The sequence below is a fragment of the Trachemys scripta genome, chromosome 13 (assembly GCF_013100865.1).
Source record: "Trachemys scripta elegans isolate TJP31775 chromosome 13, CAS_Tse_1.0, whole genome shotgun sequence".
Taxonomy (NCBI): domain Eukaryota; kingdom Metazoa; phylum Chordata; order Testudines; family Emydidae; genus Trachemys; species Trachemys scripta.
Genome location: NC_048310.1, coordinates 5457094 through 5528878, shown reverse-complemented (window position 1 = coordinate 5528878; position 71785 = coordinate 5457094). Strand labels below are relative to the sequence as shown.

Here is a 71785-nt window from a genome sequence, read left to right as displayed (position 1 = left end):
CATTGCAGCTGGAAGGGGGGGGGGAGTGTGAGGAGGGAGACCATTGCAGCTGGAAGGGGGGGGGGGGGGGGGGGGGGGGAGGCCATTGCAGCTGGAAGGGGTGGGGGTGGAGAGGAAGTTGGGGCTGTTGCTGGTGGTGTGGCCCGGCGCTATCAGCACCTGCCCTCCCAGTGGCATCCATGGGTGCCCCGTGACAACATCCCCAGGGTGTTACCTTCCCTTCCACCATGACCACAAAGACACTGCCACCCACACCTGCCCATCCTCATGCTGTCACGCCTGCTGTGAGGACGTCACTCCCTTCCAGCCACCCCCTGATGACACCAGCACTGGGCTGTCACTCCGGTGATGTCACACACACACACAGTGACCTCATGACACTGATTCCGGCCACATCACCTGCCTGCCACTATGAGGTTACACCTGCGATGCCACCCTGCTGTCCACCCCTGCCATGACACTGTTCACCTTTAGCCTGTGTGCCAAGGGAAGAGCGAGTCCTACTACAGTAGGACCCGCTGCACCTCGCAGGAAGCCACGTCAGCAGCATCGTGTTAGAAGCAACACAGCACTAACTCCGCAGCATCGCCGAGAGGAGGCTGAACTTGGTTTATAGTTCTGGCTTCAAAAAACAGAAAAGAAAAAAGTTACCAATTCAAAAGCTCAGGATGACGTGTCACTTTCGCCCTCTACCAAAAGCCAGCCATAGTTACTCAATACCAAGCAAACCCATTCCCTGGTCTGTCACAGGCTCTACCCCGCTACATCTCTCACCCTCTCCCATGCTTGATAAACTAGGTCGCAGCATGACCTGAACATTAGTACATCCTGGAGTATGCATTTTGTATCAGTTAAAATCTGTTGTTTCATTTGCATAAAGTGGAAAAAAATCAAGTAGGAAATGTGAGGATGCTCAGTTCTGAGCTACTGGCTTGTGATGCTGGCAGGCCAGATGCCACCTCTTGTAAAGTCTGCAGGCATTAGCTAAGAATTGACAAACTCATAGCTGGTGCCCAGATCAGGTCACTCACACATTAGTGTTGCTCGAAATAGGTATTAGTCTTACAAGAACGTATTTAGTGTTTAGACTCTAAAGAATGTTTGTAAGTTGCAGCGTGCATTCGTCTTATTTGTAATGTCTGTATTTTACCAGGCTATAAGGAAATATATAAGTTTTGCTTTATAACTTTGAAAATGATTGGTGAATGGCCCTATCACACCTTGGAAATGCTACATGCAAGGAAGCTCATCCTATGGACTTGGAGGCTGAATGAAGGAAATAAAACAGACACACAGGAAAATTTTCCATCTCTTTGTTGTCTGAACTCTCACAGGGCCAGAGACACTAAACTGAAGCCAGAGATCTCCATGGGTTACCTCTGGGTCTTTGAATTGACAGATCACTACAACTCTGTTACTCTTAGGATTTAGATTGCAAATCATTTGTGTATATGTTTGCATGCTTTAACCTCATTTCTTTTTCCTAGTTAATAAATCTTTTAAGTTAGTTTATTACAGGATTGGCTACAGGTGTTGTCTTTGGTGTGAGATCTAAGATACAAATTGATCTGGGGTAAATGACCGGTCTCTTGGGCCTGGGAGCAACCTGAATATTTTGTGATTTTTGGTGTAAGTGACTATTTATCACTAAGTCTAGCTTGCCTGGCTGGCAAGATAGACTGGAGAGTCTAAGGGGACTGTGTGTGACTCCATGGTAAGACTGTTACAGGGATCCAGGAGTTCACATTTGTCACCACCAGTTTGGAATTTTTGCCCTGCTTCTTGCCAGTCTGCCCTGAGGTTGGCACTCACCGTGGTGAGCCACTCCAGACAACGTGACATGGCTCAAAATCAGCCCACCACAGGGCAGAGCATCCTGACATCAGACTCCTAACTCCTGTTTCTTCTGCAGCACGTTCAAACCTCAGCTAACGAATACAATGAACATATTAGCCAAGAGACTTGGATTTAGAGCTTTCCTATTGCACTGACAACAAGCCTATGGAATGTCCAAAAGATGGTCCCTGGGCAGCCTAGAGCGATGACAGGTCCCAGTAGGCAGGATTCCCTTGCTGATCCTAACTTGCCATCATCTTTGCAGCCTTAGGCAAGTCCCATACTTTAAACACACAGTATCTGTGGCGTATGTTGTACATGTAACAGCAAACACTACGAGTACGCAGCTTTACGACACAGTGCTGAGCAACGACACCTATTGAATTCCTGGGAGCGGGTGGGCCCAAGCTGCCTGCAACATCAGAAGGCCCCTCACTCAGCCTAAAGGGGGGAGCCCCTAAACCCAGGCTTCAAGTAAAGGCGGGGAACAACACATGATCAAACAGGGACAGGAGTGAGGGTTACAGGGTCAAAATCAGGGAGCCAGAGGGGGACACCGAACAGAGAACCCTGGACAAGGCCCACTGCTCCTCGGAGGTGTATAGGGAGCCAGTGGATACGGCCCAGAAGAACTCTGCCTGGAGACATGACCTAAGTGAGGAGCGGAAATAGGCTGCACAGTCACAGAGCAGCCTCCCTGTCCAGCAGCCTCCTCCTGGTATGGTAGATGGCCACCTTGGCCAACGCCAGGAGGGGGATGACGAGGTCTTGCAACTCTGTGGGGCCACGGATGGGATGTGCCTAGAGTAAGAGGTGTGGGGAGAGGTGCGGCCAGGAGAAAGTTCTGGAGGAGCCAGAAAAGGGGCTGCAGCCTGGCGCACTCAAGGTAGACCTGCGCCAGGGTCTCTCTCATGCCGCAAAAGGGACTGGCGTCGGGGAGGAGGGTGAGCCACACCAAGTACACGCCCGTGCTCACAGCTCCGGGAAGGATATCCCCGGCAGGCTGCGGGCCCAGGGTAGAATACAGATCTGCCTACTGGGGCTGCTTGCCCAGCCAGCACAGACGGTCCAGCCCCTTGGTGTCGGGGTGAGGCATGAGGGTGAGGAAGTGAAAGGCATGGGGCACGAGCATGTACAGCTGTGTTCTAGGTGCGGTGCAGAAACAAACCAGCTGCAGGTCATGCAGCCAGCTCAGGTTATGCAGGGAGAGCGGCCGGGGGAGGGAGGACTCAGGGGCAGAGCCCGATGACAAGATCCAGAGGTCCAGGGGTGAGGGACGGGTGGGAAACACCCTCCCACGAGACCCGCTCAGGAAAGCCCAAGGGGTGGGTGGTAAGGCTGCCCTCTCCTCCTACAGTATGTACCGGGGAACATGAAGGGTGGAAAGCCCCAGGGGATCCCCCCCCCCGGTCATGGTCTAGGAGGTCTCCAATCTGGGTGGTACCTGCCAGGACCAACCTCTAGCACACCAAGGGGGACTCCACCACCTACGCACCAAGTTGGGGGTTGTAGAGCAGGGACTCTGCCAGAATGCGATGGTCACAGGGTCAGAAGCAGGGAGACACTGAGCGGAGAACCCTGCTCTGCACTGCTCCCCTTTCCCCCACAATGAAAGCAACAAGCACCACCGGCCCAGGAGGCAACACAGAGGGCATAGCGAGCCACTCAGTCCAGCAGCAGGAGCTCTGTCTTCCTCCTCCATGATGTCAGCAACAGCAGCAGGGCTCCCAGGCAGCAGCCAGCCAGCGAGGCAGCAAGAGGGTCCTGGCCGGGTGGGGATGTGACGCTGGGTAACCGAATTGGGCCAGAGCTCTGATCATCGCAACTCCAATTAGTTCCCCAGAGTGCACCTGACGCTGGGACCTGTGCCCAATGGATGGACAGAGATGGGCTGGAGAAGGCAAATTATCTCATTAGCCCAGATGGCACAAGAGGCATAGGAAGGAGGTGTAAAGGGACTGAAGCAGCCAGGGGGTTTACCTTGAGAGACCTCTCCTCGGTCAGGAGCGGAGGGCTCGATTCCACCTTACTGTTGGGATGAGGCTGCTTAGTCTGCAGAGGTGGTGGAGAGGAACATTGTAAATAAATCGCACACGGGGTTTTACTGGAAGGTCTCCATGCGGTTTGTGGGCTAGCCAGTAGGTTAGGCGCAAGTCAGCCCTGGCCCACGCTGACTCTTTATGACCAATCAAATGAAAGCAGGCTGGAGCAGACCTGCTGTAGAAACGTGGGGTCGCACTGACTTCATTCAGGGCTGTAGCAATACCAGCGGTTGTCAATTAACCCAAGAGTCATGTGACTTGCTGTCTAGACTCTGCACTTTGCTGTGGCCAAATTGCCTTCTGGTATGTCTCTCTAAAGAAAATGGGGTTTGTTTTTCACAGCCCTTGCTGCTTTCATATCCCATGGGCAGTAGTCCCGTTTTGCAGGGAGGTGGAAATCAGGGCGTGTCTACACAGGAAGTGAAGCCTACAGGGAAGAACGCCATGGTGATTTGTGACTAGGGCACGATGAATTAAGATACACAGCGCATAGCCTGCACCTGGCTTTAGTTTGTCTTCATCCTGGTCTAGGGTGACCAGATGTCCTGATTTTATGGGGACAGTCCCAATATTCAGGGCTTTTTCTCATATAGGCACCTATTACCCCCACATCCTCTGTCCTTTTCACACTTGCTATCTGGTCACCCTATCCTGGTTAGCCTATCCTAGTCCTATACGACTTCTCCCTCAATATGGATAGATGACAGCTCTAAGAGAAGAGTGCAAGTTCTTGGTGCAACCCCCTAGGGGAGATGTGCACCACATACTGCCGGCTACACGACTGTATTTCCTATCTATTCCATACATGGAGGGATATGGGCCTGCTTTGGCAAAGTGACAAAAAGACACCTGTTTTAATGACCACCTGGCATTAAGTGTAAGCCTGGGGGAAGCTGAAGGTCAGTGCAACGGTTGTCCTTTCTGAGGGATTTATGTTTCTTAGAAAGCGCTTTAGAGAGAAAGAGACAACAGCAGGAGAAGGTCAGTGTGGGTTATTTTCATAGCAGTTCCCATTTGGAATAAGCTAATTTGACTTTGGGAAAGTCCTATCTGCCACCAGCAAATCCTCTCTGCAACAGCTGGCCCAAGTCAACCAGCCCTTCAACAACTGAAGAAACAAACACAGATCAAGCACATAACTTTCCACTGGAACGGAGGCTTTTCGGCTCTCTTGTTAATTCCTCGAGGTGGATCAGAGGAGTTTGTTTTGCTGCTTTACCAACTGAAGTACGGTGTAGTCAGCTATTCCAGCGTCTTGGCTGCTTTCTCAGCAGAAAGAAATTATTGAGGTAATTTTCCTGCCCACCAGGGATAGCAAACTGGCTAGGAAGTGGGAGCTCCACATTGCAATGTTCCATCAATGCAAACTTAAATCATCTCCATCCTCCTCCGTTCATCATTGATGGATCTATGGCCCCTGAACACAAATTTTACGTTTCGCCATCCTCTCCCGTTTGGGCTGCCTCTCCTTTCTTCTTTGAAACCCTCCCATGCTGTCTGCAAAAGCGCTGCTAGCATTGATAACACGGGACACCACAGCACTTTGCCAAATGGGCATCCCCGTGATGCTCTGCCATTTTCTCCTAGAGAAGCAAATGTCTCACACCCATGAGCTGCAGGGGCCTCCCAGAAGCCCTTTGTTAGGATTCTACCCGCAATCTGAAGGGAAGGGGACTTTCATGCCTCTGATAGGGGCTCAGGTCCCTCCCTGGATAATGCTAGATCAGCCCGGCCAGAGAGCTGATAAAGATACTTCTGAAAAACAATGTTTCTATCCTTTGCCATGCCCCAGATCACAGCACATCAGATACCTTAACAACCAAATTGCCCCAACCCCTACAAGCTCTTCACCCCTCTATTCCTCCATTTCAAAGGAGACAAGATGAACACTGCTCTCCTGGCCAATATATTGGGTTTTGGTATCTAATGCTCCCGCCGCCTACTCCTTGCAACCAGTTAACTTTCAGAGGGATAATGGGGGGAGGGGGTGGGCAGTGTGAATCTCATCTGAAAAGTATTTGCCTAGGACTAATTTTGTCCTGCCAGTTTGAGCCAGGCAGAGACCCCTCCACTGGTGAGGCATTCATGCCAAAATGCTTTAGTTCTGGACTATCACTAGTGAGGTTTGGGCCACCTAGTCTGACTAGACAAGCTAGGGAGAGAGATGGACTGTGTCTCCTCCTCGAGGCAAGAAACGCATGGGATGTTATATGGCTAACCCTGGAAAGACTATGTTTCATTGACTGTATTACAGCAGTCTGCAAGCACTACTAACCTCTGTAGTTAATCGTTTGATATAATTATGTAGTTATACGATTATACACCTCTACCCTGATATAACACTGTCCTCGGGAGCCAAAAAATCTTACCATGTTATAAGTGAAACCGCGTTATATTGAACTTGCTTTGAGTGCACAGCCCTATCCCCGCCCCCCCCCCCCCGGAGCGCTGCTTTACCGCGTTCTATCCGAAGTCATGTTCTAGCCGGTCGCGTTATATCGGGGTAGAGGTGTATCTAAATTAACTGCAAGAATAGATGAATATATAAATACATAATACAATCAATGTGTGGTTAATAATTTTAAGTTGTAGGATAAGGATAAGTAAGGTAAAGCATCAACCTAAGGCCTACAGACTTTAGACCAGTAAGAGATTTATCTTGGCCATCGAAGGTCCCAGGCCTGAAAGAGGTTGACATGACAAGTTGGCTGAGGGATAACCCTGGGCCAGTAAGATTGAGAGATACAGTAATAGATGTATTAGTTTCTGATGTCCTGGGAAATAGGCCTCAATGCACCAGTTAATGCCACAAGATGACTGGTAGTAACTTTTCAAAGAATTCTGTAATAACAAAGTTACCATAGTAACTCATGTGTATGTTAATGAGAATAAGGGAAGAGAAGACTGAGGGGGGACATGATAATAGTTTTCAAGTACATAAAAGGTTGTTACAAGGAGAACGGAGGAAAATTGTTCTCCTTAACCTCTGAGGATAGGACAAGAAGCAATGGGCTTAATTGCAGCAAGGCGGGTTTCGGTTGGACATTAACCACCCTGACAGGAAGTTTTTCCTAAACACTGGAACGAACTGCCTAGGGAGGTTGTGGAATTTCCATCAGTGGAGATTTTTAAGAGCAGGTTAGATGGTCTAGCAGGGATGGTCTAGATAATACTTAGTCCTGCCATGAGTGCAGGGGACTGGACTAGATGATCTCTTGAGGTCCTTCCAGCCCTGCGATTCTAAGTGAAGGGGATAACCTATAAGAAACGGGGCATGGTAAGTTAGTAAAGTGTGGAAGTACAAATAAGGAAAAGGAGTGATACTTTTACTCTGATGCATAAGCATAACGGGTGTAACGGGATAAAAGGTGTAGCCCTGCCTGAGTGTGGAGGGAAGCATGTCGGGGACACCCAATAGGAAGGCCACCTGATGATCTTTTTACCCATCTCGATGGTTCCCTAAGGGATGAGAGTATGAAATCATTGATGCTGGACATCTCATTGTTTCTCTCTATCTCTGTATCAGTTTCAGTGGCTGGGTCATTGTTCATCTGCTTAATTGTTAATAAGAGGATGTTTGATAACCTGTGACCACACGCCATACACTCACAGTTCCTCATGGGCTCCTAGAGTCTCTAAACCTAGTAGAATTGCTAACGGTGATTCTCACTCTACTGATCCCGATACTGTAGACATTCAGGAGGCTGAACCCTTAATACAAGTCACGGTGGTTTAAGATGCCCATTTGTAGTACCACCCAAACGTATCAAATTAACCAGGCTACACCTCCCTCACACGGGTTCTGGGAAGTTTAATTAGTTAAGCCTGTAAAAGTACTTTGAGATCCTGACATGAGAGGTACAAAGTATTATTATATACACACCTTTCTACAAGACGTTGATATCTAACTTTAATCTGATTAACTACTCATTGGTAAAGTAGTAGAGCTGTGCAGAGGGCAGAAGTTTCATTTCACTAAGGATTTCAGGATTTAGAAATCTGGCTTCATTCCACCCCAAAAAACCTTCATTTTTGGATAATCAAAACATTTCATTTCAATTTTTTGAAATTTAGAATTATAAACACAAAATCAAGTTTTGGAAATGTCGTTTCAGAACAAAAAACTGATTGGTTTCCTTCCAATTATGTTGGAAACTGATTCAACATTGTCAAAACTTTTTCCTGGTTTTCTTCTGAAAAGAAATTCCAGTGAAATCCACCGGATTTCGCACAGTGTTTAGATTTTGATGGAACCAGATATTCTGCTGGAATCTGGGTCTGTCAATGTTGTTTTCCTCCACCCAGCTCTATGATGCAGCCTTCAGCTTTGGTACTGGATAATTAGGCAGGTTTTCTGTAATAAAGTCAAATGCACCATAGTCTAATGCTGTCATTTTACAGTTAGCCATATTCATGACTGCTTCGACTCTTCATGACATAGGATCCAATCAAAAGCCTCCCATTGGCTTCCTTACTGGCCTAGTCATCCAAAATGGGGTTTTGAGAGTGATCCAGAACTGGTGGATTTGGCACAAATGCCTTAAATCACATCTCCCGGTGCTTATAGCCTGTATCCCTTTCAATGGAGGAATCTCGTTGCCATCCAACCTAGAGATCACCCAGAAGGGTATTAACTGATTCCAGGGAAATAAAATGCACTGAAAGCCAAAAGCCAGCTGCTGACTTGTGTCTCTCTCAGGGAGTGTGATTGATTTCATGTTTCTTCTCTCCTAAAAGGTGAGATTCCTGCCCGGAAATCCACCTTCTTATGGAATGATTTTTATAATTTATTTATAGGATTTTGAATAGATCTTGAACAAGGAATAAATATAAACCATAGAAAAAGATATGCCATGAATCCAGCAAACAATGCCCACGGGTCAAAAATAATCAAGAGAAGAGGAAGCAACCCACATGAGAAGCAAATATTTTTTCGTTATTCTTTACATGGTTTTAAAAAGACCACAGTTTAGTCAAGCGGAAACAAAGCATAACATTAGCTTACTCTGTATTACCCTCTTCCAATAATGCATAGGAAATTTGTATCAAACATTGATACTACCAGAAACATTCAAGCAAAACCATTTATTTCCAAATAAGTCTCAAGAAAGAGAAATCAAGCCACTCATTAAGAAGACCACCGTCCTGACACCAATCAAAATCCAACACAGTTCTCAGGGTGTTGAAGCTCTGGGAGTGACTGCTATAAAAACTGGTAAAAAAGGAAAATTATTCTGTGTGGTAGTTTGTAAAGTTTCCAGTGCACAGTACAGCAGCAAGATCACTGGTGTGGGATTCCTCTTCCCTGTCTGATGAAGTAGCCACTATCGACACTGCAGAACGTTTTGCCTTATCCCACTCAATTTTTTTCTCCCCACTCTGAATCGGAATATTCTTGAAAAAGAGATGAAAACAATAGCTCCCCATCTTTATGAGTTCTTTCTTTATTAGTGCTTCTTTGTTCAGAATCATTAGTGTTATGACTGAGTAGACATCGCCATCCCTAGAAAAAAAATGTATTCTCAACCTTCCAAAAGTTACCCACTTTATCAGCTTCACTTTACAAAGAGTGACATGGCTTTGGGAAGTCGTTACTAAAGATAGTGACCATTGGGCGTATCCTATACCTCAGTCAAAGGCTTGAATGTGGAGGGTGCTGAGAACTGCTAGCTCCCGTTGATGTTAACAGGATCTGAAAATGCTCCGAACCTTGCAGGATCCGATGCTAAAATGAACATCCCCTGAAGTCCGACAGTCTCCTCCACATTAGTATTAGTTCTAGGTCCGTTAGTAAAAACCCACTAGCCTCTGTCAACCTCAATACCCGTCTGAGGGCTCCATCCCAAGGCCTGGCTCAACATTTTATTAGCAAATGCACAGCTGTCATTGCCTTCCGTTCTGGCAGGTCAGTTCAGAACCTTTGCGTTTTCACTTTTAATGCTGCTTTCCAAGGATTCACATTTAAAATGCAGAGGCATGTTATCTTTCATCACCATATTCAACACAGTTTGCAGGGCATTAACCTTGGGTGTAAGTGTTTGGAATTGACCTGCTGGTTTTCAATTCCAGTGTGCAGATACCCAAATTGTTGGTCCACAGAGACTAATTTGCCACCGAGATAATCCATTTGTCGCTGCAGGTTTTCAAATCAAGCCTCCAATTTTGGAGCCATAGACTGTGAATATCGTAGGACTTTCCCCATGATTATTAGTTACATCAATTTCAGAAGCTTCTTTGCGTTGAGGGGTTGATGAGAACATAGCCTCAGGGGTGAGGAAGAGGCCATCTCTGGAGTCTCCTGGATCAGCTAATTGGAAATTAAAGTCAAGGAAGGAATTCCCTGGATTCTCAGCCTGGGCAGCTTTTAAGCTTATGCCATTTAGGAGACATATTTAAATATAAAGGAGAAGGGAACATCACATAACCATGAATAAACTCAAGACATAAGTCCTCTCTCTGTTCGTGTTATGTGCTGCTCCAAACTACACATCTTAAGAGAGGAAAACACCAAGGAACCATCACTGCCAATAACAGACCAGCGTCAGCCAGACCCACCTGCTAGCCTGCCTTCTTTGAAAGAAGACTGAACTGCCAACAGCCACAAGAAAACCAACTCCTGCCTGAGTGTGGGCAGTTCCCAAACCAGAGAGCTCACCGTGAGTGCACTGACTCACTGAGTGTTCTGGGCAGCTGGAGCCTGGATCAGACTTGCATCGAAGGTCCTATATAAATACTAAGGGCAGGATTTACCAATGTGTTCTGGCTGCTTTGTGCTGCTACAGTGATGCAAGCCAGCCATAAACACAGCTTACCCAGCCAGGTAAGCCAAGTTTACAGCTGCTCGGTGTGACAGAGTGGTGCAAAAGTTGGAGCTCATCAGTGAATTTGTCCCAATGTGAGGTATTTATTTGTATGACAGTAGTGTGTAAAGGGCCCCATTATACTGGAACCCTCCCCCCCCCCAACACAGTAAGAGACAGACACTGCCCCAAAGAGCTTGCGATCGAAATAGGCAAGATAAAGGGTGGGAGGAGGACAAAGGCACAGAACGGGGAGGTGACTTGCCCGGGGTCATGCAGCAGGTCACTGGCTGAGCTGGGATTAGAACTCTCCTGATTCCCAGTCCCATCCTAGACTGTGCTGCATCTCTCCGAGCTGTATCAGCACCTGGCTAGAATCCTGCCATTCACCCCAACTGGCTCTCACCCTGCTCAGGAGAAGAGAGGCAGGTTTCTAATGCTAGTGCTGGCATCGGGGTTGCATCTCTTAGTTTTGTCAGCCTCGGAAAATACACGCTGCACAGGCTGATCAAATACCTTTTTATTTTGTTCTTCAATTCCCCTGGGCTCACAACAACATTAAAAACTGTCCACCTTTGGAAGAGGCATTGATTAAAAATACTTAACAATACACCTATGAAGTTAATTTCCATTTGCTACAATTATTCTTATTTTAATTTAAAGCAGTAGCTCCTTCATATCAAATTTCTGTCTTTTATAAAGAAACAAGTGCAGAGCAGAGAATTAAACAAATCTCACTGTCAATTCACTTACAGCATCCAGAATTCTGCATGCAGATGTGCGCAGAACCTATAGATCTTTGGAAAAGGGATTGATTTAAAATAAGAGTGCTATGTATATTCACTCGTCATAACTGCACATGCAAGTGATTAATTAGATCAATTAGACATCTAAACGGCTATTTTTATGCAGAACTACTGCAAATAAATATGCACATACAGACATCTTGCACACACACTTTTGAAAAAACTGGCTCTAAATGTTGCACTTCTCAGCATTTATCACTTCAGCATGATTGTTGCCAAATCACATCATAGACATGTTGTTATAAATTCAATGTCTTAGAAATATGATAATGAACACTTACGGCTGTTTGTAAAACCCTAATCAATTCAATACTCTTGATATCTGTTTAAATCAGAACAAGTCATCCTGGGATCTCAAGGCTGCTACATATCTCTTACTGTGCCCCCATTAAGGGGCCCTGGCTGGGTGCACGGCCATTTTGCTTTACAAGCTTGTGTATCAGTTTCATTTATTTTTGCACATTCTCTAACTTGGTTTCTCTCCCCACCCCTCTTTTTTTCTAGACAATAATACAACACTATGATGCTCAGAGAACCAGAAAGAAAGGAGGGAAAATGTCAATATGATGTGCTCCTCTGGAATGTTTCAGTTGATGCAACCCACCTGGAGTTGGCAAAGTCTAAAGTTAGTAAAGGAACAGTCAGATATACTAAGGATGTTGGCTTGCAGTGTCTGACTGTTCCTTTGTTTTTGATCACAGAAATCAGGAGCATGGGAGTGTTATCTCAAGCAACTGAGTTGTCAGAGTGATGAAAATCAGGGCTCCATGTAACTGATCAAATACTGAGGGGATTAAGAAGTTGATGGGCCTGTATCAGCAAGATATATAGAGAGGGGAAAAGCAGGATCTTTGACACTATAAGCTGGGAAAGAAAGAAAAAGGGGGAGGAAGGTAAGGAATACATGGGATAAGAGGCACCCAGATCCTACTGTGACGAGCATGGTATAAATGCTTAGAATAAGCGATAACTTAGTGTGTTTGGGCTGGACCTCAAAGAACAAGCATCGACCCCTGTTTACATGGTTCCTTTCGTCCATGGATCTCATAGCGTTACATTCATAACAATTACATTTTAGGTTGACAGTGATTTTCAGAGCGTCATAATGAAGGAATCCAACATCTGCTGATCTCCATGCCTGTTGACAGTGCAGAGTATTAAACAAATATGGATAGTAGAGCTCTGAGCATTTCTGGGTGACAGATCCCAGTGGCAGTCAAGCTTAGAGAGGAGAGAGATCTGAAATGGGGGTGCCGGCTGTGTAATGATTCCTATGGCTACAGTCAGGATTCAATCCATCATCTCCTGTCATCCAGCGTATCACTCAAAATGGGCTGTCTGCACCAGCCATACTCTGATGACATACATAAAATATGTTAGGACTCAATCAGAGAGGCCTTGAGATCTTTGATGGATAACAAGGAACACTCTAACCCACAAGGTAAATAAGATGAAGAACAGCAGAAAAATCACCCCGACAGATGAGCAGATCTGTGAGATACTAAGAGGGCTCTGCTGGAGGGTGAGGCTCTGGTACTTGTTGTAATTCATGACACAAAGGGCGCTAAGGCCAACTCCAGTGTCAATCTTGACAATCCTATATTTGTGGGCCTGTCCAGCCTCTGTGAAGGGGTTTAGAGGAGGCAAGTACTTTGGGGAACAGAAGGATTGGATTATTTAAGCTTGGAAGCAGGAGAAGAGCTTGTGTGGACAAAAGGTGTAGAGCCAGGGTCGCAAAGGGTGGTATAATAGTTAGCACTGAGGCTGGTGGTCTCCATTTATCTGGAGTTGTGGGCTTTGGTGGGGGGAGGAGTGGAAGAGTTGTTGCCTTCCTGAAGCAACTCACCTCTGCATCAAGACAAATGGGAATAGCATCAAGTGCTCTGGAGAGACAGAAGTGGCCCAGACAGGCTGTACAGGACTACTGCTAGCGTGTCTCCAGCAAATGGCGTGTTAGCTTCTCTTTGTGCACCAGAAAGCCACTAGCACTAGCGAGGTGCATGAGTACCAGATACAGAGCCAGGGGAAGAGCCTTCCATGTGCAATTCTGCTGGGGCTCCCCATTTCCTGAGAACTACACTTACAGGAATGCTGGCCCCAGGATGCTGAGTGCAGCACTTGGACAGTCTGCACCGGGAGAAGAATTCCCCATAGAGCATAAACTGGGAACAGTGCCAAGACTAAAGATCCTGATGCAAATGGGCCTTTCTGAGCCTGCAGCTGGCTGTGCCCATAGGACTGAAAAGTGACTTCCTTTGGCAAGCTGGAAGTGTGACCAAATCCAGATCTGAAGTGAGTGGATCCTGGACTAAGCCACTGAGGGCCATCCCTGGGTCCCAAAGAAACTCCCTGTAATACTGTAGGGAAACGTAGCACTTACATCCCACTTTTCATCTTCAAAGTGCATTACAAACATTACCTAGCTCATGCTCACAACAGCTCGGTTGGCAGATTCATGCTTGAGAAATACAAGGCATTCTCCCGCTTGGAACCTGCTGGGTAATATTAGGCTATTGAAGGGAATGTTTGCATCAGGGAGACACAGAGGGGTGGTGTTTGTCGTGCGATAGCAGCTAAGTAGCCCAACCAAGGATCACAGACCATTGTGCTAGGACCTGTGCTGTGTACACACACTAAAAAAGATAAAAGGGAAAAAAAGGCCATGCCTCAAAGAGCTTACACGAGAAGTACAATTTTAAAACAGTTACTGAAAATGACTGCAGCTAGCTACAAACTTTATTCCTACGTGACTAGAAAGTAAAACAAAGCAAAACTGGCATATTCTATCTGGAGGATATGAAAGTTCTGGGCAACCTTCTTCTTGGACCTTCCCTTGAGGCCACTTTAATGAAGAGTTATCCAAGAGAACAGCCTGAGTGGGAAAGGAGCAAGTTGACTGGACAGCCATGTCATTCCTGAGGAAATGTGAGAGTTGCGATTGGCTGAAAATCTTCTCTAGTCATATCATTTAAAAATTATATTCATTACTGAAAATTTACCATGCATTGCAGCAACATCTCATTTGACCCATTAAGAGAGACACTGAATTAAACGAAAACTAATTGCTAAATCCCTGAGAAGTAATGCTGTAACCATTGGTCCCTTCTGAAGAGTCGGTGATGATATCTTACATCACTCCCTTCCATGACGTAAACACAAGTGTCCATGTGCATTGTGAACCATGACCTCAGCTGCTTACGGCTTTCAAGCAGACCCTGCATGCTGGAATATTAGTGCGGCCAAAAGCATTTCTTTGGATTGGACTTGGGAGGTTCCAAACACTTTCCTAGCTTCTCACAGCCTGGAGGAGCCCAATTCTGTTAAAAAAAGAAAGAAAGAAAGAGAGAGAGAGAAACATATAAAATCAGCCTTGTGGAATTAAACTGTCAAGGTCTGGAAGAGGAGCTAGACAATGAGCCCTGAGCCACAACAGACCCATTTACATTTTTAGTACACGAGACCACTTTTATATTCTCATTGAAAAAGGAACCTTCACTTGTGGCTGAAGCTAGCAGGGTCCCTCTAGCTACACCCTTGGAACTTCATCCCTACAGTCCTCAGGAAAGCCCACAAATCCTTTTCCCGCAGATGGTTATGAAACTGCCTTCCACATTCCTTCAATAACAGACACCTGCATTAGCCTCCTGTCTGAGATCTGCAGTGTGCAGGGAGTTGTGGTGACCCCTCTCTCCAATAACGTGATGAGGGAGCAAATCTACATGTTTAGTGAAACCCCTCAAATTGCCCCTGATCCAGAAAGAGGCTGTAATTATTAGCAGTAAGGTATTTTGTAAAATTTCTTAAGGAACCAAGTACAAGGCAGCAGCCTCTGAAGACTGAGGGTGAGAGAGAGAAGAATATTTGCGTTTTAATGAGCGTTTGGGGGGGATTAGCCTATGAATTGATGGATTAGGAGGCGCTTAGATAACGACCACGCCAAAGCATGTGAACCAAGGCTATTTGCCTCCCTTCTTTTCTTGCTTCTTGAATGATCTTGTCCCAGTGTGCAGGCGGCAGAGGATAAATGTGATCAGTGAGGAAACCCAGCTTCCAAAAGGCTAGTAGGAAATGGGTGGGTGGGGGTGAGTTATTTAAATGATGAAAAAAAAAACCAACATTAAATGTGGGATTGCAGTAAAATGAATGAAAAGTCACAATTCCTGTTCTGTCTCCAGAAATCCTCTGCTCTCTCAGTCTCCCTCCTATGAAACAGAAGCCTGGTAAATGATGATCTTTCTTTCCTCTCTCTCAGTGCCCATACATCCACGGGAAATTCTTCTGGTCAGTTATTAAAGCTCAAGTCTGCTCTGACCTACTGTCTTTATTTTTATATATATAAAATCTAGTCATTTGCATTTGTTTAGTATCAGATTCCTTCAGGGAAAAGATTAATGCTATAAAAAATGCTGGAGCCAGTTTACATTCCACATAACTAACAACAGATGGCAGTGACGCACCAGCAATCTCTGCAGGCGGCGAAGGGGAAGGCAGAGGGATTTCATAGGAGCGTGTCTCCTGAAATGAAGGGCTCCAGACAATTTAAGAACAATTAATTCTGCTTTCTAAATATGTTTCTCACTTTCAAAATACATACGAACAAGAAAAACCCACTGGAAATTTCACAGGCTAAACATTCTGCTGAAGCAATATAGATCCAAACAAACAAAGGGAATTTTCATCCTTTTGAAAAACTGGATTACATCTGCTTTAGACTCAAGATTTAAGTCCATTCAGCTTTCATAGATCCATTCTTGAAACACCACGTCCTGAGACCCCTTCATGTACCAAGTCCCACATCCAGCAAAACTGGTGTGGGTCCAGGCAGAGGGGCAGTTTCTTCAAACCAGCACATTGAGAGATCAGCTCAACAGGGGTTCCCTGCACATTAATGACAGGGAGCACTGGGGCACAAGACAGTGGAGGATTTGCCACATCGGTGGTGCAGAGGTGCTAAAGTTGCAGAGCCTAATCCTGTCCTGAGACCGGAGTAACAGCTACAAAGTGGTTGATCTGCTTTATTCCATGGCTAAATAGGAAAGATTCCTCTTCCCAGCCCCCCAAGGGATCTTCAGGGCACAAGCCAAGCAAATGGGCTTGGCACTAAGAACAGATATGGGGACCCACTACTAGGTACGTGCAGAAATTGGAGAACCTTTTAATACATTTATCAAAGCAGGCAATACAATACCATTGCTGAGTGATGACAGTTATTAAAGCAAACGTGAAACAAATGCAGCACAGAAGAACTGATTCAACTGCTTCCCCTGCACAGTATCCAAGAAATGAAAATCCTAGAAATTAGAGATGGTAAAAACTTACTAGGTGACTCTATCCATCTCTATGCAAGATTGTTCCCTATGTTATATTCTGTAGCCATTGGAATTTGCCCTGGAAGATTATTTCACTGTCAGGAAGATTTTTCCTGCTAGTCAATCTACAACATTTTCCTTTATTTCAGTTTCATCCCAGTATCCTAGACACACATCTTGGACTAGACTAAATAATTCTCCCTCTTTGGGGTTTACATGCTTCAAATCTTACACACTGCTCCGGGCCCTTCTCAATGTCCCAAACCATCACGTTCAGAAGGAGCTCAGTAGAAATCAGGGACTTTTCGACTGAAATGCCAAAGCACAACTATCAAACACGCAGTTTGAAATACAATCTGAACAGAAAAGCAGCACTACTCTCCACTTGCTGGGTTTAAGACCATGAAGACTTTGGAAAAACAGTTGTGGGCTGAGGTTGGGGAGGTGGACGAAGACCAAAGCTACCCAAACCCATTGAGAACGACAAGAGCCCAGGTGCCAATCCCATTGCTCACAATGCAGCTGGACTGCTGAGATTTGTAGAGTATCAGAGGGGTAGCCGTGTTAGTCTGAATCTGTAAAAAGTAACAGAGGGTCCTGTGGCACCTTTAAGACTAACAGAAGTATTGGGAGCATAAGCTTTCGTGGGTAAGAACCTCACTTCTTCAGATGCAAGTAATGGATTTCCATTATTTGCATCTGAAGAAGTGAGATTTGTAGAGGGGATTAGGAAGGAGGAGAAGGCACTAGAGCCGTGGATATTGTACTATCTATAAGGAAGGAAGTCACAGAGTTTATCACAGTGTGCTGGTAGACTTTCCAGGCCTAAGACCACACACTTTGTACTACGGCATTCCGCAGATAACCAATGGCTGTATCTTCAATGCAGTAGCCAGATAGCACTTCGAAAGGACGGAATGACGTTTCTTCTCTAGCCCTCCTCAGTGTTGGGTGAGGCTTTTAAGCTTTACGAAATACATTATAAGCCAAGGATGCTCAAATTGATTTATGTTTTAATCCCTTACCATGACGGCCTTGTCACAGACGTTTAACTGTGGCTCCCCTGGCACCATGGTCTCCTTGTGCAGCTGGACTTTGGGGGATATTTGTTCCATAACTTCCTGGTACTCAGAGCTGGAAAACCTAGAACAATATGAAAGCCACAGGAGTTATTAGTTAGACACTACCCTGGTGTCTGGTTCGATGTACGGTATGTTTAGGGGACAGGACTTTGTACGGTGCATGGCACTTAGGGCCATTGGGAAACTGATGCCTGGTACGGCTGCTCCGGGACAGTGCCTAGAGCACGATACAAACACCTGGTAACACATCTAAATAAGTAAATGAGGAAGTTGGGTAGGATTTCCAGAAACACTGGAGGGTGCTGGGTGTCGAACTTCCATTGCCTTTCAATCGGAATTGGGGGTCTCGGTGCTTGGAACACCCCACCCATTTTCCCTATACCAAGGGAAAAACAGTACTTTGCATCTTTGTTACACCTCCAACATTGACTAATTCAGCCTCTCAATCCCCCAGCAAGGTGGGCAAATATCACGAACCCCACTCCGCAAATGGGGAACCCGAGAAAGAGAGAACTCACAGGACAGAGCCAGGGACAGAACCCGGAGTTCCCAACTCCCCACCCCATGTTTAAACCACAAGAATGTTTTTCTTCAGCAACATTCTTGTTGCTGGCTGGCACCAACCTGTCCCATTCATACACAGGACACTAGCCAAGCTTCTCCCATTGACCTTAATGGGGAGCTGGCAGCCTAAAGCCCCCACGGAAAGAACGGTGAACCTATCTCCCTTTTATCAGCATTATTACTTCAGTAGGTATTGTTTAAGTGGCTTACACTCTATTTCACTGTGGTAATACTTCAAGTACTTCTAAAATGGAGGATTAATACCCAGTGATCTCATTTTGCCCATATTAAGAGTCACTTAAGAAACAGAGAACGGCAAATTGCTTCTGGAGATAAAAGGGAAACAATGCAACGTGGTCCTGACCCCAGGCTCTCTTTGCTAACAGCCCAAGCTGGCCACCAGCCCCACACTCCAGCTAATTTCCTTCTCTGAAAAACAATCATCTCTTGAAGCCCAGCAATGTGCCAACTGTTTCCAGTAAACCCTATAAATATCACATCTCCTCGGCAGCCTTCCAGAGAGAAGCTGATTGTGGGGATGGGTCTGAGCGATGCTGATAGCGAACGAAAGGGAATTGGGAATGACAAGCTCAAGCAAGCTAATCTGTCTCTCTCACACCTACCTAGCTGTATCCTGGATTAGAGAACAAATGCAGAGACTATCAGCAGGTCCAGCGGTATGATTTGGTTGGACCACCAGGAGAGATTATTCTTGTGACGTTCCCATTCCATCACACTCTATCTCCTTTTTTCTCCAATTGCAGCAGGTTCTACAGTTCTCTCTTACACCTGAGGCTATTCTGAAAACTGGGGCTCGACCAAACGTTTTGCAGGTCCCAAAGACCATCTCTGGCTACCACTCTTGATAGGAGCATTCAAAGCAGCAGCCACGTGGCCAGTGAGTGGAGACAGCGTTGCACCCGAATGGCCACATTGTATCTGGAGGTTCTCTGGTCACACTGAACACACGGGACTCCCAGGATGACCGTTTGTTAAAAAAAGTTATTCAGCTGAGGCCGTTAAACCTTAAAAGCTAATCTATGTTGACATACAGGGAAGAGATCACAAAGAAACGCCCGCACGCTGTCAGGAGACATCACAAAGGGAAGCTCACAAAGGCTGTGGATGTAGTAAGAGAGATGTACAATGACTTACACAATAAATTGGGCACCGGAGCCCATTAAAATTGGATAGTTCTTTAAAGGGGGAATGTCACTATGCTGCAAAGTTGAAAAGAGAGAACGCTTCTCAAGCCTAAATGCTACCGTGACTGGCGGATCAGAAACCAAGATAGCTTGTGTACTTCACATGAAAATACATTTTAATAGCAATAGTGCTTTGTCCTTCTATTGCACCTTTCATCTATCGACCTCAAAGCGCTTTGAAAACCTTATTTAATCACACTTTGTATTAAGGTGCCATTTATAAAAGGGTTAATAAATGATTAAAGATGTTTTAATAAACGGTTAATGAATTGTTAGTCCAACAGATCAATAGGTTGCTCAAAACCACCACACTTTTTACTGATGTGGTTATAATGATCTACACACACATACTACTTATGTCGGTAACACATTTAACCCCTATTCAGCATTTTCTGAACAATTTATAAGTGGAACCTGAAGCTTCACATCTTCTTTGTAAAACACCTAAGGGTTAAATGCTTCACCCACCAAAAGTGCTTTTGGGGCACAGGGTTCAAAATTAGCTGGAAAACCGAGCTGTGGCCTGGCTGACAGGTACCAAGGTGTTGCTGTGATTTTGCTGCTTTTTGCTCCATACACGGCAAGGCTGTCGATGGTGAAACCCTCCTTTTTGTCATAATTACAGCCACTGGGTTTGCCCACAGCTCTACTTCTCACCAGCCAGCTGTTACACGTCTGCATGGGGCTGAACAGAACGGAGAAGGCTAGTGTCATTCACAGCATCTCCTTGCTCGGATCTGCACATGCAGGCCATTGTTTGTGTGTCCCTCACTAGTTCAGTCACCAGAGGAAACCTTGGCCCAACATCAGTTCCTATGAACCTGTTCAGGTCAGCCAAGGAAAGTGGAATGGGAACACCCCTATCCCTTTATCTATCTATCTTGGGGTATCCAAACCATCCATCACTGTAGTCCCTCAACAGTTAGATCCTTTCAGTCTTTGGCACAGACTGGACAATTTCCAGAAGCATGGTCTGTTTGAAGCAGCCTGGCTCAGACAAGAGTTTCACACCTCTAAAGTGAGTACAGTCTAAAATGTAAGGCCATGTCTAGGCTGTGTTTGAAAACATATGACCTAAAAGGTGTTGGTGAAAACAAGTTAAGTACTGTATAGACATGTTCTTAAAAGTTACACTGAGCCTCTGCAAGTGTTTTAAAACATGCTGAATTGTGACAGCCTTACTCACCTGAAGTACTCTACTCCACAAGTCTGACTTCAATGGGACTCCTCCTGGTGTAGGCCAGAGTACTAGTCGATGTAAGGTTCTCTCAGTCTGGCCCTAAAATGTGTTAGCTAGAGCATGTTTTTAAAACACAACCCATGTTTCTCATCTAGTCCTGTCCCAAGTGTGTGGGGGTGGTACTGGGGGAGTGCACTGGCCATGTGACTACTGTTCACTTTAAATTGGAGTCATGCTGTGAAATCATCATTCACTCCTTTGTGGTTGTTATTTGAGTGCCAGTGTGGCTGGCCCTGTCAAAAACGGAGGAAGACAGAGCCTCTGCCCCATGGATTTCACAACTTATTCAGACCCGCAGGCTGACCTGCTCATATCTACAATATGCCTGCTGATGATCCCACACTCACGTGCCATGCTTTTACAGAGCAGTATTTAGGGACTGTATGTAGTGGGTTGCCACTGCCCACCGCCTCATGGCAGAAGCATGTTTGGAGAAGGAGTTTGTAATAGGAGTGCGAGTTTGATTAGTGCCCAAGGTTTAGGGGGTAAATACTTCCTGGTAACCAATCTGAAATCTACCTGTGAACTGTTAACATAGCTAGGAACCTCTCTTACGCCTACGAGTCGCCCCATTGTCTTCAGTGGGAACATAGGATCAGGCCCCAAGTGCAGAGCCTTCAGCATTTTCTATAAAAATGATATTATCTATCCAGGTGTTTGAATGTTACTATCTGAGTGAAGGTTCAGACCACTCTGCCTCCAGGGCACACTGCATTTGTATTCTAGCTCAACAATCCTGCTGAAGGGAAGAGCTGGGAATAGCAGTGAAAGAAGAGAGAACGTGAGCAAGGGTTGAGCAGGTGTTGTTGAGAGGAGTTTGCTAAAAGAGAGCCCCCTGTGTACATGAAGTTATTCCATGCTCAGAATGAAAAAACAGAGTGGACAAAGTCCAGGGTCATTACACTAATTGACACTTTACCTCCAGGAAGTCTCTGGAGAGCCAATCAGGGCTGGATTGCAAGCACTAGGTCCCAGACACAGGTGTGGCCTGTGCTTAGTTCATTTAGAGTAATTGTGCTTTGGCAATCTGTTCTCATCTCCTCCCTCTCCAAACAAATCCACATGTAAACTGCTCTGCTGTTAACCCCTCTCCCCCATGCCCTACAATGAAATTAACATTTGGGGGAGGGGATGGACAGGTCTTTAATGTACTACTTTGATTAACAGAGGATCATTTTAATCTTAGAATCCTCACAGTCCTTCACCTTCAGGTTTGCTACTAATTTTGAATTATACAAGAAGTTATGAGACAATTTCTTTATCTTTCTCATCACACATAAACCCGTAATAAACAGTATACCCAAACAGGCAGAACATTTCTAGCTAGCTTAGTTTTTGAGCTAGATCTTGGTTTTTAAATTGTACCTTTTCCAGGTGATTTATATACAAGCAGACTCCAATACCTCTATCCTGGGAACCATAGGATTACCTTATTATTGAGAGAAATGTTACCAAATGGTCATAATATAACAAGCATCAGTGGGGTAGCCGTGTTAGTCTGTAACCACAAAAACAACAAGGAGTCTGGTGGCACCTTAAAGATTAACAAATTTATTTGGGCATAAGCTTTCATGGGTAAAAAAGCCACTGAAGAAGTGAAGAAGTGGGGTTTTTTACCCACGAAAGCTTATGCCCAAATAAATCTGTTAGTCTTTAAAGGTGCCACTGGACTGCTCGTGCGAGTATAACAAGCTTCATAGAAGTCTCACACCAAGCTATTTAATACCAGTGCTCAGATTTACAGAATGTTTTACCAGACACACGTGAAGGTAGTGGAACAACATAAAATCTGGTTAATAAAGTGGCTTCTGTATTTTACTTCTTTCTCCATAGGAATGGTTTAACATAAATCCCTTTTTGTTTCTAATAATAAATAATCACACCCGGACCCTGATGAGCTAATCTTATCTACTTCAGGTATTTTCTGGGTTTCCTATAGCATCCACCACTGTAGTATCTCAGACTTCATCCTCTGCTATTATTCAGTCTTCCTTTGTTGCTGTTTTCCATTGTCAAGTTTATTCGCAATGTAAAAGCTGTATTAGATGAGATGGAGACAACCGGTCTGGGCTCTGCTTCTCAGATGCAGCAAGTTGCACTAACTGGAAAGAGGCATGACGTCAAAGGGTAATGGGAAGAGGGTTAGAATAAAAAAAAAAAAACCTTGAAACCCATATTTTAATCATCTTTTATTCTGGTAGCTTTTGGGGGCATTTTAATACAATTGCTCTTAAATCCTTTTGGCTCTTGCTGCGCAAAATTATCACACTCCTTCTACAGTTCTCCTGCTGACAACATAGAAAGCCTACAATGCGCTAGGTCTGAGTGACTGCCTCCCACCTTTTCTCTCCAAGGCACTTGCAATCAACCATGTTCTTGATTTTTGTCTGAGGTTCTAGATGGCTCTCTCTGAATTCAGAGGCTCATCTGGGGAGCACCCCCCTTCCTGAGTATGTCAATCCGGTTCTTCTTGGTGGCTGGCTGTCTCCAGCAATCAGCAAAAGGATTGTCCATTTGGTCCAATTAATCTCAGCCTATTTTTAACTGCTCTTCTTTTTCTGGTGTTGGGTTTGTTTGTTTGTTTGACCATCGTTGTAGAGTGAATACAAAATTAGGGACTCAGAGTTAGCTCAAATTTGCTTAAGGAAATGTGTGTGTTGTAAAGAAAGGTCCTGGCTAGCAAGTAAAAGGAAGCCCTTGAAAGAAACAAGTTATAAGGCAAAAGAAATGAAGTAGAGAGGATGTCTGGTTCAAAAAAATAACTAATGAGATACGGGGAAGTTTCCAAAAAGAGGGCCTCTGACCAATAGGGGGACTGCCGATGGTTTTAAAGAAGACAAAAAAATCTGTCTTCGAAGGAGCCAGCATGGTTACCAGTGTTATCTTAAAAAGGAAGACCGATGGGAACACAGGTGCAACAAAAAAGCTATTGGTCAGCAGGTAGGGTGGGAAAGGAGAAAGAGGAAACACCTTGGGGAAAAGGGAGGTTGTATATTTTATCTGGATTAAGACTGGAAATAAGGGCGAACTCTCTCAAACTGGTGCTTAGTGAAAGTATTAATTACCTAGGACATTGTTTGTTGAAGGGGTTTAAAAACAGTTATGAATGTGATGGTTCTTTGTCATGCTGGAGCATGCCAGGAATAGACAAGTGTTCCCTAGGTCTGGTCTGTTTGTAAGCATACTAATCACATGCTTATGAAATACTTTGTTACTGTATAGGGTGTTGTAATTGCTTATTCTTTATGCTGTTGGACATGTTTAGAGCAACTGTATAAACTACCATTTGGCCTTTGGACTTAATAAAGGAATGTGTGGTTAAATGAGTGTTTGATGGTCTCCCATATGATCATTAATTCCAACAATTGTGTTTCCTTGGCTCTCAGCTGTCAGTACTGGACCCGCTTACACCACTTTTGTTTAAATGCTAACTTTAGAATTTACCGTGTCCCTGAAGCGTGTGCTGGCTACTTTGACTATTAGCGGTAAATATGCCCAATAGCCTGTGATGGGATGTTCGATGGGGTGGGATCTGAGTTACTACAGAGAATTCTTTCCTGGGTGTCTGGCTGGTGAGTCTTGCCCATGTGCTCAGGGTTTAGCTGATCGCCATATTTGCGGTCTGGAAGGAATTTTCCTCTAGGGCAGATTGGCAGAGGCCCTGGAGGATTTTCGCCTTCCTCTACAGCGTGGGGCACGGGTCACTTGCTGGAGGATTCTCTGCACCTTGAAGTCTTTAAACCACAAGAGGACTTCAATAGCTCAGACATAGGTCAGGGGTTTGTTAAAGGAGTGGGTGGGTGAGATTCTGTGGCCTGCGTTGTGCAGGAGGTCAGACTAGAAGATCATAATGTTCCCGTCTGGCCTTAAAGTCTATGAAAGCTGCACACACTGAGCAAATGCAGATTTTAAAGCACTATTGCTATTCAAATCTTTGCCATGGCAGTGGTGGAGGGAGGGAGAGAAGCCCTTGTACAAAGTATCAGTGGCAGCTCTGGAGATGGACATCTTATCTATCTACCATGTGGGTGACAGTGGACCGTATCCATTTAGACAGGGCTACTACTCCTAAATTCTAAATAGAGTGTCGTAAGAAATGCTGTTGCAATAACACTGGATAAAAGGAAACCATAGGGAGGGCTGGACTGTGGCAAGTGTAGGCATGTAGAACTGAGCTGCAGTCCCGGCTGATTCAGGGTGTTCGTCTGGAGTTAGCCCTTCCTCCCTGTGGAAAGCAGAGGCAGTCCAAACATACCATCACCTTCCTTCCCACGTGGGAAAGGGAAGTAAGTGTTGTACTGATTAGGTGTTACCAAGCATGGAAACACCAGATGAGCCCTAAATCTTTCAGAAGATGAGAAGGGTAGTCCCCTCCCCCACACCTCCTACATCAAGTTTCTGTCTTCAGAAGAGCTCAACAAGCACATGTTAAACAGGGAACGCCGTGATCCTAGAAAGAAGGGGGGAGTGTGGTTTAGCAGTTTTATCCAAGGCCTGGAAAACAAGTGGTTCCTCGGCTGCAGAGTCCCCAGGATCACTGCATGACCTCAGACAAGTCACAGCCTCTCGCACCTCAGTCAAAACAGCTGTGAAATAGGATAGAGCTAGACCAGATGTTGCCTTGGAGCTGAGCGTTCCTGTATTGTCTTTTTTTTCCATCTGAGCCCTTATTGCTGCTGTTTAGCTAAGTGCATTGGTTAAGTGGGAGGATAGGTGGTGCTGCTGCTTTTACAGTTATTATTCCCTGATAACCAGAAACTTTTATGCTCAAACTCTGTTCACTTTTTTTTATTATTATTAAAACATCATCTTAATTACTTGGTGGTGCTAAGTTTTGTTTTTGCTCCCAGGACCTATCACTGGGGGTAGCAGGTCATTGCTGGGAGTTCTCCTGTGTCATCTGCCAGTGGGACTTTTCCTCCTCTGCCCTATGTTTGGCTAATTTCATTTCCACACCTCCTGTTGACTGTATTTCCCTTCCTCAGTCACCTGAGCATGGATGATTTTACTCCAGAATGCACAATCTGTGGTTAACAAATCTGATATGGTCCATCATCAGGAATATTGACCTCCTGGCAGTGACAGAGATCCACTTGTCTCTGAGAATCTTATCACCCTGTAGCATTAGAGATTAGGGTGGCACTATTCTCCACACTCTTCTACAATGGCTGGTTGGGCTGGAGGAGTTGCACTATTGGTGTTTCTAGTTGTAGAGCCTTATAATAAGTTAATGCCTGCTCTGTAACCTTGTCCATATGGCAGTTTCCCATTGCTGATTTTAAAAAGGCAGAAGTAGTTTATTTCCTACCTATTATTATTAGCAGTAGTAGCACTATTAACATGCTACCTAGGAGCTACCCCTAGTCATGGACCAGGACCCCGCTGTGCGAGGCGCTGTACAACCTATAATCTGTGAGAGGTTTGCTGACTTTTCAGCCTTTTACTGTCCAGTGCTTCATTATGGGCCACTTAAACAAAAATGATGGTGATTACTCATCTGATATTTCTGTATTTGTTTCAATGCTGATTTGTGAATCTTGATTTGAGGCAGCGGTTTCTTGTAGCCCCTCACATGTCTAGACATTGTCTGGACCTTTTTATTAGCTGACTTTGCCCTTTTCAGATAATTTTTCACTTGAACTTCATTCATGAGTTTGTTTCTTTTAATATTCCTTTTTGTGAAGCGTCACTCTCTGCTAAGAGGGTTACTCATCGAAACACGTGCAGGTGTTTATATAAGCCTTACTAAAGGAGAGGTTGATTTAATGGCTCACTGCAACACAGAGGTACCACGTGTGGATTACAGCGGGCAAAAGCCCACAGATGTACTTCGACAAGCTATCCTCCACAGTCATATTTCTCTTCAGACCCCCCCCAGGCAGTGGGATGACTTGTTTGTTGCAAGAGGTATTGCTGGAAGAACTCCAGGCATGTGCCGGATATGAGTGCTTCCTAGCAAATCTTTCATTGTCTAACACCTGCTTGGTTGATACCAAGCAGCAGGTTCCTGTTGTCTTGACTGAGGCGTCTAACCATACTTCTCAGCAACTTTTTCATAGTTTTAATGCTTTCCTCGGCACTCCTCCTTGGGCTGCAGGTAATTTCCCAGTGCTCTCCCTCAATGCAGACACTGCTGTTTCCCTCTGGTTAGATGGCGAGCATCCAGAATAACTTTCCCTCTGATTATCCCCTGAGTGAAATTATACACCAGTTTAGCTGTTTTGCTTGTTCTGACATTTCTGCCCTGACCTGTGAAGTCAGGATCTGACAGAAGAGCAGCTAATCTTTCTCCTATCAGTTCCGCCCGGAGCTTCTTCCTCTCTTTTCTGGCCCTGTAACTAGCATTGTTAATTCTTTGATGGTTTCTAGGATTTTTCATCATGCTCTTGTAAACCCTGTTTTAAACACATTACTGTTGGATTCTGAAATCATCAGTAAATATCAGTCAATTTTGTGGATTCCATTTGTTTCCTCCATTCTAGTCAACTGTATTGACTGAAATCAGAGGTCACTGCTTCTCCAGGCCCAGAGTTTAGGGGACTCCTAGTTTGAATGAGGATCAATCACTCAGGTCAGATGGCAGTACTGACTGCCATTAATGACAAGCAATGGCTTTAGCTTTCTGTGCTGGCTTGTTAAGATGTTGCACCTCTGGAGATTTATCCTGACAATTCCTTCTGCACCTTCAGAGTTTGACTCCAAACACCTTCTTTATTGCAGTTTGTATTGGGTTTATTGTATTTTATGCTGTGCTAAGTTTAGTTTTATTTGCTGTTTGCTTGTGTTCTTAGTGAGTATTATAAAGCATCTTAATATAGGCATGTGTGAATAAAGTATTTTCCCCCACAATTGGTTCTGAAGGTGCTAGCAACAGATTATTTTAATCTCTCTAAAATGTTACTTGGATGCATCATATTCTTGGAAAGAACCTTTCCCTGTATGGTACTTGTGGAATGTGCAATACTCAGAGAATCAAAGAATTTAATAAAGAAAAAGACTTATTAAATCACCTAGTCCAGTCTCTGATATATTCTGTAACAAAGGCCTTCTACAGTTCCAGTAGTTTTAAATTAATCTGAAGGACTAGGCATTGTGTCCTGCAAGGAGAATGAATATTGCTTGGACTTAGAGAAATGCTTCTCCCCCACATTGTCGGTGTTAATGTATGATCTTATGTTTTAAAAAATAAACACCCAGAGCTACAAAAAACAACATAAGACATAAATTAGTATCTGTCCCTCAGCCTTCTTAGACATGATCATTAACATTTCAGATGACAAAGACACAAAACTGGTTCAATCCTTGCCACACAAGAGCTAAGGAGATGCAGGTAATCAAGGTTCTTACTGGGACCAGTACGGAGTTAAATTACCCTTTTGGCAACAGAATGCTGGGTTTTCCTCTGAGGAGCATTAATGTAGGGACTCCCAATGGGCAAGCTGCCAAAGGGGATAATTAAACTAAATAAAAATACACACCAGCCACAACAGTAACATCCCCATAAATGAGGATAATTTAAGTACTACATAGGATAGGAGACCTACTTTCCATGATGTTTCCAATGTGACCAGAGACAAAAGAGTAACATTACATGTTGCAGAAAGGAATATTCATTTACTAAAAATATCCTTTCCATTATAGTTTGCATATCAAATAACATCACTGCTTTCCATAATCATGTCATAATCTTACCATAAAATTCAATCAAGGCAACAGCTTGTGTGTGTCCAGAAAGCAATGGAACCATATGAGAAATGACTACAGATGTATCACTGGAATTTAGTTCAGTCCTCAAAACATGGCTGTTGAAAGGAATGCTTAAACTATCAGGCAGCAGGTGCCCTGCAGACAGACACCTCCCAGATAAGCCTCTTCAAAACACAGACCAACATAGCCAAGATAAGATTTCTGATTATCTAATTTTTGGAATGGGGTGATTTCCACCTTCCGCAAAAAAACACAGCCATTAAACCAAACAGGATATAATCTCATCTGGAATCCCAATCCAGTAATGTAATTTTACTGAGCTGAATTTAAAACGCAGCAGCAAAGAATAAGATGTGATATGATTTGGTTTGTTCATTAGTGCTGAAATGCAATAGAAAGGGAGCAAATGCAATGGGATTCTGGAGAGTTTTATACACTGTGTAATGTACCTCTAGGTGCTCATCTGTTAGGAGAGAGAGAAGTGAAAATATTTTTTCTCCCCTTCTCTCTCTAGTGAGAACACTTAGTGGACAGTACAGGCTCAGTGCTGTTGAAAATAATGGAGTGAATGCATCCACTCAATTATTTAAAATGGTTGAATAATTGCAGTCCTGTCAGTTCAGAAAACATCTCGCTGTAAAAGCCACTGCACAAAACCATTTCTGTGCAAGTGGTCGTGGTGGCGATAGCATATCCCAGTCCGCCATCTGACCTTGCTAAAACCCCCATAACATTCTTCCTAATCAACGGAGAAGGGTGGAGCCCAGACAGATTTTTCGTAGGGTGGTTGTAATTAGACTCACAGGGCCAGATTCACCTTCTGCTGGGTTAGCTGATGCCTGCTTAAACCCTTGCAGAAATCATTTGGGGCAGGAAGTCTGCTAGAGGTGCAGGTTGCAGTGACACACTTATGGGAGATTAAGTGACCAGCGTAGTCCAAAGAGTGGGCGGGATGGGCAGAGGGTGGGCCACTAACTCAATTACTTTCTGAGGAAGCTCCCACAGGCTTGAAAGCTTCCCACTCGCCATCACAGAATGCAGGGGGAAGGCACTGGTGGCAAAACCTCTCTGAATGTGCTGCGATGGGAAAGGGGAGGCTTGGCCCTGGAGAACAAGCACAGACAGCAGACTAGCTTGGGTGTGCACGTTCACTGATGTGTTATTCTGCAGCTACCCTAGAGTCAGTCCTGTCCATGGGACACAAAAGGTAAGGGGTGTTGGACATGGGACAAGAGCCACTAAATAGTCTAAGTCAAGCTGGGACAAGTGCCAACCCAGTGTCTGGCCAAACCATTTGAAAACTATATTTTGTTCTGTTCTTTATTTGTTAGTTTAGAACCGTGGTCACCAGTCTAAGCTTTCTGAGGTGTAACACCTGATTTTCAGAAACAGCTAGCAAGTCTATTGATAAATATATAGGTATTGCCACATACCCAAGGTGATATCTATGCTGATGTAATCTTTGTACTCCACCACCACTTGTTCCCTAAGAAATGTCTGTCTCCTTTCCACCCATAGCTATAGGATCGTCATGGATTCTGCTTTAACTGCTAGATTGGCACAATTGCCACAGTTTCATTCGGTGCATTTGCCTGTTCACATCCCTCTTAAGACAAAATAATCCTCAATTAACAAAATACATACCATTAATAATGAACTAGTACGATGGACAGCAAGACACGAAAACAATATCATGCTCAGAATTACACGATGACCATTTAATACAGCTTATTTTACCCATATGAAACAGAACCTGACTAGCCGAAAGAGGAGCTTTGTGTAAGCTTGAAAGCTTGTTTCTCTCACCAACAGAAGTTGGTACAATAAAAAATAATATTCCCTCGCCCACCGTGTCCAGCAATCAAAAGAGTCAGGTCAGTGAAATAATGGGACCAAATGCACCTGTGACAGGAGAGTAAATGCCAGATGAACTAAGCCTTGTGTTAAAGTCACAATGTGCTCGCTGAAGAGCTTCCTGCCACCTCACTTCCGAGCCCCTTCTGGACCGGACCATTTCCAGCAATGGACATTTCCATGTGTGTCTTTCTGGCTCACCTTATCGGATACTTTTCCCCAGGATCCCTTCCCAAGTGGAAGAGCAGAGGCAGTTTGGTGTGTTCCTCCTGAGTATGGGTGGTTACTCCAGAAATGTTCTGCCCAGGACAGAAATCAATACCCTGCATTGGAGAGAACGAAGTGGGTCATTGGGAATGTGAGATGAGAGAACGGGGTTGAGTTTATTATTTAATAACAGATGTAAATATGAACTCCTCAGCTCTCAAGACTTTGGCTAAGACCACTTTCCCCACTCTCCTGTTATTAACTGTGACTTTTTTTTTTAAAGAAGTTCTAACCCGAAGTTGATTATGAGTCTGCAAACTGGATTCTTCTGTTATTTATGCTGGGGTGAAAAAAGTAACTCTACTGGAGCTGATATGGTATAAAGCTGGAGGGAGAACTGAAGCAGGACTCACATTTCTGTACTATTAAAAAGCAGAAATCATCTCTATAAAATATTCATTAAAATGAAATGGCAAATGAAAGACAAAAGGGGAGATCATTTAATCATAACTCTGCACATGAAAAGCATCTTCTTCCTTTGATTACTGCAGTACAGAGCTGCATAGACGGGTTCTGATTGGCTGGTGACAACATTATAAAGGGGAAAAAATCCAATAAAATTAAAGGGCATAATCCCAAGAGACAATGAGCACCCACAACTCCTGCTAGCTTCTATGGGAAATGTTAAAGCTCAGTGTCTCTCTGAATCTGACCCAAAGGCATATTTCACTGAAGAAAGCTGTAAATTTTAATTAAAAAAAAAAGAAGAAGTTTGTCTTTCTGATTTACAGCTTCTCGAAGTCCTGGTATTAGGTTATTAAGCTGGTAATGCTAGGTGGGCTGGAAGATCTGCATTAGGTCTGAAAAAAACTCCCGTGCCCATCATTAAACTCTGTGGAAGCAAAAACCAGGATTTCCCCAGCAGTAGCGGCTGGTATGATGACCATAAGTATCTGGACGTTCCAGTTGCTCACATCAATGGGTTAAGTCCTCAATAACCAGCCCAGGGACACCCAGAGCTGTCTGTTCAGAAATCCAGAGCAGTTAGCTCTCTGCATCTGTGCATTTGTATGCTTTGCCAGGTTGTGTGTCTCCTGAACTCCAGCCAATTATTAGCCAGATGTCAACTCCCTAATAACTTAGAGCTTGGCCTACGGTCCTACGGGCTAACAGAACACTTTTAGCTCTGGGAATAGCAAAAAATTTTAAGTGCTAATTTCACTGAAGAGAAAATAAAGCAGGAGGCCCCATAGACTAGCAAGAACTAGCACCTAATGGACTTGTTAAACCTCACAGGTTTACAATTCCAGCTAACATGCTGCGCTATTTACTGTACTTCATAATGCCCTGAGACATGGACAGAGACCCAGAGAGAAGGTAAATGGTAATATTTAAATGGGGGGGGGGGGGTGAAAAGCAGTTGTACCATTTGCTTATAAAACAACAAACAAACTGAAAGGCTCTCCACAGATGTTAGGATTTGATTGGCAAACAATTTTCTAAAAATATCCTGTATGTTTTTAATGGACAGCTGGTCAGCGGAGCAGTTAATATTCTGCTTTTCAATAAAGCAAGAAGGTTAGAAGCCCATGAAATCCCATTTATCTGCACAGAGCTATAGATTCCTGAATCAGTGGCTGGAAAAAATAAGAGAGTTGCTTGATAGGTTGTAGCGGGCAACTAATAATGGACTTTAAATGGATACAAAAATGATTGACCTTTTAACCTTCTCATACCATAGACCTTGGAGACTGAATGCAGTTTTGATCGTGGAAAATAGAATTTAACTTTAAAAAGATACATGGAACAGTTAGCGGAAAGGTATCAAAGCCCAGATATAACATACAAATTATAATTTGGATGCAAATCAAACAAGCTATTTAATTAAGTGCCTGCTAATTGATACACTGCTCCTCTACTGCAAATGTTTTAGTTTGAGGGAGAATTTATTCTCTTGGGCATTTGCTTCTACATTGCTCTGCTTACATGAGAAGCAAATGGTGAAATGTAATTCACAAAATGAGGTGCTCCAGAACACGTTCCAGATTATATCCCCCGATTCCTGAGAAATAAGTCTTCAACAAAGGTGTCTCAGAACCAACAAAAAGCTACCTGTCTCTCTAGCTTCAAAAGCCAATTCCCTCTTCAAATCTAATTTACTAGAGGGAAAAAGAAAATCCCTCAAACATAACATTCTGTGACATTGATAAATAACACCCCGAAAACGTGGCTGAAACTACCTTTTTTACATTCTAAAGCCTTTCAACTTTATCTCCACAAATAAACAGTGAAATACAAATCATTTCTATGATGTTCGGTGTGACATCAAAATCCACCTGTGGCCCAGAGATGGCCTCAAAACTTTCCTACTTGCATATCAACTACTAAGTAAAATCATATTCCCCCTCCATCTCCTCGGACGGCACTGTCCAGCAAAACAACCACTCCATCAAAATACAACATCAACAGTTAAAAATGATCCTCTTAGAAGTCCAGGCCCTGAGATCCAATGGGAAGGAGCCTGACATAATAAATATCTAGGTAAGTGACAGAGACAGGAAGAGGTAACAGCAAATGGAAGGGTCCAGTACACACCAGAAGGATGGTAATAAATAGGGAACCAACTGCGATCACTCCAAAAAAACCCACCACCACCTTTTTGGGGAAAAACAGTTGTTATCTGACTTCTAAAGATAGGGAGGGATGGACTGAGATGGATAGCGGGGAAAGCAGGTTCCAGGGCAGACGGACCCAGAACATCAGGGTGGTTATTGAGGAAAGCCCTGATCCTGCAGTCAGAGCGGTTTGGGCGCAAAGGTCCATCGGCATACATCTGAGTGCCAGACAGGACGTTATGGGGCTGTGCTGGGATCCCTAATGGCAGATGATGAACAAGTGCTGCTATCCATCAGGACAAGGTTCCTGGTCTCAAATGCTGCCAGGTCCTCTGCCATGAAGAGCTTCAAAACCAATGACTGCCAATTTAAAAATTCACGCCTCTGGTGGCCATTATAAAGAACGCAGGCATATGTAGCGGGCACACTTCCACCTGGTTCATGAGTCAATTTAACCAGAGCCCCATTTGCAACTGCAAAACCCAGCACTGCAATAGAAACGGCACAGGCAGACCCTGAACGCTTGTGTGGCCCATCTCCTTCAAGGGTTCACTCACGTCAGTCTGACTGCAGGGCTGAGGCTGTAAAAAACATTATAAATAAATAACCTGAATATTATATATACACTATACTAGGTTTCAGAGTAGCAGCCGTGTTAGTCTGTATCCGCAAAAAGAACAGGAGTACTTGTGGCACCTTAGAGACTAACAAATTTATTAGAGCATAAGCTTTCGTGGGCTACAGCCCACTTCTTCGGATGCTATACTAGGTGTCAGAGCACAATACCTAGCAGGATGACTGAGGACACAGCCATTGCCATTGTACAAGCCAAGTGAGGAGGTCTGATGGCATCAAAGATCCTGCCAGATCAATTAATATGTGCTGATGGGAAAAAAAATGTTGGTTACATACAATGCATCAAACCCCAATTTCCCATTAAAATGGACATTCTGAGCCGCCTCTTGATGGAGCCCTATTGCTGAAACCTGACATTATCTGAGACACCAGCAGTATCACTGCCCAATTTAAGAGGCAGTAAAACAGCTTATATTCTGCAGGAAAATCACTTTACTATTTAAATATCATAATAGTAATTCGGCCTCTCCCTACACTCAATGCTGTTTCCAGTTCTTGAGAAGGAAACTACACAATAGCCTCTATGAATAAACTGAAAGTCTAGGATGCTCTGTCTGCACTGCTTCCCTTTTCCAGAGCAAAGAATTTTTAATCAATTCTGCTTGAGATTTGGGAAGAATTTTCAGGAACAGACAATCCACACATTTGCACATCTGGACGGTGCCTCTGGTGTCTTGGGAAACTTAGATTAGGGTTGTGTATGCTGCTTGGGAGGGGAGAGGGGGAAGTGAGATGGAGACTGTCCCTAGATCTTCCTTTATCAGGATTTAAGGAATTACTACTTTTCATTCCTGCCTCACAGAAGGTTCTTCTGCCTTCTCTGCACAAGCTGGAGTGAGAGCTGATGAAGCAGACGTGACTGGTGAAGAACGAGACTGTTCTTTCTAGATATTTGTACTGGTGAAGATTGTTAGGGAATTTGAAATCATGCCACTGTTTCAGAATGATTTCCCACTCTTCGGCAAATTAGACATTCCTTTTTAAAAGGACAAGCTAACCACACAGGCCGTAGAAACCAAGAGCTTTGCAGGCTTTAATGTTAGATACAGTGGGCCTGATCCTCAGCTGGTGTAAATCAACATCCTTCCACTGAAATCAGTGGAGCTTTGATCTACACCAGATGCGCATCTGGCCCAGTGTTTTTGCTGAGTTCCAGATGGCCAGCTTCACTTAAAAATGAAATGCATACAGGAGAAGAATGAAGAATCCCTTTAAGGGAAATGGGTTGAGCCAATTCCCGCCCTCCCCACAACAAAACCAAAACCATCATTAGACTGATTATATTGTTTCCTTAAACATTTTTGTTACGAGAGCCTGTTACTAACAATGTGCTTTTAACTGGCTATTGATTCCCTGCACAATTCTAATATAGTTTACTCTGCACCTTATATGAGGTAAGATGTTCATTTACAATAAACAGTGACCTCACAAAGAAAAACGGTAATTGCTTGTATTTAGACAAATTCTCTGATCTTTTTCCGCACACTTATAAAAACACGAGGGACATGTCTACAGCTAGGCACAGTTCTGTGCCTTGTTAGAAACAGCCAACTAAAAGAGCATCCGATTACTTGCAAATAGTAACCAGAAGCATGTCTGCTAGTGGACCAGATCTCCTGGACAGGGATGATGTTTTGTACCATTGCACAGTGAAGAGAAATTTCACTGAATGTCATTGAGTTCCCCATATAAAAAATAAAAATAAACCTTTCCTCCAGACAGGACAAGTGGATTTTTAAGGGGGCAGGAGCGTCTGCCCCTCCAGCCCCACTGCAAGCCCCTCAGCAAGAACTACTGACTGTTGATTATACGGCTTGTGACTCAATTTCCAGAGTAAATGGCCCACAGATGTTATGTTAATAATGACAGGAGACAAATCCAACAGTTCGCCATTTTGGGCTCCTAGCCAAGCGATGGAATCAGCACTTGTGTTAATGTAAGCCCTCTGGCGATTCATCTCCCTGGCACTATCCCAGAGCATTCTGAATTTACAAGTGACTGTGGATTATGATAGTGGCACAGCAAACACTGGACCGTCTCCTTGCCAACAGTTCCTCATTCCAATGCTCAGAACACAGAACAACAAAACAAATTTTAATATTAGGAAAAAACCAGATTGTTTGAGGCAGGTATCCCCAACACTGCAGCAATCTGCTCTTTCTTCTTGTCCTTGCCACAGCACTGGAAAGCAGCGATTCTCACTCGTGGCAGTTCTCAGCAAAAGCCTCCAGCATTGGAACTCAGAGTGACCGAACACCTGAAAATGCTGGTGCTGGTTTCTCTTGGCAGCCGCTTCAGCCCTGTTGAACAAAAATCGCTTCTAATGTGTTAACTGTCTGGAAGGGAGTGGAGAAAAGGGGCAAATCGAAAAGTCTCCATCGGCTCTCAAGCAGAAGCGATCGATAGCTAGCTCATATGCTCAGAGGACCACAATCAAATGTCATTATTTGTGAGGTTCTACTTGACTTCACATCCCCCCTCACAGAAAAGGCTTTATCGATTCCTTCATGTTGATGAGAAGGGCAATCAGAACAGACCGCAGCACAAATAACCCCGCTGGCATTTTACAGTGAAGCAATAGGGTGTGTGTGTACACACACACACACACACACACACCCTTTATGAAAAACCACTGAAAACTACTAACAAGATACTAAGCCGACAGTAGAGAGGCTGAAGTTTATCAGCCCCAATCCACTAAACCAAAGGGCTTTTTAAAAAATATTTTGGCAAAGATCCAGTTAAGGTCACCTCACCAGTGCTACCGAAGAGGTATGCTCTGTGGGAGTGATCTCGGGACTAAGCAGAGGCGAGAGCTTTACCCTCCTGGTGACTCAAGTTCTTGCCACCTCTAATGAACCACTAAAATCGGGATTTTGGAAGGAATTTAATTACCCCTCAAAAAAGAGAGGCCAGTAGATTCCTTCAGGAATCCACAATTTCCCCCTTTATTCTCCTCCCCCCGACCCTGCGTAAAGCTGACCTGTCCTCCCAACAGAGGAGGGCTAAATGCAGCTCCCTCCCGCTAAACTCTTCAGCATTGTTCCTGATCAGCTGGGCAGGGCAGCAGGAGAGCATCAGAGCATGAGGCCTATGTTTCAGAGTGGGTAGAGTAAATCTGCCTGTCCTCCAGGATCTGCCTTGTCTCACTGACCTCTTCTGGGCTAAACGCAGTGGTGACAAATAGTGGTATGTGGTACAAGATATACACACAAGTGGTAGTGTATCTGTTTGGTATTCTGTGGTTGGGCCAAACACATGCAACTTAAATGCCACAGGGATGGCAGGGGAATGCAGCAGGAAAAGCAACTCAAAGAAGGCTGTAGGGCAAAGTGGTGGGGTGCATGGGGGCTGCTCTAGCTTACAATTGAATTGGTTTCAGCACAACCACCAAATGCCAGTTGGGTGTGATTCCTAGACTCCAAAGCCAGAAGGGAGCACTGTGATCATCTAGTCAGCTCTCCTGCAGGACACTGGCCATGAGACTTCCCGGAATTCGTTCTTGTTTGAACTACAGCATGTATTTTTTAAAAAACCATCCAAATCTGGATGGTGGAGAGTCCACCTCAGCCCTCGGTAAGTCGTTCCAATGGTTAATTACCCACACTGGTAAATATTTGTGCCTTACTTCTAGTCTAAATTTGTCTAGCTTCAATTTCCAGCCAACTACCCTACTTGACTGGTGACACAGATCCTCTGACCAATTTGCATTGGATGTGTCATGTACACTGCTGTGTTCATTACTACTGGATTTGGCTGGAAGGTTGTCAGCGCCGATAGGGCCGTGGAAGAGCCTACGCTCGGAGAGCCATAAGCACCAAAGGACAGTACGGGCCAGATCCTCGGCAGGTCTAAAGCGACATAGCTGCACTGATTTCAATGGAGCTATTGCGACTTACCGCAGCTGAAAGTCTGGCCCTAGGCCTGCCGGGTGAATCCAGTTACAGGTTCTGTCACGCTGTTGCAGACTACACTTCCTGTGCTCTCACAGCGTCTTTTTAAACTCCAGGGGTCAATAATGCAGTATTTTTCCTGTGGAATCATTTATTTACTGACTCTCCAATGAAGTCTGAGACTAAAGAATTCTTAAACTTCTCCGTGTCTCCTTTTTTTCAGTCCAGAACCAAATCTCACTCGGGAATAGAATATGTATTAAATCTCAAATTATTTACAAATATAAATATATTCTCTCAGTAAATTCACTTATCTCTGTCCTATTCATCTGCTCCTAGATGTCAGACAATTCAAACTGCATAAACATGAACCACTTGTAAATCACAAAGGCTTTTTATTGTACAAAAATGGCAGCGAGGTAAATATTCCTCATGTGAGCGTCCCATGTAATTTACAAGCAGGAGTGGTGTGTGCCATCAAGTCCTTAGTCTCACTTATTTCCGCTGAGTGGATTTATATTTCTTTCCCTTATGCTATTTAAGGGAGTAGCCATTCATGAATATAAGTTATCTAAATAATCAAGTAGAAATAGCAGGGAAGATAACACCAAATAGTCCTGTAGTGCTAGGAAATAGATTATAACGATTTATGGGAGGAATCGGATTAGAAAATACTGGCTTTGGAGGATAAAAAAACAAAAACCAAAAAACCAACACATTTCATCTTTGTGACTGATGACATGAAATTGAATCCCAAACTAGAATGCAGATGATGGGTACCAGTTAAAGCATGTTAATGTCATGAGAGTTTAATAAGGCAAAGAGACTATAAATCAGTGGACTGCTGGCATGGGATCTTTGCAGTGTAAATATTCCAAGTGCCATATGGGGAGAAGCATGCACAGCCGAGTTATCTCCTGGGGTTAGCTGTCTGTAAGCGTCTCCTCTGTGCTCCATTTTACACATACTTTATTACTTAGCTGCCTAACACTGCAATCAAGCCAGTAGCTTTCCAGGTGAGAGGCTAAAATTCCTAAACTTGCACAAATTCTTCTTAACCAAGCTTGATGGTGAAAAGCATGGAGGTGTTCAGAAGACACACATGTGGCCAGAAGGATAACAATGTGATGTTTTCCAATCCTAACATCAATTGGATTCTGGTTTGCTCAGTGGCATTTACAGGTTTAAAAATCTTAAAACAAAAGCACACCAAGCATGAATTAAAAATCGCGTTAAGTTGTCTGTATTTTGGTTTGGCGGGATTCGTTTTAAATTGATAGATGTTGGTAAATGTCAAGTTCAGCTGACACTGAAATCAACACAAAAAAAGCATCCATCAGTAATAGCATGAGTGCAGCCTGTCCCTCCCCCCCGCACGCTGCACCTACAGGGATCCAATGTCACTGGCCTTTTGGCAGCGCAGTCCTGGGAGTGAGCAAGCAGGGCCATGACAGCAGAGCTGCAGAGGGCTTCCTGCATGGTGACACTGGATCGCTGCAGGAGCAAGGTGTGGGGGAGGCTGCGGTCCTAGCAGGCGAGCATAGTGCTGGAACTAGAGGTGCTGAGGGTGCTGCAGCACCCCCTGGCTTGAAGTGGTTTCCATCATACGCAGGGGTTACAGTTTGGTTCAATGGCTCTCAGCACCCGCACTGTACAAATTGTTCCAGCGCCCCTGCAGGGCAGAGCAGAGCAGAGCAGAGACTCCCAGCCAGGCCTGTGAGGGATGAGTCCCCAGCTGTGGGGGAGGTCACCCTGCTGCTGAAAGGCTCCTGCCCAGGGACAAAACCATTCAGTAGCAGGGTGGCCTCCGCTGTGGCTGGGGGCTTTCCTTCCTCCGTGCCATCCTGACCAAGGGTCCTGCACCACCCTGTCTGCTCTGCCCTCCCAGGCTCCCCGCTTTCTCCACACCTTGCACATGCAGGGATCGGGTGTCACCGGCCTGTGACCACATGGGGAATCCTCTGCAGCTCCGCTGTCATGGCCCCACTCACTCACCCACCAGCCAGGTGTGTGGGAACTGTTCAGCAGTGGGGTAGCCTCCCCAGCAGCCAGGGGCTCATCCTCCTCTATGTAGTCCTGATCAAGTAGGATCTGCTCCAGGTCAGGACCGCAACCTCCTTCGCACCTGTGTTTTGGGCCCCTCAGTGGCACAGGGAGTTCTCTACAGCCCTGCCCCAACCCTACCCATCCCTTAATATCATGCAACAGTAAAAATTTAGAAATAAAAAAAAAGTGATACTAATAATTGAAATTAAAGAAAAAAATTGGATTCTGACAAGACTATCTATATTTAGTAAAAAAACCTCTCCCAATTAACAAGGGCTTTCAAGAGCAAATGGAGGTTTGGCTGAAACATGAAACAATGAAGCAACTCTACAAAAATAACAAGATACTAAATTATCCGTAAAGTAAACCTCTTGAAAATAAACAGAGTTGTTTTGACGTATCTGGCCAACCTCAGGCCTGTTTAAATGGTTGCAGCTCCAATAAAGATGATGGAACTGTACCAGCTTTCACCAGATCTGATTTTGGCCCCATCATCTTTATGAGTGAAAGGCTTCCAAGTTCAAAGGGAGTCTAATACATCTCCACATCTGACTCAGATAATCAGGTAATGAGCCAGTCAGGAGACCCCACCATTAGACAAGGTAAAAACTTGCCTTCTTAGCCAAAAGCCCCAGTGGCTTGGCAAGGCAAACTCATCTGTTCTGTCGACAATCAGGATTTCTAATGTCACACAAGTGTACATTAAAGTCCACTTGCAATGAAGCCAGCAAGCAAAACTGGCTCGTCCTACTCTGCCAAGATAACTCCAACCACAATATAAATATTACTGATAACAAAGCAGTAATGGCAAGGAGGAACTGTGGAGCGGTCATGTATGACAAGTTTGCAAAAAAGAAAACAAAAATCAGAGTGGTAAAAATATTCTGCATTCCGAATTATTTATTTATTTATTTATTTTAAGCTCGTGAGGGTTGTAATTAACGTCTGGAGGACATGAGAGGAATCGGAACAAATTTCAGCCCCAGCTTCCCCTGCATGTTGTTAATGGCTATTCTGTCCACTAATGTGCTCCAATTTTACCCACATCAACCACATGTGATACAAGCTGCAGGAAAGCAAGTGAATTTTTAATCATCTCTCTGATGTACAGCATAATTACGGACTTTAATCAGCCAGTAGTTAAACAAAGACTTAGAAAGAAAGAAATATTCCTTAATTACACAACTGCCACTGCTCACAGTGGGAGAGTCTTTGAAATGAGTAACCGGTCTCCATTATCACAGCTACACACATATTCAGACGTGTACAAACAGGTTAGATCAATATAGGCATTTATTTTTTTCTGAACTAGGTGTGTAAGTGTGTGTATGTGCTTATATTACAATGGAGAGAGTTACTCATATCTGACATGGTCTTGTGTACACATGGGAAATGCACATTCTTTTCCAATGTCCCCACTCACAGTGAAAATCTTCCACACTCTTTCCATGTCACTTGAAAGATCCGAGCTTTATTCACATACACGTGTCGACAATATCTTGCATCATCCCCCTCACAAAGTGTTAACAATGGCGTAAAGTATGCGATGCAAGTTTCCCTCCCAGTTGGTAAGTCTCTTTGGTGCCATGTAAAATTGCAACTTTGACTCTTTGAGCCGTTCAGTCTTTCTAGATACAAAGTTTACAGCCATGAATGTAGAAGTCTTCCGTGATGCTGCCTCTACCCCCCACCCCGCTCGCCCTGAGTATACAAACTACATGCTTGTTTTCACATCCACAAATGCTAGCAGCACTTTGTTCTGCACCTGTGAAGCCCTGAGGACCTCCCATACATAACAAATACTCATAATCTTACAAACAACCCCCTGTACCACCAGCCTGCTGTTGAAATTGCTGAGAGCTGTGCCAGAGCACATTTACTTCACTTTTAAGGGCATAATCAGCATGGCACAATGGTGAGCTGCCATTTGTGAAATGCCCCAGAGTTTATTACCCAAGTTTGGAACAAGAAAGATACAAAATCAGAAAAACAGCAAGAGAGTATCACTTAGAACAAAGGGATGATCAACCGAGAGAGCTCAAAAATGTGCTGTCTTAGAATGATTTAGGTCGGAGCATGCTTTTGTAAGAGATGAAACACAAGTGCTCTGTCTTCAGCGGCTGCAGTTCTTTGCACAGTGCAGCTGCTGACGGCTGGACTTCCTTCCCTCTCCATGCATTGCTTAGCAAAGCAGCCTCATATTCGTGTCAATAGTGAGGGACATTGAATTCCTCATATCAGACACTGGATCCACACCAACAACTTAATGTAACACTCCAAATGGGGTGACATATGAGCTTGGTAAGAATTGATCAAGAAAAGATGCTTAACGTTGGAGTATATTAGAGGCTAAAAAAAACAAAAACAAAAACAAAACAAAAAACCCAACCCCAACATCCAAAACAACCCAAGAGGACAATTTCCTGTGATTGCCCTGGAATGACATTGACTTCAATATGAAGGTGCTGAAATACTAGTCTCCTTCCTCCTTTCCCTTTATCCTACAGATCCAGCAGTAATGACACATCAATGTCTCCAATAAAAGGCTGGTTTAAAATGGAGCGCAGGGACATGCCAATGATTTCGAATTCCCCTTTAATGGGTTTTTCTCCCCCATGAGGAAAATGTCACTTGATGCAACTGGGAATGGGGGAAATGAACTAAACGAGGGGGTTTTGTTTTCTGTTACCTGACTGAACTGCTCCCAGGAGTTGATCCAGGTCCAGTAGTGAGCCTTGTAAAGCCCAAGTCTTACTGCCATCATCTCGTTGCCACGGTAATAGAATATCGGCCTGACAGGGAAGCAGAAGGGGGAGGGGAAGTGCAGCTGCATGAGAAATGCAATGTGCCTAAACAAACGCTTGGGCAGGCACACTGATAAGGGAGACAAACACTTTAATGGAGTCTGACTTCCGATTCAGCTATCAGTCAGGAACAGGCTGCCTTCTCAGAGTCTCCACTGCAAGGTTTTCAATTAACATTTTTTAAAGTGTTCATCAAGTTGAGAGCTCACATTGCACAAGAATGAAACATTATACAACTGGGCTGCCAGTGACTGTTAATCCTTGAACTATCAGCCCCTGGAATTTTCTATAGAGCGTGACGATTTAAACACCAAATGTCTCAGAAGAGTGGGGTGTGTGATGGGGATTCACAGAACATGTGATGCTTGGTCTCCTGTTTATGGCTGGGGACAGCTAGAGAGCACCAGACTGCCAGCTGTTACTGTCACACAGGCTGATTAGCCAGAGAAGGGGGAAAACGGCATTAAAGACGCATTCTGCTTTCCAGTGCCATCTCAGAATGCACCCGAATCACAAATGCTAGCACTCCAACATGCTTTAGATTCCACCCCCATCAATTTCTCAAAAAGCCTTCCCATTAACTTGGCCTAATGCAATTCTGGGTGCTGCCTTTTCTCAAACCCCCATGCTTCTCAATTTAGGGAGCACACTGGGGATATATTTGGAAAATATATTCTATTCAGACTAGTTAATGGCCTGTGTCCCCCTTTCAAAAAATGTTGTGGCGAGCTCAGCACTGTCCCCCCTTTTCCCTCTGGTTTCACCGACAAAGCACTCTGTTGCTCTTGGAATGGAAGGTAAAACCAGACCACTCCATTTCTGCAGAACTGAAGCATCTATAGAGGGCAGACTCTGTTGGCAGAGTTCCTCATGCAAGGACTCCAGCTTGGTCAGCTTTTTCCAGTAGTTATAGACTGCTACACGAAGTCAGAAAGTTCATCATCATCAGTTCTGAATCTGCAGCTTTGGTTTGGACTCAGAATTCCTATTTTGCAAGAACTGTCTGGTTCTATGGTGCCACCTTGAAGACCATATCTTCATGGTAAGAGAAGGTTAAAAATCTCCCTGACTGAAGCACAGGAGTGGTCTTAGATCCCTTCTGGTTTGAGAATGAACTACAGTCTCCATCACTCCCTGCACAAACGATGAGTATTTAATGAGGAGCTCTTTGTATTTATGAGGAGCTTGTGAACAAAGGGAAAAACAGGGCCCATTCCTTTTAGTCCACTCTGTATACACCAAAAACTCCTAAGGGATAATGAGAGTGAAGGGGGTAGCAAGAATGCAGAATGGGGTCCAAAATGTTCCCACCAGTGAAAGAAAAGGACTCACTCATCCTGTTCTCACTCACCCATAACACTCATTCCTCAAGGAGCTTTCTTTAGTTGGGGGTGTTTGTATAAGATCTTTTGTTTTAAATAATCTTTTCCATCCCCACATCATCTTTACTGTTCCTGCTTTCTTAGCGAAAAAGGATGTTAAAACCTAACCCACTGGAAAAAAATATGAATGGAGTTTTTGGCTTTGGAAGACCTGACCTGGTTCACCTGGTGCACTGAAGTGACAATTATTGTAGTGCAAGGGGCAGAGTAATAAAACGTTTGTCTCTCCAATGAAAAAACTCTTATGTCAATAAAGAACCTCTTCAACCTTAAAGAAATAAAGTAATGCTAACTGCAAACATTTCACAGCACTCACAGATCCAGTAACGCCCAAAATTAGACACGAGGTGAATCATCTGCAGTGCCATGCAGGTGCTTTCTACCCTAATGGGCACAAAAATAGCTTTTCTGACCTAAGGTTCAAAGTCAACACAGAAGAGAACACAGATGAATCCTGCAAGTGTCCCGGTGACTTTTCTCATGCTCTCCCCTACTTATGGAACATCCTCTCTACTTTGATTTGTCAGGCTGCTTCCCTCTGCTCAATTATACCATTCCTGGAAATACTCCCAGTTCTACATTGCCCAGGAAAGGAAGTCAAGAATGTTCACTGTCTAATCTTGTCTTGTTTTAACACCCATCCCCTCCCCCACTGCTGCTCATTATGCCAGCTCTTCAAGTCAAGTCTAAAATTTGGGCCCAACCGTGAAAAAGGATGCACACAAGCAGACCCAGAGGAGCAAGTGGGGTTTCAGTGAAGTCCCTTTCCAGGGTCAAGGCCTTTGACTGTATACTCTTTCAGGCAGTGGCTGTGTTTTGTGAAGGACCCAGACACTCTTGGTTGCTACACAGTAATAAATAATTAAACCTCCTTTCCCTAACCAGGTTAGAGTTCACGGAATTTATCCTCACTGTGACCTTATGCTGTTCCAGGGATCTGTGCTAATCCCTGGACAACTGAATGTGCCCAGGGAATCCATTTCCTGGCAATATGCTGAGTTTCAAGCAATCCCACCTCGCTAGCTCCAGCACATAATTAGCACAGAAAGTAAATCTCTGTTGCTCACCCCAGTTCAGCCACCAGGAACCCAAAGTGTACCAGGCCAGTTTCTAAAGTAATAAATAGTTTTTAAGAAGAGATTTTTAAAATGAGCAAATGAGTTCTGCCCCCCTCCAATAATCGCGAGGGAGGAGCTGTGAGCTCCGTGCTCATAACTAACCTGTCAATTAGCTTGCCCTGCAGGATAACAGGAGAAAGGTCAATACCGTCAATCTGTCTGTCACTGGGAGGCTGCAATCCCGCTAGGGAGAGGCTGGTGGTGAAGAGATCCATCACATTACCCAGCTGATGACTCACCTGAAATCGACAAGACAACGAAGAGCATTTGCACAGACTTTCCATACAAATTCAAGCAGACGAGGCTGCCTGCCTCTTTGCTACAAAAGAGCTGCTTTCTCAATCCCATTCCTTTTTTGCAGCTCTCAAAATTTCTCACCTGGGGCTTGCTCCTGCTCATATCAGAGTCACATGCAAAGTCCCCATTAGCTTCTAGAGGGCTGAATCAAGCCCTTCCTCCTTTCATGTTGTTTTTTATGGATTTTTTTTTTAAACCTTTCCCTTTACTTCACCCACTTTCCATTCATTGATTCATACTTTGTGGTGCTTAGGGCCCCCTGGTGTGCATAGGCAAATTATTACTCATTCTGAGATTGAAAAAAATCAGTATTCCATACAAAGTTCCCCTTGATTTATTCCATCCATTGGCCCTCTCCAGAGCCCTGCATTGGCAGGGGTGAGCTCCCAGCAAGTACAGAAGTGGGTGGATGGGGAGTGATCTTCAGGGCCCAATGACCTTGTCTACAAACCATTTTCAACAATTCTAGAATGGTAAATCTGAAATATTTTAGAATATTTTTATCAGGGAGGAAAAACCACCATTTTTTGGCTTTAGTGGTTTTTTAAGAGGTTTTTAAATTTAACTGGCAGCCATATTTATAATTCCTTCTGTCTTAATTATTTCTGTTTTAAAAGCAAGCAAACCACACAGTATTTGTTTCCACCGATTACCTTCTGACTGATTTACACACACACACACACACACACACACACACACACACACACACACACACACACACACACACACNCACACACACACACACACACACACACACACACACACACACACACACACACACACACACACTTTCTGTGCTATGCTACTATGCTAGGAGACTATCATCTGCCTTGGGATGGGGAATTAACCAACATTACACAAATTTGAGGCCGATATCTTCAGTCTAGTGAGAGAGTATGAGCGCTTTGCGACAAGATGCACCAGTACCAGATGTGACCCAACAGAACCTTCCCAGGCATACCGCAAACTCGGAAACAAAGAGCCATGTGACCCAATTCAACATACTTATACAGTGGAGAAAAAACATTTACTTTCTTTTCCATCCAAGGCAGATTCTCATGTTCTACCAATATACTGAGGATACCAATATATCGGTCATAACATCATAACCATCAAAGCCTGCCTTATCCATGAATCTTCCTGCTAATAAGTAATGGATCTCCATTTACTAAGCTGACTCTAAAAGAGTATTTAAATACCGGAGCAAATTATGATAAAAGAGGAACTCTGCAACATATCAGCTCAGTTGTTTTAGTTTCTTCAGCCCTATTAAGGGGAACAAACTATCTTCTGAATTACTAAACCTCTTGCTCTAAGTGGCTAGATGGCCAATAGGTTGAAAAAGTGAACATCTAAGGATTTAAGCGGGGAATTGAAAAATATTTCTGAAAATTACAGTATTTTCCTCTTTCCAAAAACAACAGGCTGCATGCTGGGCTTGCATTTGGGATGGATTAAGCGTTTAACATTGCAATGTCACTCTGCTGGATTACAGTCATTTCAATTCTTAACCATTTGAATTCATCACAAAACACTGACAAGAGCATTTAATACTGAGGAAGGATATGGGCAAAACTTCCCCTGTTCCCATGCAGGAGAAACAGAATGCAAAGCAGCAAGCATAGAGAGGGCCTGATCCTGGAAACCTTTATTTATGAAAATAGCCTTCAGTCAGTAGAGTAATCTGACTGAAATTACTGGGATTACTGGCATGTGAAAGGTTGCGTAGGATCAGGCCCATAGTTTGATTCAGAGCTTTTGCTGCACTGAGGTACTTTGGAAGAGGCTAGGATCAGGCTGTTTTTGTGGGCAGTAAGGATGGGAAGGGGTTAAATCACAGGACCTGAAATATTAAACGGTTCTCCACATGAGCAACACAAGAGGCAGGTATGTACACGAACTCTTCTAAAGGTTCATCTCCTCATTTGGAGGAGAGGATGGAGGGAAACTGCTTGTAACTTTCTCTGCTACACAACCTCGGAGAAGGAACTGGAACAGTCCCATTTTACAGTGAAACTGGACGTACTGTTTTAGTTTTATAATGTGCACTGGTACTGGGTGATCCATATTTTCTCCCTTCAAAACAAACCAAACCAAACCTACATACACTGCACCAAATCCTGCAATCCTTACCCAGGCAAACCTCCCATTGCCTTCCACCCCAACAACTAAGTCAGACACCAATGAGACTGCGGCTCACTGCAAATACATAATGGTTACACACACGCTCCCTGTTCCTTTGCAAGAATGACAGACGCGCCTTTTTATTGCTGATTCAAACACTAACAAAAATGCTGTTGTGTAGCGTCAGATACAGAGATCTGGGGAGGGGTCAGGCCCCACTGACCCCATTTTGATGGGACCTAGATGTTGCTGCTGATGCTCCTTACGCTCTACTGTCTCCACACTGCTCTCTTTGGGTACACCTACCTACACTGCAAAAAATAAACATCACATTAAAAAGGATCCACAACAGTGTGTCTCAGAACAACTGACTTAGGCTCATGCTACAGGACTAAATATAGCGGGGCAGACATTCCTGCTTGGGCTGGAGTCCGGGCTCTAAGACCCATCCCCTTCTCCAAGCTAGCATGAGTCTGTCCACTAGGGCTGGGAGGCTCACCCCCAGCTGCAGTGTAGACATACCCTTAGATTGTCGGCTCCTTAGAGCAAGGCTCTTGCCTTGTGTGTGTGTTTTGTAAAGGGCTGTGCACACGTTAAGAGTGCACAGACATTAAATAATAACAATGTTATCCTCCTTCAAAGAAGCTATCACATCCATTCCTGACAAAGGTGGACAACTTCACACACCATGAGGTGCTGAGTCTCGTATGCTCGCCCCCTGCTCCTTACCCTTTGCACGTCGCAGGCATTGTGAGGTTGGAGAAATGCCATGTGAAGGATTTGAGAGATTAATAAAGGGGATATTTGGCACATGATATAGTTATTAACGTGCCTGCTCTCCATGTACTCCTGCTGCAGCAGGAATGAACAGGATAGCTAGCATGTAAGACTTTTTGTAATTAGGCCTTTCACAGTTTATAAGGCAAATCCAAAAAAAAAAAATCACTTTTCATGTCGCCACTCAATCCTGTCACCTAAATCTTTTGGCTAACAGACTGCAAGAAGCAATAGCCAAGCTGAGACGTACTATCTAATTTATACACTGTGACAGTCCTCTGGGGCCACCACTGACTTCTTGTACTGGCCTTTATTAAACATAACCAGATGTAGATGGCTCCCTTTAATCATTCAATTACGGTTCTGGTCTCAGACAACATTCTTCCGTGAAGCAGAGAAAACTTCTTAAGGAAATTAAACGCCAGTGCCACAGCCACTTGGATTTATCTGTGCTCTGCAGCACCGTGAAGACAGAAAAAAATAAAAAGGGTTAATATTTATAAAACTTTGAAGTATTTTCAGGGAATTTTTTTTAAATTACCATTTTCTCCTGTCAACAGCACTCTCATTCTAGTTGCCTCTTCCATTTTTTCTTAAGAAAAATAAAAATCCAGAGAGAGTAACAGCCCAGAGAAAATAAATAACAGATAAAAGAAGAGCGAGATCAGATATTCCTCGTATCAGTGAGGAACAGCTGGCATTACGCACGTAAGAAGGGCTCCCCCCCCCCTTTTTTTTTTAAATAAACTCTCAGTGAACACATAACGTCTTTAAGAAAATGAAATCCTTTTGCTGTGGGCCACGTTGCGGGAAGAAATAGTCACCACTGCTGTTATCAGTGCTTTCAAGCTTTAACTCTGAATCAAAGGCGACAATTAATAAAGTCGCCCCCGCCAGGAAAGGAAAGGAGAAAAGCTAAATATTTGAAACTGGGTGAACAAATGTCAGGGTGTTTTTAAATAAAATCCTTTTACAGTTATCACAGCGAGCAGACCTGATATCCCTGTCTAATTCAATTTCAATTTGCGCCCCATGGGAGATAGTGAAGAAAAGGTTGCAATGCTGTCTTTGGGTTGATATGTTCTTTTCTCCTTCAGGGAGCAGGAACTGGGGAGGGAAGGGGAGGAGACACGCAGAAAGAGAGAAGGAGAAGATTCAAATACCAGCAGAATATGAATTTCTTTCAGCTAGATCTTTCCAGAAGGCAGACGTGATGCAGGGAATGTTTAAATGTTGACTTGTTATGAATTCACCTGGAAAATGGAGAGGGGGAGGAAGCTACAGAAAGGGTGTTTGTGTGTGAATAAACATGCCAAAACGGGGGGCCAAAAGGAACTGAATTTTGATGCCAACACCAGCAGCAGCCTCCTGTGGCAAGACCCCCACCAAGCCCCAAACTGGTTACCTATAGCGCTACTGATGTTCCTATTAGAACTGTCCACTTGATTTCCTTTATAATTTCTACTCAACATTCCTTTTATTTGAAATAAAGAAATACACCCACTAAAAAAAAAGAAGCTACAAGTCAGTAAGATTGTCAGCATAAGAACATAATGGCCATACTGGGGCAAACCAATGGTTCACCTAGCCCCGTATCCTGTCTTCTGACAGTGGTCAATGCCAGGTGCTTCAGAGACAATGACCAGAACAGGCAATCATTGAATGATCCATCCGCTATTGTCCACTCCCAGCTTCTGTCAATCAGAGACTAAGGACACTAAGAGCATGTGTTTGCATCCCTGGGCATGTTGGCTAATAGATATTAATGGATCTATCCTCCATGAACTTACCCAATTCTTTTTTGAATTCTGTTATAGTTCTGGCCTTCACAATATCCCCTGGCAAAGAGTTCCACAGGTTGACTGTGCGTTGTGTAAAGAAATACTTCCCTATGTTTCTCTTAAACCTGCTGCCTATTAATTTCATTGGGTGATCCCTCTTATGTTATGTAAAGGAGTAAATAATACTTCCCTATTCACTTTCTCCACACCAGTCATGATTTTATAGACCTCTGTCATATCCCCTCTTAGTCATCTCTTTTCCAAGCTGAAAAGTCCAAGGCTTTTTAATCTCGCCTCATACAGCAGTGTTCCATACCCTTCATCATTTTTGTTGCCCTTCTCTGTACTTTTTCCAATTCTAATATATTATTTTTGAGATGGGGCGACCACAACTGCATGCAGTAATGAAGGTGTAGGCATATCATGGATTTATATAGTGGCATTATGATGTTTTCTGTCTTATTATCTATCCCTTTCTTAATGGTTCCTAACATTGTTAGCTTCTTTGACAGCTGTTGCACATTGAGCGCATGTTTTCAGAGAACTATCAACAATGACTCCAAGATCTTTTCTTGAGTGGTAACAGCTCATTTATATCCCATCATTTTGAATGTATAGTCAGGATTATGTTTTCTAATGTGAATTATTCTGCATTTATCAAATTTCTGACCATCAACAAGGAGGCATGACCCTTCCAGAGAATGCTTTAACTCCAGTAGTTTGGTGGGGCTGAGCAACCGAATGGCGCAGGCAACAGGATAGGGAAACTTTCAACAGCAGGTTACTGCTTTGAATGTGGCCTCGGTCAACAGTAACCAAAAGTTGTCACCATTTGATAGATGTTTGGTCATCACTATGAGACAGTTTGTGGGTTCACTCCAATTCCTGGTGGACTTGTGTCCATTGTAAAAGCAGTATTACTAGCGGGCAAAGTTCCCGACTGATATAGCAGAGAATTCAATGACTACATGGGCACTAACACTGAATTAACCTCTGACTCCTCCCTCCTGGTCAGGTTGGGAAGGTAAAATCTTCAACATACTATATGTAAAATAGACAAACTGTAGAAGGGAACTCTCCACTGACTATGTCTAGAAAAGGCAATTATTAAGAAATAACTATGCACTATAAAAACTATACATTCGACTGTAACACTAGAAGGCAATGGCAGAGTTGCGCTACCCAAAAACCTGAAGCAATGCTGTACTTCTCACCTGAGGACAGTGCTGCGGTGGGCATCAGACTGCAGGAGCCTTGATTGCAAGAATACAAGCATAGAAGACCTATCAATATCTGTTATTATGTATTTATTTACAGATCTCACCCATACTAGCACATCCACAACACAGAGTGAAGCAGCACATTATGGACCACAGGTTTGAAAAGCAGTCTGAGCCCAATCGGAATTGTGGGAGCACAACTCCTCTCAGGATTAGACCTCTATATGTGTAACCATTTGGTGGCCAGTTTCCTGAAATGGGGCTAAATCAAGCAAGGAATTAAGCGTATGCCTAAAGTGAAGCATATACTTAAGTGTTATTAAAGTCAATGAAGGCAGATCCATCAATGGAGCTATGCCAATTTACATCAGGTGAGAATCTGCCTAATAAGAAGACTTAAGCATGTGCTTAAAGTTAATCATATACATAAGAGCTTTTCTAAATAGAGGTAGCTTGCCTTTGTGTGTGTACCCATGGCAGTATGGCACCTCAATTGGGTGTGCCAATATGTTAACCATACATAAATGGTTGATCGTACAAATTTAGGTTAAACTTTCAGTTGTTTCTAAAAGAGCAAGCAATTCACCACAAACTAACACATTGAGCTCCAATCTGTGGCAAACATTTCTTACCATCACATAAAATAGCTAGCTACACTACAAGATTACTGTTGTTAAGTTATTGCTAAAAACATTTCCTTGCCTTTATTCTTAATTATACCTTAGAGTTATTTTTTCATATCTAATGTACCTGTCCCCATTAATAATGGCTCTTTACTTTAGGCACTTTACTCAAAGTTTGTACATACAAACCAAAACAGTCAGTTTCAATTTTGTGTTCTCATGGACTAGTCCAAAGTTACTTATGCTTGGCTTGCAAGGACTTCATGGGAATGTTTAAATTTAAACAATAAACTGTTTTCATTTCAAATGTTAAAGAATCATAAAAACATTCCTATTAGGTTTTGTAAAACCTTTAAAAATGACAAACTCAAATTACCCTTGTGCTCCAAATTTTAGGCCAAATCTGACAGTGGCCCTCTAAATATGTTCTATAATTTATCTTTATCAGATTTAATGGATTTACAACATTGAAAAGGAATGTAATTAGAAAAATAAATGTTTTATAAATATTTTGCGATCTTGGGCACAGTGTCGAGTTGATGAAGTATCACTTCTTTCTGAATAAAAGACATCTACAAAGGGGAGGGAATGTATATTATTTAACAGGAATCCTGCCTCCTGGAGAGCTGATTAAATCTTTCTTTAACGACTATTGGGACAATTTCCTGCACATGCTGGTATTGCCACCTGAGGATTATTTTAGAATGAGCATCATTTTAATCTCTGTGCAGGCAGGAAATAGCAACATTCTGGTACACAGACCTACCTCTCTGAGTGAAACTGCTATCTAGCCACAAAAAACAGGAGTGTCTGGTTTAAAATCACTCGATGCTGCAGGACACGCAGAATACATCCAGAAAGCATGTTCCTCCACTGCAGAGGGACACACAGTAACAGGAATGTCCTTGCATTCCATTTGATCGCATTGATAATCCACTAAAAATGCTGGGGATACAGACGTATGATCCAACAAAAGTGAAGGGGTTAAACAGACCAGGAAAACAAAAAGGTATCTGCTGGCTAAAGTCAAACCCCTTAGTGGTCATAAAAAATCCAATCATGTGCATTCACGGTATAAGATTGCAATAATGTAATTAACTGATCTTACTGTATATACATCAACCAATTCTTTACTTAATCAGATCCCAGGTTTTGACACAGTGATTCCATTGAGAATGTGCTAAAAGCCCTGAACCAAAGACCATTGAAGCCAATGGGACTCCTTCCATTGACTTCAGTTGGCACTGAATTGGGCCTAAAATTGTTAAGGCCAGATACTTACGTGTCCTGCAGGTATCTGGCCTGGCCACCAAGCAATAGCTGGCTCCCTCATCCCACCTTCAAAAGTGGTTTGTTTACCACACAGAAAGCGACCATTGCTACCTCCTATAGGAAAGAAAATTGATAAACACTGTGATGTTTTTCCTGTGGATGCTTGTGAAGGTCTTTTCAGCAGGAGAGAAACTGACTGATTAGTAGACTAGCTAGGGAGTGCTATCAAATGCATAAAGGAAACAAACAAAACAAAACAAAAAATTTTTGTTCACTTCTTTCATTTATAGGAATCTTAAATGTTTCTTGTGAGTGAAGGAGGTAAAAATTGATCACACATTGAATGAGTCAACAATGGGACAGAGGTGCAAAAAAGGCCAATATCATTCTGGCGTGTATTAACAGGAGTGTCAGATCTAAGATATGAGCAGTAACTGTCTTGCTCTACTTGACACTGGTAAGGCCTCAGCTGGAGTCCTGTGTCCAGTTCTGGGTGCCACCCTTTTAGAAAGACCTGGACAAACTGGAGAGAGTCCAAAGGAGAGCAACAAAAATGATAAAGGATCTAGAAAACCTGACCTATGAGGAAAGGTTAAAAAAACTGGGTATGTTTAGTCTTGGGAAAAGACTGAGGGGAGACTTGATACGTCTTCAGATACATTATGGGCTCTTACAAAGAGGACAATGATCAACTGTTATCCATGTCCACTGAAGGCAGTGCAGCAAGGGGGATTTAGGTTAGATATTAGGAAAAACTTTCTAACTATAAGAATAGTTAAGCACTGGAACAGGTGAGCAAGTCAGGCTGTGGAAACTGCATCATTGGAGGTTTTTAAGAACAGGTTAGACAAACACCTGTCAGGGATGGTCTAGATCAGTGGTCTCCAACCTTTTTATGCCCAAGATCACTTTTTGAATTTAAGGGCAACCCAGGATCTACCCCACTTCTTCCCCAAAGCCCTGCCCCTTCCTCGAAGCCCCGCTCTGCTCTCTCCATCCCCCCACAACCTCCGTCGCTTGCTCTCCCCGACCCTCACTCACTTTCACCGGGCTGGGGCAGGGGTTTGGGAGGGAATGCGGGCTCTGGGCTGGGGAAGAGGGGTTTGCAGTATGGGACGGGGCTCCGGGCTGAGCCTGGGGCAAGGGGTTGGGGTGCACAAGGGGGCAAGCTCTGGGAGGGAGATTGGGTGCAGGAGGGGGCTCCAGGCTAGAGCAGAGTGTTGGGATGCAGGGGGGGTACAGGGTGCTGGCTCTGGGCAGGGAGTCAGGGCTGGGGCAGGGGGTTGGTGTGCAGGAGGGGGTACAGGGTGCTGGCTCCAGGAGGGGGTTCAGGGTGTGTGCTCCAGCTGGGCGGCACTTACCTCGGGCGGCTCCCGGTCAGCAGTGCAGCAGGGCTAAGGCAGGCTCCTTACCTGCCCCAGCCCCGTGCCGCTTCCGGAAGGGGCAAATGCGCCCCTGTGGCTCCTGGGGTGGGGAGGGCACCTGGCTCCGTGAGCTGCCCCTCTCTGCAGGCATCGCCCCCTCTGCTCCCATTGGCCACAGTTCCCCGTTCCCAGCCAATGGGAGCTGTGGGGGAAGTGCTTGCAGGCAGGAGCAGTGCGCAGAGACCTTTGCCCCCTCTCTTCCGCCCCCAGGGCTGTGGGGGGGTGTTGGTCGCTTCTGCAAGTGGTGTGGGGCCAGGCAGGCAGGGAGCCGGACTTAACAGCAGCCCCGCTGCATGAGCGGAGATCGCGATTGACTGGGAGAGTCTCCAGGATCGATCAGTCGATGGCCATCGATCGGTTGGTGACCACTGGTCTAGGTAAACTTTGGTGCTGCTTCTGCACAGGTGGGCGGGCTCAAGGACCTCTCGAGTCCTTCCGGTCCTACATTTCTATGATTCGATGAACGTTTTCAGATTGAAATGTGATTTTCTAGGGTCCTTTTAAGATACGAGTGTCATTGGATATAGACAGGACGACGACAAAAGTGAGATTACATTTTATTTCCCCAGGAAAGCTCGGCTCAGAGACGGTTTGCATGGAAGGTCCCCACTTTTGATGCAGCCTTACAGCTGCACTGACTGAGGAACAGCCAGGAAAGTCATGGGATTTGCCCAAGGCCACACAGATTCAGCGGCTCAGCTAAGGTTAGAACTCAGGAGCCTCCCATCTTGTGGCCTGATAATCACAAGACTACCTGACCTCCAACGCGGGGGAAATCAAATTAATCTGCTCAAGAATAGAAGCTTGAAAACAAGAGAACAACTGAAGTGCAGCAAAGCTGTCCATGGCAGGGAATGTTTATTCTCCTTGACATCGTTTCATAAAGCTAAACGCATTGGGACTCCTGGATCTTTTATAATGATCCAGAAAACTCAGATATGCATTCGATAATGGCCCTCGAATTTGTCTTCTTAATTAACTAATACAGGAGACTTAGCAGTTCCCTGTGTATGTCACTTCTGCACACACAGTATCAACAACAGATTAAGAGAGAAGGTGGGAGCAAGTATACAGGCGGTAGGAAGCTAATGTACTGCTTTTAAGAGTAAAATAAAAAAATATACCCATCAGCACCGGGGCACAGTACAGCACGCACATGTGCTTGTCTAAATATGAGTGTGCCCCGGTGAGCAACTAACACAAGCATGGACTGGAGGCAGAACTCTAGTTCTGAACACTCCCGAACTTTGAGGCTTCTCTTATCTATATAAGGGACCAAACCAAAACCTCAGATGTCTTTGTCTTCAGACTCTGAGAGTATTTGGATCTGGACCCGAACTTCATAGCTGAGGTCCAGCTCTGTTCATTAGACACTTACCTTGTTTAGGTGCTGAAATAAGAGCAGCTCCATTATCAGATGTGAAAAACACAAACGTGTTCTCACTGATGCCCAGGTTTTGAAGGGATTTTAGGATTTTCCCAATGCTGTCATCAATTTCTCGCACTGCGTCACCATACCTGAGATAGTAGAGATTACAAACATGCAAGCCAGTAAAGGAGGAGAAATAGTTTAAACCAGGTAGTCTTACAGAACATAGAGCACTCCATTAAAGCCCACAAGCATACTGAATTAATTGTGCTGAAGAGGGAAATAATTCACCTACACATCAGGTACCATAATAGAAGTTTACCAGTGTCACTTCGTAACTTATGTCTCTTTTATCTGCAGAAAGCAGCCTCTCTTGGATATTCAGACTCTCCAATTTGCTAAGATCTGAACATTCTTGGACAGAGACCAGCAATTGAGATAAATGAAGCCAAGTATAAGCAGAGGCCACTTTTGCCATGAACTGAGGCTAATCAAGTAATTTTGATTATAGATGCTAGTTTGAAACTGTGATCTTAAAAGCAAGGTCCATTATATCTATAGAGCTCTCCTTCCCCCACTGTAAATTGCATTTTCCATGATGTGGAGCCTGTTGGCTGTTCTGATTTACAGGCTTTTAAGCCAGACTAATCAAACTATGTCAACAGACTAACAAAAGCACCCATTCCACAGAACAGCGTTTCATTACTCACACGGTGGGCCAGGGAGCTTAGATTTCACCCACATTTGTATCACACCATCTTTATTTTGGTTTACAACAAATATATTAAAGATCAAACTGGACACAGTCTTTTTGGAAAAAAAATACTGAAAGGAAATTCCATGCTAGCTAGTATGTGTATTTATACATGCATGCACGCACACACACACTTTTAACAAGTGATCTATGTTACTTCAGTCCAATAAATATTGCTGTGGTTTTCTACCATCACAGTAGGCAGCAGAAATCAAATAGAAGGTGACTTACAACCCTCTCTGGCTAGTGCCCAAGAAATGTTTGGAGGCATAAACAGGAGCATGAGTAGCATCAATAGCCCAATAGAGAAAGAATGGCTGATGACTGGCTTGCTGCCTGCTAATAAAGTCGAGAGCTTCCTGTAAATGACAACAGAAATTAATGTTAACAGGATCATCTTCCGCCATCTAAAACCCTCAACCTAAAGTAACAAAAAAGGGCTGTGGGTTATAAAGCTATATGAGTATAATGTATAAAGAAAATGTATAATACCTGTAAGTAGATCTGAGTTAAGTTTGCTTCCCCTGTCTTCAGATCAATTTTGAAATCTTCATAATATCTTAAAATAAAGCAGAACCAGGAAAAAAGAATCAATACCCGTGGATCACAGAACCAAAGGGCTGTTCTTCCCTATTATTTATATGGGCAGGTCATTGTTGTTACTCAACAAAAGGACAGAGACTCACCACTTATGTAACCAGCCCTTTCTCAGAAACCGAAAAGAAGTTGATGATGTTTTTTATGTTAGGAGAGACCAGTGCAATTGCGAGGTCAGAAGAAATGGTGGGATGTCATGATGAAAACATACAAAGGGTTACCGCAAACCGGGAGGGGAGAAATCAAAATGCCTTCACTAGGGGAATGGAATCAGTTTCCAAAAGAGGCACAGCTGGATGAGCACCTCTGGGAGATGGTTTAGAGCGGCAGTGGTCCATGAGCACATTTCAGCAACATGCAGTTTGTTCTGGGCTCTCTAGCCTGCCACAACCCCAGCAGCCAACATTCACCCCTGATGTTAGCGGCATCGCTTGTGACAAATGCCTGGTGCAATACCTGGTTTGAATATGTGAACGCTCTGGCACGTAAGGGAATTTTGGGCACCCCCTTGTCCCTTTCTTAAGTGCTCTGGCCTTTGAAGCCTTTCAGCCTTGAGCACCAGAGCATTCCATCATTAAAAAGCAAGATGCCAGATAAAAGCCCAGCACTAAGCAGCTGGGATTTAAGTTCATCTTTTGAGGTCGGGATGAGGATGCCAGGATCCCACCAGGTAACAGCTGAGGAGTTCAGACTAAAATTTAGCACAGATCTAGTGCTTATAATCTTCAAGGTGCTTTAAAAACATTAACAACCCCATAAAAGTAGGGCAGTATTAATGTTCCCATTTTACAGATGGGAAAACTGAGACACAATATGAGAGCCAGGCTTAGAACTCAGGAATTTGTTTCTTAGCCCTGTGCTTTAACCATTGGATTGTGCATCTCTCTCAATAAGCAGGTAAGTCTGGGAGTGGGAAAGGAAGCTGGAAGATCTAGCAGGCATTGCCCAGACACAAACGCTCTGAATCCTTCTGGCTGCCAAGATCCTCCTCCATAAACACCTTCCTCCTCCAATGGTAAGTGTCCCATCTCGACTTGCCCTCTCAGCTGCAAAAATCCTCCTACTCCAAGTGACAAATGCTCTAAACCTAACACCGTCCTCCCACAGATGCCAAAATCCTCTTGCACGCTCTCCTATAAGAAATCCTCCTCACTTTGGCTCGGCACAGGGGTGGGCAAACTTTTTGGCCTGAGGGCCATGTTAGGGTTCCGAAACTGTATGGAGGGTGGGTGTAGTGTATTAAATTGCTCTCTGTAGGAATGTGCTACTTACGGTGTACTTCTTACGGCTGCCAGTCCTGGTGCTCCCTAAGCAGCACATTCCTATGGGAAGCAATTTAATACTCTCGCAGCCCCGCTGCTCAGAGTGCTGGTGGCACAGCGAGCTGAGGCTGCAGGGGAGGGGGGACAGCAAGGGAGGGACCGGGGGCTAGCCTCCCCAGCCAGGAGCTTAAGGGTTGGGCAGGATGGTCCCACGGGCTGGATGTGGCCTGCGGGTTGAAGTTTGCCCACCTCTGGCTTAGCATGATTGCAAACAGTCACCTGGGCCTTACACTGCTCCCAGTCAGTCGTCTCTGGTCTAGGGACAAAAGTCCTGAGCAAACAGAATGGGGGTGGGAAGGGAGCCGAAATACATCCCCTTCAGTGGGTCCCTTTCCCACTTTAACAATTCTAGGATTGCCAATTCACTGCATGTGCTGAAAACGCTGTGTGGTACATGTCAGATGATATTTGAACCAGTTCATCCCTTATGACTGACATTTCCTTCGCTCATGTCCAATAATTCTTGGCATGGTGTGAGGTTTCTGGAGACTGCTGCCCATCCAACCAAGCCACGGTGTTACTGCTGTGTCTGATCCAGGAGTATTTGCCTGCCTCTCCTAACTGAAGACAGCTTGCTGATTGAACGCTTGTCTTTCAGTAGACCACAGGACAGCTGAATAAGACCACAGGGAAAGCAAAGAAAACAAGCCATTGATAACTTCCAAAATATTTTTTTAAATGAGCCATGGAGCAAACAGCTGAATTACCTGCCAATCATTTCCCTGTCCCTATAAACAGGGATGTTTGGGGTGGCTTTGTTATCGTAAGGTCCAAAATGGCAATTAGGGGATCCAAACCATTCATCAAATCCATGCTTCAAGGGGTGGAATTGGGGTCTGTGACCCAGATGCCTAGGAACAAAAGCCACAAAGAGTTCAGGAGTCCATTGCAAAGGAGTAAATAGTAATCTTCTCAGAACTAGGTAGAAAGAAACATCTTTCAATGACGTTGAAGGAAAACTTCAGTGATTAGTTACAGTCCTCTGGATAGCCAAATAAATAATGACTAGACAAAAAGGTGCATTCAAAGGAGATTATAGAAATCCCTGCCACTGTTCCAGTAGCTCCACTAAGTCATTGTCCAACTTCTCTTCTCTCTAAACACGTTGATTATCTGTGATGATGGTGCCTTGGGTGGAGGTGCCCAGAACACACAGCAAAAATACATATAATCATTAATTTAGGGCTTAGGTCTCATTTCTACCAAGGCTCTTCTACACCAGTAAATTGTGTAAAGGACCCCAAAGTGTGTGTGATTTACAATTACATTTACTTTAAGGCCCTTTATGCCACCAGAGTGATGTAAAGGGGCTTTAGTGTAAATGACAATGAGGCCCTTAAAATGTACATATGAAAGCCACACACACACACACACACACACACGCACGCACGCTTCGGTTAACAGCTTTTTTCCTGGATATAAAATTTAAACTTTCCTTCTTTAGCTTCAGGCTACAGCTCCTTTCCTTCCACATCTTCTGGGACTGTGAATAACTCACTTCCTTCATTTGTGAAAGTATTTATAGATGGTCATTCTCTCACTGTCTCAACTGGACACATTTCTAGCTGAACATGCATGTGTCACTTCAGTCTTTCCTCATAGATCGTTAACCCATGGATATTTCTGTTGCCCTCTTTTGTACTGTCTCTAAAATTTGGGGACCAGAAGTCCACTCATTGGACTAAATTGGTCCCTGGAGTAAACCCGATGAGATCAATGGAATTACACCAGAGACTAATTTAGTCTCACGATTCCTGATCCGGTCACACACTGGCTGTGTAAATTAGAACCACAAATCTCCCTAGTTTTACAGGTGGTATCCCCACATCTATGTGCGTGCGCCTGCACACGCGCACACACACCACAACAAAAATACCCCTCGCTATCTTCACGGTGACTGGGGGCTTCGAAAACCTGATCTCCAGAGAGATTTTAAAAAGAAGGACAGTTTATAAAGGAGGCGAGTAAGAAGGAATACGAGAAAAGCATATAACATAAATAAATAATTAATGGGGTAGAGAAGGTAGATTATACTCTCCTGTTCTCTCTCTCTCATAACACAAAAATGAAGGAAGTCAATGAAACCCAAAGTCAGCAAGTTCAAAACTGAGCAAGGGGAATACTTTTACCACACAACACATAGTAAGAACATAAGAACGGCCATACTGGGTCAGACCAAAGGTCCATCTAGCCCAGTATCCTGTCTTCCAACAGCGGTCAATGCCAGGTGCCCCAGAGGGAATGAACAGAACAGGTAATCATCAAGTGATCCATGCCCCGTCGCCCATTCCCAGCTTCCCTGCCCATCTTAGCTAATAGCTATTGATGGACCATTCCTCCATGAATTTATCTAGTTCTTTTTTGAACCCTGTTATACTCTTGGCCTTATCATCATCCTCTAGCAAGGAGTTCCACAGGTTGACTCTGTGTGAATTGTGTGAAGAAATAGTTCCTTTTGTTTGTTTTAAACAAATGCCTATTAATTTTATTGGGTGACCCCTATTTCTTGTGTTATGAGGAGTAAATAACACTTCCTTATTTACTTTCTCCACACCAGTCATGATTTTATTGACCTCAATCATATTCCCCCTTAGTTGTCTGTTTTCCAAACTGAAAAGTCCAAGTCTTATTAATCTCGCCTCACATGGAAGCTGTTCCAGCTGTACCTAATCATTTTTGTTGCTCTTTTCTGTACCTTTTCCAATTCAAATATATCTTTTTTTGAGATAGGGCGACCACATCTGCACGCAGTATTCAAGATGTGGGCATACCATGGATTTATATAGACGCAATATGATATTTTCTGTCTTCTGTCAATCCCTTTCTTAATGATTCCCAGCATTCTGTTAGCTGCTGCACATTGAGTGGATGTTTTCAGAGAACTATCCATGACTCCAAAATCTCTTTCTTGAGTGGTAACAGCTAAATTAGACCCCATCATTTTATATGTATAGTTAGGATTACGTTTCCAATGTGCATTCCTTTGCATTTATCACCACTGAGCATCATATGACTGTGGAACTCACTGCCCCAGGATGTTACCGAGGCCAAGAACTTGGCAAGATTCAAAGAGGGACTGAAGATTTATAAGGATAACATAAAATTCAAAGAGACAAGGTGGGTGAGATAATATATTTTATTGGACCAACTTTTGTTGGTGAGAAAGACAAGCTTTCAAGCTTACGCATAGCTCTTCTTCAGCTCTGGGAAAAGTGCTCAGAGTAGGGTGACCAGATGTCCTGATTTTATAGGGACAGTCCCAATTTTTGGGTGTTTTTCTTCTATAGGCTCCTATTACCCCTCCACCCCCATCCCGATTTTTCACATTTGCTGTCTGGTCATCCTAGCTCAGAGTGTAACTACAGGGTAGAACAGATAAGGAGTTAACACATGTTGCAAGAGACCATTTGAGGTGAAGCGGGTGGTTAACATCTCCACAATCGAAGGACAAAAGGAGGGTTTGTGTGTTCCAGATTGTTATAGTGAGCCATAAATCCAGTGTCTTTATTAAGCCCATGATTTTTGGTGTCTAGCGGAGTTATGAATTTAAGCTCCCAGGTTTGTCTTTTGAAGGCGTTGTGCAGGTTTTCTTTGTTTGCCCAGCCTCTTCATGGGCCACTTTGAGGAAAAATTTCTGGACAAATGCACCACAAAACCAATGATATATCTGAGATACACTGATGAGATTTTCATCCTCTGGACAGACAACTTAAACTCCCTCAAAGATTACCACTACAACTTCAACAACCAGCACCCATCAAACTTTCTCTAGAACATTCCCACACCAGCACCAACTTCCTGGACACTATGATCAACTTCAACAATGGCGCCCTGCAGACAACTACATACAAGAAATCCCCAGATCACCACACCTACCTTCACCAATCCAGTAACCAACCCAAACACACCAAGACATCTGTTATGTATAGTCAGGCACTCAGATACCACAGAATATGCCCCATCGAGAAAGTCCCGGATACATACCTCAGCACACTTAAAACTACTTTTACCACACAAGGACACTCCGCCAGAGAAGTAGATCACATCAGGGATTGGGCCACCCAAATACTCAAAAAGAACCTGCTTCAATACAGCAACTGCCCCCCCTCCGCCCAACTGCACACTCCTAGTTGTCACTTACCACCCTGAATTGGAACCCATACAGGGTATCATCAAACAACTATAACCCATACTCGATGTGGACCACATGTTGAACGAAATCTTTCCTGAACTCCCTCTTCTGGCCTTCAAACAACTCCCCAACCCTGCCAAGCTCATCACCAGAGGCAAGCTCCCTACAGACCAGGACACACCACCTCAAAGCACCACCAGACCCTTCCAGATGCAAAACCTGCAGACATATCTCCACCTGTTGCGATGATCAACACCCCCATAACACACCTTTCAAGATCCATGGTTCCCACACATGCGGATCACAACATATGGTTTCCTCATCCAGTGCACTAAATGTCCCAATAGCATCTACGTGGGTGAAACCAGTCACTATGCTGTCAAATGAACTCACACAGAAAAATGATAAAAGACAAAAACACCCTATCACCTGTGGGCAAACACCTTTTACAGAACGATCACTCCATATCTGACCTCTCAGTCCTCTGCATAAACACCTTCAAAAGATGAGCCTGGAAGCTTTTAAATTCATAACTCTGCTAGATAACAAAAATTATGGGCTTAATAAAGACACTGGATTTATGTCTCATTTACAACAATCTGGAACCCACAAACCCTCTTTTCTCCTTCAGTTGTTAATTTCACCTTGAATGGCCTCTTGCAACATGTGTTAATTTCTTATCTTTTTCACCTTGTATTTAACTGAGACACTCTGAGCATCTTTCCTAGCGTTGAAGAGTTCTGCGTAAGCTCAAAAGCTTGTGTCTCTCACCAACAGAAGTTGGTCCAATAAAAGGCCATATTGAAATTCCGGGAGGCGGAGGGGTGCAACCTTTGGGGAGGAGTCACAGGACTCAGGACTCAACTGAATATGGGGGACAGCTAAGAAAGAACAGGGCAGAGAGTGGAGGTCACAGGTTCAAAACTAGGGATCTAGATAGGGACACCAAGCAGAGAACCCCGGACAACACTCACTGCTCTCAAAGCTGTCCAGGGAGCCAGTGGACGCTACCCAGAGGAACTCTGCATGGATGAGTGAGCCCAGGGAGGAACAGAAATAGGCCCCACAGATGCAAATCACCTCCCTATCCAGCATCCCCCTCCTGGTGTTGAAGATGGCTATTTTGGCCAGTGCCAGGAGGAGGTTGACTGAGGTCTCACAACTTTGTGGGGCCACAGACAGGGTGTGCATATATGAAAAGATGTGGGGAAAAGTGCAGCCAGAACCTCAACAGGAGGCTCTGGAGGAGTCAGATTAGGTGCTGCAACCTGGCGCATTCTAGATAGGCGTGAACCAGGATCTACCTCACACTGCAAGAGGGGCGGGCGTTGGGGATGGGGATGAACCACAGTAGGTACAGACCCGTGCTCACGGCTCCATGAAGGAGCCGCCAACTGATATCCCTAGCGGGCCATGAGTCTAGAGTGGCGTACAGGCTGGCCCACCGGGGGTTCCTCACCCTCCACAGGTGGTAGAAAGTCCCACCACTCACCCACCTTCTCTCTAATATCCTGGGACTAACATGGCTATAACAACACTGCAAATAATATTCAGAGTTGTAATAGCAAATACTTAAAAGAGAGGGTTAAAAGAGATATAAAACCTCATGTTTAAGGCTTAAACTAGTCGCTAACCAATCGGGGTTACGATGAAACTTTAATGGGGTCAGATTATCTCACATCTGCAGTTTCCAGTACCTTTCTGTGAAGCAGCTGATGTACAGCAATTCTTAGGTTCACAATGACACTGCATTGTGAGTTCATTTTTACTTTGCTTTTTATTACCCCTAGAAGGTTCTCCAGACTCGCTGCTTTCCAGATAACTATCTGGAACCAATATGTATTTTTGCTGCTTATTTCCTTTCCCTAGCTGTATGAATTTACATTTATTAGCACTGAATGTATCTCATTGCATTCAGCCCATTGATCCGATTTTTCCTGACCATTTTGTTGTTTGGATTTGCGCTACTAAATAATTCACTGTCTTAGGTTAGTTTACTTTCCTTCCAATTTCTGGGTTGCTGGAAAATTTGATCACAGTTGAATCTATACCTTTCTTTATATTGTTAATATTGTTAAATAATACGGATTCCATAACTGACTACCTTAATACTGGTCCCCACTTGAAGGTTGTATTATTAACAATTACTCTGTTGGTTACATGTTATATCCAGTTGGTATCTATGCAGTTTTGAAGTTTATTATTTATGCATTTATTTATTACATAGTACTACTATGAATTGTGAATTACCAGCATGGAGACCTAGAAACCCAATGGGACTCAATCACATCACACAAGTTCTTTATTGCAATTCAGATGTTCTATGCCCGCTGGCTTCTCTTCAACTACTACAATAGTAATCCCATCAAAGCAGCCTATTGTATTTGTTTGGCAGCTCTCCAGCTTTTCCCTCCTACCCTGCACAGGAACCACAGTTGCATTTAGTTGTCAGGTACCTCGCCTGACTGCCATGATTTATTGAAGATTAGGTTCACAAGTTCTGATGTTTCCTTTGCTAAGATCTGGGCCTGCATCCATAAGAGTCAATGGAGTTTTGTCAGTGACTTCAATGAGAACAGGATCAAGCCCTTAGTCCTTTTAAAATTCTTGGGATGTAGTTCACTCAGATCTTTGGTCAATACTCTCTCACTGTCTATTTATTTACCCTTTGCTCTGCTAGATTAGGCCATCACTCTTCTCTGTAGCTCTGTCTAATATCAGCATGTTTCCTTCATGTGACTGTATCTTCATTTCTATCCTAACATTCTGCTACTCAAAAAAAAAGATGCCTCTGGAGTTTACAAGTCAGACTTATCTGCAGAGGATCAATGATATACAGCAGGGGCCAAAGACAAAAAATTGTAGAGGGCAAGGGAAATGCTCCAACAAAACATCTCTGCGATTTCTGATGAAAATAAGTACAATGTGGTGCTGAATGAAAGCACAAAGGGTTGAGGGTTTGGGGCCTTTTTTTGCTATATCTATCTATAAAACAATAGCACGCTATTCCGAAATTAATCACAGCAGGTGGGAAGATCCTGCCCAGATTTGAAAAGACAGATGTTTGAGCTTCAAAAGGGGTTTTTTTGAAACTCTGGTTCTCCCAGTCTCTCCACACTACTAAACCACACACACACACAAACAAGAAATTTCAAGACAAGTTTACCATTTGCCAATGATCTTACTGACATATCCTGCCTTCTTCAGCAATTCTGGAAGCAGCAGCTCAGAACCTGGGATTCCCCCTACTATTTCCTGTGGTGTATAGGCTGTATAAAACAAGAACATGTTTTTTAACTCATCGCTATGGCTAGCAAGCAGGTCAGGAAAGCTTATGGACACTCATCCCTAGAAAGCTTATTTGACAGGACCAAAAATTGGGCTAGCTTAATGGTCCAACAATACTGTAGTAAAGGATTCAAATTCTCCAGCCCACCAGGACTCGGAACAAGCTGACTCAGCAAACTCACTGCTCCAGGGAAGGAAGCCCTTCACACATGCAGCCTTTGTTGGCTGGAGGGACGGTGTGGATGCAGGTGGCTGTGAGGAGAGCAAGTTGGGGCCGTTTGGTTTATACTTTTGCCAAACTGCTTGAAGTTATCTACAGCTAGTGCATTTTTATAAAAGTCAAAGGATTAGTTAAATAAAGGACAAATGGACTTGCTCAAAGTGCACTGGCTGATCCAAAATAGCGTGTCTCCAATATTTGCTAGTTGAGAACACAGGGCACAACCGCCAGTGAGTTAGGAGATACCCAAGTTCTCCCACTGATGCATAGTGTGAACCGATAGGTAGCTGTAAGTGTGTGCCCACAATGTGTGGTCTCAGAAAGCACCTGTAATTTTAGAATTAGACCAACCCAAAGACATTCTGAGCAGGTACATTCCTTCATGGGTGCTGGAGGAGAGCTCTCCTGGCAGGCAGCATCGTGTTATGTAACTCTCCTTGTTTTACTGGCCGGGAGAGGTTTACTTCTGTAAGACTGTATGAGGGGGTGTTTGCCCCACACAAGACTTGAAACCATTAAAAATGGCCAATTAGCCTTACATGACAGGCTGCATCTGGCGGAGAGGTAGGGACTACTAAGGCCTAACAGCTGATGAAGCCCTGCTGGGGGAGGAGTTGGGATAGGCTTATAAAGAGAGGAAGTTGGTGGGAGGAGAAGGGCTGCAGGGAGGAGCTCTGACGTCACTCCCTAGAGAGGAGGGCAGTTGGTCAGAGATGAGGAGGTGGCCTAGCGGGGAGTAAGCCCTGGGATCCTGCCTTAGAATACAGACTCTGGCAAGAACCCAAGGGAGGGGTGAAATAGTCACAGGGAGCAGAGGGGGGCAAGAAGATAGGGAAGAAAGGCACGAAAGAGGCCATGGAATTGGCAACAAGGTTGGAACTGGAGAAGACTGTTGTTGGTGGGCATAGAGTCCCTGGGCTGGAACCCCGAGTAGTGGGCAGGCCTGGACTCCCCTACTGGCCACTGGAAAAGTGGCACTGACTGGCCAGCAGATCAAAAGACTGCCTGAGACACAAAGAGGGAGCTACCTGAGCCCAGAAAGAGAGAGACCATGGGGTGAGCAACTGAAGGAGGGGGCGTTAGACTGGTCATGAACTAATCCCCAGATGAAGTACAAGGAGACGCCCCAGCAGTGAGTAGTAAACCCCATGACAGACTTGATTTTAAACAGCTTGTTCTTAAGCTAAGACGTTAACACCACATCCCATGTCACTTTTCTTCTTTCACTCAATGTTAATTAGCCCACCCAAGGAACCAACATCTCAGCCAGAAGAAGCAAACAGATTAACATCTTAACTTAGGTCTTTTTGCTTAATATGAACATTTGGCGATGTCCTTCCTTTTCAGCATCATGCATAAGAAGCAATACACTTCACACCTGTTCTTATTAATTGCAGTGGAGCTACATGCCAATCGCTTGTTGTCACTCTGAAAATGTACCTCCTGGAAAACCCATGAAGGTAGAGCACAGAGCCAAATGCCAATATTCAGCCATGCCTGCTGCCAAGCGAAAAGGCAAAGAATAAAGGAAGAAAAAGCATTTCTAGGAGAAGCAGCACTGATGTTCGCACCATTTCTGGCATGGGCATTCGTGGTGTAGAACCCATTCCTGATGGGAAGACGTCCCGTCAACAGCGCTGCTCGTGCTGCAGATAAAACAATCAAAACAAAGAAAGCATGAATAGGGGGTCTTATTTTCTTTATACAAATTCTCTGCTTCAGAGGTCATGTTTTGGCTGATGACAGCATGACGACTGGAGATCGTAGGGAATTTCTGCTATAGATTATTGCTTAGCTGATAAGAGGAATAATCAACCCAAAGGATCCTAAAGTGATGTACATACTTGGCCAGATTCTGATAACAGCCACACTAGCATAAATCCAAAGTGACACCTCTGATGTTAATGGAGTTATTCCAGTTCCACTGAGATTGCAATCTGGCCCTTGTGTGCAGAAAGCAGTTGACCCACTACTGAAACGTGACCACCTCCAGACAGGAAATGCAGCCGCCATTCTGTCCAAGTAACTTTAAACAGCATTTCTGGGGTGAGTATAAGGGAGACACATCTTAATCTAGCTCAGATAAATCAGTTATTTGCTAAACTTACATTCATTATCTTGCCTTGGCAAAACCGTTTTATCTACTTCTACAATTAACAAAGGCAAGGTATCCAGCTCTAGCATGATAGAGATCAAGGCTCTGATTCACGAAAGTAGTTAAGCAGATGTTTAACTTTAAGCATCTGCTTAAATCCCACTGAAGTCAATGGGACTTAAGCAGGCGTTTTAGTGCTTTCCTGAATGGGGATGGACTTAAAACATATGGTTACATGTTTTCCCGAATGGAGGCCTCAGAAAGTCTTTATATTTTAGCTGTCAGCTGGCAATCAGACTTGAAGAACCAGACACAGTGACAAAGATGTAAAATCTACATGGGACTCAAATGGCTTTGTCCCTTTTCCCCCTCTCTAAATCTCTTAGTGGCTAACAATGACAACAATGGGATGGAACATGTAGTTGCTCCACGCATGAAAGTCCCAGTCAATGGAAGTTCTGCCTATAGAACAGAATCAAGCCCATTGTGTGCTTCCTTCCTGTTGGATTTCTCCAACAAAGATTTAGATACTGTTTTGTCTGATTGCCCCAAAGAGGGAAGAGATGAAATAATTCAGCTGCAGAGGCCTGAAGGCTAAAACAGAATAAAAAAAATCCTTTAAATGAAGTGTTTTGATGACTAAAATACTGTTTTGTATGAACAGAAGATTGTAGTTTTTCCTCAAGCAAAAAAATGAAAAGGAAGCAAAATGCAAGATGAAAGCTCCAAATCCTAACACTGCTTTAAGGGTAATCACTGGTTTGGTTGCTGGTTTATGTAAGATGCTGGCAAACATCCTGATCTTCCCAGAAGGTGGCAATTTTCCATGGTAGTTTAAAGCTGAAGTTTACTTACATGGTGAGCACAGAGGGTTAGCAGTGTAGAAATTTGGGAAGAGCATCCCTTCTGAAGCCATCTGGTCCAAGTTAGGGGTTTCTTTAGAGGGCTCTCCAAACACTCCCAAATCACCCCAACCCATCTGCAGAAAAACCAGACCAAAAAGACAAAAGTCATTTTAGCTTTCTATAAACTACTGTACTACCTTCAGGACCAGAGTAGCATTTTTATTTTTATAAGCTTTTCTATAGTGCTCATCACTATAATATCTGAACACTTCACATACACAATATGAATTTATCCTCACAACCTTTCTGTGAAGTAGGGAAGTATTACTATCACCATTTACAGATCGAAACTGACAGACAGAGAGAGATTAAGTGACTTGCCCAAGGTGACAAAAGAAATCTATTACAAAACTGGGAACAGAACCCAGATCTTTTCAGTCTCAGTCCGGCATCTTAATTATAAAATTATCCACTGCAGGCCTACATTTCCAAATATTGGATATATGCAATCAGAAATGCACAGTGAAGATCGAAGTAAAAAAGTAGGGTTGTAAAATAACGGAGGGCATTGGGGGTATAGTTTAAAAGCAAAGCTCAGGAGAGAAGTGCGCCATTATCACATCAGTTCTCTTGGCCAGTGTGTCAGAGGATGGCCTTACCATAGTGTGGCTTAGGACAAAGATGTGTGGCTAATGTGACCACACAGCTCCTTCTCAGGAGCCTATTTTGTGCCAAAAAGGGAGCTTTAGAAAATTACCGACCTATCTGGCTAATTTCAATACTGAAAAATAAAACTGAAGCAAAAAGGGAGCAACTTACTGAGCAATTAGGCGCTGTGCCTGCATACTCTGCCTTAAATATTCAAAAGCTTTCTTTACTACAGTCACGTATCAGATGGGCAAAAGAAATGCAGAGGACATAATACATCTAGATATTGGGAAAGCTTTCGATGCAGTCCCACTTGAGAGTCTAATAGAGACATCAGAACGAGGCGGTTTGGACAAGAATGCTGCAGCATAGATACAGAGCTGGCTGACGGAGCGTGAGCGGAGAGCAATGAAATGGTACAACCTAAAACCAAGAGGTGGGATTGAGAAGAGTTCCAAAGGGGTCAGTGTTGAGTTCCATATTGCTCAATATCTTTACCAGTGATAAGGAAGGAGAAAAGAATAGTCTAGCCATCAAATTCACAGACACAACGGAGGAGGCACAGATACGTCAGTAAGATCAGAGAAATAGGCAAAAGCCCAAGGGAGGGTATTATTTTTATTACTGTGGCACCCAGAAGCTCCAATCAGGGCCTGTGCCCCATTATGCTTGGTGCTGTACAAAGATATATGGAGAGATTATTCCTGCCCCCAAAGGTCTTTAAATATAGAAAAAAATTAAAGTTCACTTGGGAGAAAATAATCCTGAATATGAAATGGCAAACATAGGTGGGCAGCTACATCAAGTCATCACAAGGCAGCCAGGTAGGTGATAGCTGTGAGTTGACACACCACCTCTGTCCATAGACACCCTCAATTAGCTTTCTGAGAAGCTCAAAACTACATGCAACACATTCCTGCCAAGAAAGAATCCAAATAAATAAATGCAGATCTTCGAAGAGAAGCTACCTGAGGGGATACTGCCAACTTAAAAATCCTATGTTGTAAACAAATACGTTTATTTAACTATGTTACTAACACCATCATAGATGGTTAAAAGCAAATAATTTTAAGACTAATTCATCTGTGATTATTTCTGCTCTTTATTTAATTTGTTTTTCTTTGCATTTTTCTCACTATGGGCACTGAAAATTAATGAAGTCAGCTTCCTTCTTATTGTTTGTTTCATTTTGAAGCTCTTAGTGGTGCAACGTTTGGATTTTAACTAGGGTTGTCGATTAATCTCAGTTAACTCACCCAATTAACTCAACAAAAAATTAATCGCAATTAATCGCAGTTTTGAAATTTATTAAATACCGTATTTTGGATGTTTTTCTACATTTTCTCATACATATTGTATTCTGTGTTGTAACTGAAATCAAAGTGTATATTATTTTTTATTACAAATATTTGCACTGTAAAAATGATAAACAAAAAAATAGTATTTTTCAATTCACCCATACAAGTACTGTAGTGCAATCTTTGTCGTGAAAGCGCAACTTACAAATGTAGATTTTTTGTTACATCACTGCACTCAAAAACAATGTAAAACTTCAGAGCCTACAAGCCCACTCAGTCCTACTTCTTGTTCAGCCCTCTTCTTATTTACAATGTCACCAGAAAGTGAGAACAAGCATTTGCATGGCACTTTTGTAGCCCGCATTGCAAGGTATTTACGTGCCAGATATGCCAAACATTTGTATGCCCCTTCATGCTTCGACCACCATTCCAGAGGACATGCTTCCATGCTGACAATGCTCGTTAAAAAAATAATGCGTTAATTAAATTTGTGACTGAACTCCTTGGGGGAGAATTGTATGTCCCCTGCTCTGTTTTACCCGCAGGCTACCAT

At 43.8% G+C, this 71785-nt stretch overlaps 1 protein-coding gene across 1 annotated transcript; it reads right to left on the bottom strand.

Moving 5' to 3' along the window:
- Positions 1 to 11181: 11181 nt before the first annotated feature.
- Positions 11182 to 69420, bottom strand: GALNS (galactosamine (N-acetyl)-6-sulfatase; the record flags this gene model as incomplete). Its single annotated transcript, XM_034788101.1, is given in 13 exon segments — positions 11182 to 14801; positions 17819 to 17936; positions 30647 to 30768; positions 42532 to 42634; positions 45249 to 45385; positions 53251 to 53354; positions 56043 to 56182; positions 57019 to 57146; positions 57280 to 57346; positions 59414 to 59557; positions 66005 to 66107; positions 67918 to 67992; positions 69297 to 69420. Coding segments are annotated over 13 exon segments (1452 nt in total), but the record flags the coding sequence as incomplete, so codon positions are not given.
- Positions 69421 to 71785: the final 2365 nt, after the last annotated feature.